The sequence below is a fragment of the Phytophthora infestans genome, genomic scaffold (genome assembly GCF_000142945.1).
Source record: "Phytophthora infestans T30-4 supercont1.2 genomic scaffold, whole genome shotgun sequence".
In the NCBI taxonomy this organism is placed as follows: Eukaryota; Oomycota; class Peronosporomycetes; order Peronosporales; family Peronosporaceae; genus Phytophthora; species Phytophthora infestans.
Window position 1 is genome coordinate 2,873,925 of NW_003303757.1, and position 62,226 is coordinate 2,936,150.

Sequence of the window (62,226 nt, forward strand, 5' to 3'; positions counted from 1 at the left end):
TCGCCTTCATGAATCCTCGGGAGGCGTGCACACGATAAGCGGCCTGAATTGAATGGGCAGCCTCGTTCTCACGGGCACGCAGCTTGATTAATCCGGTCAGTACCGCAGCCAAATGTTTGTCGCGAATGCCTCGCCAGTACCTCTGAATCGTCAGAGCAGCGTTATATATCCGCAGTTGATTTGCTTCCGCTCGCAAAATTACCGCGTGCCGCCGCGCTTGGTGACCACGGAATACTTTTTGCATTTTGATGGCGCCCTGGTGACATTGTTTCTCGAGGAGCAACTCTGCAAGTCGTTGAGCTCGAATCATTCGGCCTTTGTGACCTCGATATACTCTTTGAAGGTACGCTGCTGAACGAACTTCTCGCTCATGCTGAAGGCGTTGTGCTTGTTTAATTGAGCGTAGCATTGCGGTATCGGACCGTCCACGATGTCCCCGGTAAGCACGTTGCAACTTCGTGGCAGCCAAGCTCTGCATGGCCAACAATCGAGATCGGAACTGCTGCTCGCAGTAGACGTCGTATCGCATGTTCGCTACGAGTTTGCGATCACGATAACCGCGAAAAATCTTCTGAAAAATAAGAGCAGCTTCGTCTTCATGTTCCCTGATTTGACGAACTCGCTTGGCGTGTTTTAACATCCGTCGAACCTGCAAGCCGCGATAGACACGGCCAATTACCCATGTCGCGTGGTCTTCTAGCTGATGCCTCTTCCCCGCTGCGATGTGCTTTCGCACTAAAACCCCACGTACGCGTGCTTGCACCTTCGGTAATATCCTTCGCTCTACAAACTTGAGTTTTGCCTGCCACAGCCCACCCCGAACAAGACATCCGCGCATTGCCGATTGCACTTTGATGGCACTTCGTAGTTGTAGCAAGTGGAGATCGCGCTGGCGACAAAGCTCGGCGGCATTTGGGAGTGGTTCGTACCCGAAGAAGCTAGTGGCCCATTGCACAAACTCCAGCTTTGTGATGAGTCTTTGTAAAAACCTTCTGCCGATCTGCTTGCAGTTCGTGAGGTTGAGTGTCATAAGGTTGGAGCAGAAAGCAGTACACGCGTCGACCCCATGTTCCGTGATTCGAGGGCAATCTGCGAGTGATAGCCCCCCTAAAGACTTTGCGAGTCCTCCAGCTCCTGCGCTGGTAAGTTCGCTCAGTGCAGCATCTCCCACACGTTGGCATGCTGCTAAGCTCAAATACGTGAGGAAGGTACAGTTTTGGGCCAGTGCACGCACACCACGAGCGTCAATATTCGGGCTGCCGCTGATGTCGAGCCACGTCAGTTGCGAGCAGTTGGTAGCCAGCAGTTCGAGATCGCTATTCGTCGTCTTGATGCAACCAGAAAGTGATAAGACCTCCAGTTGTGCGCACTGATGCGCCAATGCGCGAATAGCGCTACTGCTGACGTCTCGGCAGCCGGTAAGTCTGAGTGTGGTCAGCAACGGGCAGCCTTTAGCGACTGCACGGACACCCGAATCATGCACGTGCTGACAACCATATAGATCCAACACAAGTAGCTTCGGGCAGCATTTCCCGATTTCAAGGAGCGCCTTGCCACCGTACTCACCGAGTCGAGAGCACTCGGACACATCCAGATGACGTAAATTTTTGCAACATTGGGCGATTTTGACGACACCGGCATCCGACACTCCTCGACATCGCTTCATTATGAACGTCTCGATCATCCAGCAGCCTGCAGCTAGTGTCTGCAGTGCGGTGTCATTGAGCTGTGGGCAGTCACTGAGATCTACCAGCACAAGCCTGCAATTATGAGCAAGAAGACGCAACCCAAGTTCTGTCACCTTGTCACACTGAGCCAGATAAACAGTGTCGAGCTGTGCTTGGCAGTGTCTGGCCACAGCCCAGAGTCCGGCATCTGTGATGTGCGAGCAGCCAGAGAGGTTAAGGCCACGTAGGTTCGGCACTGTGAGCACTACTTCTTGTAGTGTCGCGTCTGTGACTGTAATTCCCGTGTCAATCCCATGCTGACGCAGATCAATCACTTGCTGGAAGCGCCCACTTTCTCCCATAGCGAGAAAGTTGCGCAGGAACGAGTGCATTAGTCGCTGTTGTTTTTCTTCCAGCGTCATCGCAGAAGACGCAGAAGGTGTGCTGGGAGTTGTTGGCCTAATAGGTGGCAAGATTCGTGTTGTCGGTGTAGTCGATCCCGCAGGTATCATTTGGGGTGGCGGTGGCCCCCGTGGCCGCTTCAGCAACTTCTGCGGAAACACACCAGCGCCGTCATGACTGTCATTCTGATAGCCGCCGCGGAGTGTCCCCTTCGTTCGAGCTGTTTCCTCTCCAAAACTCGCGGGGTATGCTTCATTAGGACTAATTGTCATTATCCAGAACAAACTGCTGCAGTCAGCGAGTGTCCTAAATAGCTTCCACAATGGGTCGTTGCGTCCAGCATGCCACAAATCACAATAATAGCAAGGCAGGACTCCATCTGAAGCCCATTCATTACCAATGGTTTCATTCTTACAGCGTGTAGATGCCGTATTTCGTATTTACTCTGTTGGATGAACTTGATTCCTTTTCTCCCCTTGACTCTAATTAGAAACCGGGGCTTCGACGGTGTCGGCGGACGGCATGGGCATGGGCATGCCCGGACGCATGGCGCCCATGTAGGCGGACACTAGGGCCGAAGTGGAGAAAAAGAAGGACATGGCCACTTGCGTCGTGTTCATTTCCTGCGACTTCATGTTCGTGAACGAGCCAAAGCACAGCAGCAGCGAGCCCCAGGCTAGCTCCTTCCACTAAGTATACACGTAGAGGCCTTAGCGTTTCTTGTCTCTGAACACGTAAACCAAATATAGGTGGAAAACAAACCTTCATGGTGAAGGCCAGGAAGCCCAGCACGAGCGAGAAGAAGGCATACCAGTCGCCGGGGGCGTCGTCCGGGTCGATCTTCTCGCGGACAAACGCATGTAGATCACCGGGTCGGCGCGGGTCTCCAGCTTTGCTCGACATCAGTTTTATTTTCTGGGTTTGGGTTTTTCAGGTGGGTTGTACCGGTATTGTCAATTCCACCTAAATTTGCGCGGAACTCCACATGGAACCGTACTTAAGGTGAGAATGCAACAAGTATTATGCCGCCGAGCGAAACTTAGACTACCGGTACTTACAAATTGTGTGAGTCACAATACCGGTAGTGGGGTTTTGCTCCTGTTTAGTTTCGTAAAAACCGGTCTACCTTTACGGTTAGGTAAGTGCTCTGGTTTGGGGTGGGGGTGACGTGCAAGTCCTTTGGGGGTCTCCAAATTCGCCCACCAGCAACACCAGTCGATACCCCCCCCTCACTCAGACTAACCGTGTAACGGGGTTCGTAGCCCTAAGTGTACCCCTAGTTACATGAAGTGTGACACATCAACAATTCGGGATATATGGTACATAGTACCAGGGTCGTCAGAGGCCAACCATTGGCTGATGACATAGCTTTACTAAAGGTGACTTAAAGTTTGTAAATTTAACTCAAGCTTAGCCTATCTAAAATACATTCAGCTTACAACTTACCTAAAATTGGTCACTTCGCTCCCTTAGACAAAAGGGACCTGTGAACTACTGTTCACTGAGAATGTGTATACTCTCAGAAGCCAATTTCCTCTAGCGCAGGGTGCTGTGTGACCTCGTCACACTTGGTAGCACTTGTAGTCAATCCACGCCAACGCGGATAGACTACCTGAACCTCTGGAGTTTGTCGCCATGGATAGGAACGACTTCTCCCATCCGAACGACTCACAGTTCGAGTCGGTTCGGAAGATGGCTGGCATCTTCAGGATGGAGGCCCAACAAAGCCTGGTGGCGTCGACACCGGCCGAGCAGCTCGAGCGCGTCAATGCGTTTGACGCTTACAAGCAAGGGCGCATCGCACATATGCGGGAAAACCTTCAGGCTCCGGCGGCAGAAACAAACCCGCCACACACGAAGCCAATACGGCTAAAGGTTAAGTGAAGGGAAGGAAGGTGAGAGCCTTCACTTCTGGGTTCGAGAGGTAGATCTCGCGATGGACGCGGCTCTGATCTCGACCGAGCAACTTTGTGTTGCTTTTGCACTCTCCGACCTTAGCCGTCGTGCTAAGAGTTGGGTGTACACGCGGGAGACGACATCGCCTGAATGTTTCACATCCTGGGCTCTGTGCGAACAGCTCCGAGCCGCGTTCCTCCCGGCGAACTACGAGTACCGGCAGCGTTCGCGCTTCCTTTTATGCAAGCAAGGAAGGCGCGAGCTGCATGAGTACGCCCAAGAGATACGGGAGATCACGGCGTCCCTAGTGGGAAACCCACTCAATGAACACGTCAAGATGACTGTGTTCATGGACAGCCTTCGCGTGGGCCCAGCGCACTCAGCTGTGCAGTCAAGCACCCTCAAAGAGGTGATTGCAGTGGCTCTTCAGGAAGAATACAGTCATCGCCAGGCGCGCACGCCGGCCTCAGCATGGCCTGATAATTTTTTGTCGAATCCTAGTCGAGCAAACCCCAACGGACCAGTTCCCATGGAGCTCAGGTCCACCGAGCAGCACGACATTCGCTGTTTCGGCAGCGGGAAGCTGGGCCACTTCAAGCGTGACTGCCCCGCGGAGAGACACCGCAGGCGGACTTTCCCCAAGTCCGTTCTCAAGGGTCGCTGACAGAAGCCCGGATCCCGGGGACAGGGGAACGCCGGAGACAAGTAGGGGCGGGCGCCTTACTAAGGAAGAGCTAAGTCTTCGTTAGGGCAGCGCGGGTGGCGCGTACCACGGGGACTTAGCCCCTGAGAGTCTTCGCACTCTCGAATCGGCGAAGAGCAGCTGCGGGTTGCTCGTAGTACATGGATGTGTACGGGGATACGGTCACCCCTTTAGAATCTTGATTGATTCTAAGGCGTCGAAGAATTTCCAACGCCGCCAGACGCTTGCTCGTAAAAGCAACAAGTTGGCTGATGCTTTGTAAAGAAAGCAAGGGCAACGGAACGGTGTCAGTGCGGCTGGCCGACGGGAAGGTCGTCACCGTCCCCAAAGTCCAAGTGGATCTGGCCGTCAAGCTTGAAGACTTTGACAGCCTAGAACAGTTTACTGTTCTCGACATGGATCCCTACGATATGATCCTGGGCATTCCCTGGCTCGAGAAGCACGAGCCCTGGATCGACTGACGAGGCAAGGTAATGTGCCAGCCGCCCTGCAAAGCCCGACAGAACATTGGTGAGTCATGTTCATACCTCTGTCAAGACCCGGCGCCCTCAAGGGTTGCCAGGGTAGCGAAGCATCCAGCAGATGCTTGGGAGTCGTCGACGTATATGATGACTTCGAGGACGCTTCGATGGTGGCGTCGCCCAGAGGAGATGCTGGTCAAGTGGGTAACTTAGGTCCACAAGCGGGTAACATAGTTCCGCAGACAGCTGCAGCTGTCAAGAAAGCTGGTAATAGCGTGTACGAGGTGGATAACAGAGTTCCACACACGGTCGCCCAGACCTTAACTGAAGAGGAAGACGTCGGACACGCTTCCTGTGTGGGTAACACAGTACCACACTGGTCGCCCAGACCATAACAGAAGAGGAAGACACAGGGTGCGCTTCCTGTGTGTTACCACACGAGGCCTCGGGTGCCTCGGATGTCGGCGCTCTGACATCCCAGGCGTGGGTAGCGAAGTTCTACGTCACGGTCGCCGTCGACGCCGCCGCCCCCGAGAGTCGGATCTGAACCTTGTTCAGATCGACGTCGCTTCAAGCGACTCGGGGCCAGGGCCCGGGCTCCTCCGACACGGCCGGTGGAAGAGTGCTATCACAATCTCGATGGCGAGACCGGTTTGCCCGTCAAGGCATCTGGTGTCCACTTGGAACCGTGCCAGCGTTTGCAGAGATACTGAACCTCAATGAAATGACGGTCGAGTCTTTCCTGGTCAACCTCAAGGCTGGGAAGGTTGCCGAGATGATGCTCATAAGACCTAAGGCCACTCGAAAAGAGTTGAAATCCTCCTCTGTATTGGACGAGGACGTCCCGGAAGTGCTGAACAAGCAGCGTCAGACGTGCTTGGGTTCTGAGATCCTTAAGCACTCCAAGGATCCGGTGTATCCTTTGGTGACGGAGTATGCGGACGGGATGAACAAACACCCACCGGCACAACTCCCACCGGATCGAGGCGTACGGCATGAGATCGATCTCGTGCCTGGTACAACGTACTGTGTCACGAGACAATGGCCTCTTCCACGCGAACAATGCGAGGTCATCGATGCCTTTTTCGCTGCGAAAGCGAAGGCAGGCATGGTGCGGGAGTCGAAGTCCCCGCACTCGACGCCAACTTTTTGCGTTCGGAAGCCGAGCGGAAGGTGGCGTCTAGTTCATGCTTATAACAAGCTGAACAACGCGACGGTGCCGGCCCAAACACCAATCCCACGAAAGGGTGTGTTGGTGAACAACATGGCCGGAAGCGTACTATACAGTGCGCTGGATTTGGTAGATGGATACTACCAGATCCTGATGCGCGAGAGCGCCATCCCGCTCACCGCGGTGAGCACTCCAAGCGGCATGTTTTGGGAGTGACTCCTCATGCCGCAGGGCTTGTCTTACGCCTCGGCTACATTCAACCGCCTGGTGACACAATTGTTCAGGCCATTGTGCGCCTTTGTCCAACGTACTTCGACGACATCTTCTTCCATAGCCGTGCCGAGGGAGGCAAGACGGCCATGGAGGTGCATTTGGGGCACCTCCGTCGAGTGTTGGACGTGATGCGAGCGAACAATCTCTACGCCAACATCGACAAGGTCGTCTTCGCGTCACCAGAGATCAAGGTTCTCGGTTGCTTCGTAAGCAACGTGGGCGTTCGGGTTGACGCAGACAAGGTCAAGGCCATAGCAGCATGGTCAATGCCCCGATTCCAGAAGGATCTTCGAAAGTGGTTGGGTTTGGCCAACTACCTCCACAAGTACAGCGCAGGGTACGCGGGCCTCGCTAAGTCCTTGTCGGGCCTCCTTCAGAAGGACGCCGACTGGCGCTGGGAGCAAGAGCACCAGGATGCCTTTGACAGCATCAAGGCCAGTCTCCAAGAGTCTCCTATCCTGGCCCTGTCGGACGAGACGAAGCCGTTAAGTGTTGTGTGCGATGCCTCCGATTATGGCATCGGTTGAGCATTGCTGCAGACCGACCCGGATGGACATGATCGAGTCATCTCGTTCCAGTCCAGGCAGCTCAAAACCGCCGAGCGGAACTACCCTGTCCACGACAAGAAGCTCCTGGCAATGAAGTATGCCCTTGTGAAGTTTCGGGTTCATTATCTGGGCTCACGGCCCTTTGTGATCTACACAGACCACGCATCCTTCAGGACGGCGAAAATTTTGCCTCACTTCTCCCAACGGATGGCGAGATGGCTGGCCTTCTTTGCGGAGTACAACTTCCGCTTTGAGTACAAGCCGGGCAATCTCAACGTGCTTGCGGACGCCCTCTCTCGGCGTCCAGACTACGAGTTGGACCACATCACACGGGTGACAGCGGATCTATATGATCGGATACGCATGACGTATCACGACGATGAGACTGTCGCGCCTATCGTCAAGTTCATCGTGGCAGGAGCGAGCGCGAAGTCCGACTGGCTCTCGTCGCGACAGCGCTCACGGCTCCACCGATATGAGTTGAAGGATGGCCTCTTCTATTACCGGGTGGAGCCCAATGAACCTTCACGGGTGGTCGTACCCAACGACGAGGATCTGAAGCTCGACATTCTTGTGGAGGCGCACGACGCGCCCTTCAGCGGCCACTTGGGTCGCGAAGACCTTCCTGTCGGTCTCTCAGGCCTTCTGGTGGACCCACATGTACAAGTGGGTCGCCCGATACGTGAAGACATGTGAAACATGTCAGCGGGTCAAACCCGCAGGGCACCCTTCGGCTCCACTACAAAGCCTGCCCATTCCGGCTGACTGCTGGAAGTCGATGAGTCTTGACTTCATTTTTGGGCTTCCCGCCGATGGACACGGCAATACCGGGATTTTGATGCTCGGGTGTAGGCTGAGCAAGATGTACCATCTTGCTCCAGTACCCGTTACCGTCACAGGCGAACAAACCGCGAGGTTGTTCGTCGACGGCGTGTTCCAATATCACGGTCTCCCGAAGACGATTGTCTCGGACCGAGACTCGCGGTTCACGGTTGCTTTTTGGAAAACGCTGTTTCCTTTACTTTAAACTCGTCTGCAGATGTCCACTGCGGACCATCCACAGACAGACGGCCAGACAGAGCGCGTCAATCGAGTGCTCGAGGACAGTCTGCGCAGTGTGTGTGCGAAAGCACCACGTACGTAGTCGGCGCAGCTTTCAGTTGTTGAGCTTGCGCTCAACAACGCGGTGCACGCGTCCACGGGGCTCACGCCGTTCTACTTGAACGGCTTCCGTTACCCCAGAGTGTCTCTCACTCTTCGAGGAGACACTGCATTCTCTATTCTAAGTGGGGGAGAGGCTCGGAAAGTTCTTTCCTCCCAGGTCTCAGATATGAGACCGGTTTCGCTGCGGAAACAAGTGGAATACTTTGTGGATACCAAGCTAACCGTGATCAGCAGGGTCCCCGATTCCATGGCAGCGGCCCAGGACAGACAGAAGGAATACTCTGATAAACATGTAAGAGGAAACTAAAGTGTATTTAAGATGGGTGAATTAGTGTTATTAGCCACGAGGAACCTACCGCTAGACACTATAAGCTCTGTCGGCAGCGACAAGCTGAAGCACCGCCTTATTGGACCGTTCGCAGTCCTGGCCAGGCATGGTGCGTCGTACACCATCGACCTGCCCAAGTCAATGACGCCGCACCCTCGCAGACCCACCTTGGTCCAACTCCTTGAAGCAAGGGCCGGCCACAGACGTCGACGAGGGCGTCGGAGCAGGGACCCAAGCCTCGGTCTGAGCAGCAAGGCTGCGGTCGAGACCGTACGCCGGAGGGGCCCCGCACGAATGGTCCCCGGAGCCATACGTCGAGTACGTCGGGTACGCGCCATACGCGTGCGACTGGGAGTGCGCCGAATGCGATCCTGGACGTGGCAGCAGAGCCTCGATACGTCGGATCATGCGGAAGGTCTCGTCTAGATCGGACGAAGAGGGCCGCCGGTCCACCCGCAGATGCAGACTCAAGACCTCACGATCCAATAGGCCTAGACGGCCCGCAAGACGAGCGAGCACGCCCTGATTCCCAGTGAGCGCAAGACACTGAATAGGCTCGTCTTTCCAAAAGACGTGCGGCAGTTCGGTGTATGGAAGGACCTTATCATCGGTCGCGTGCGTCAAAAGAGTATGGCACTATCTCGTGAAGTGATGCTTAAAAGTCAGGAAAAACCAGCGTTTAAGTACGAGGAATAACTGGTAAGGTACCCCGTCCAATGGAGTACGACGAAGGCCCTGAAAGGAAGCGCAACTATGATTGGCAAACGGTGGTGCTTAGTGATCAGGACAGCTACATCCGTAGTTTGCCAAGTCAGACTTTACCCCGAGGGTATTTGGAGTCGCTAAGAGTTTTGTTTAACGACGAGGACTTGCTGGTTGCATGGAAGCGTCTTAAGGCTCACTGTGGACAATCCAATGCCCAGGGAATGGTTGCACTGATTATGTAATTTGATGAGGCACTGGCGATGGATTTCGCTTCGGTGGGAGAACTCATTGTTCGTGTAAAGGAGACACGAAACCGCATTAATCGGCAGTCACGGGAGAACCTGAAAGGTGTGACGATGATACCTAACCAGTATGCGGCCGTGAAGGTCATGTCACTGTTCCCAGCCCAAAACTGGGGGAAACATGTGGATTACAGCAACGAGGGGTTCCATCTGGATAAGGTCGAAGCGTTGCTACGCAATGCTTTCATGGATAAGCGCAGGGGCCAAATTGACGATATGCAAGCCCAGACGGTTCCCGTAAACTATGTGGCATCCAACAAGCTGTTGGGCAAGCGCAAGAGACGAGTAGACGAGCCCAAGAAGAAGACAGGGAGCGAGTGCTACTACTGTGATGGTCGGTACAACCGGGATGGTGAATCTCACTACAAGGCCGACTGTCCCAAAAGGGCAAAGGATCGAATCCAAGGATTGATGCGCAACTCGATATTTGTGAAAGAGAAAAGAGTCGATCCCATCCAACTCAGTGGGAGTCGCTCATGTGAAGGGGGAAAAGAAAGGCACAAAGAAGGCTAAGGCTAAGCGAGAAGAGATCCCAGCCGACTACAGCCGATCAGTAAGCTAACTATTGTCGCGAAGGTGAACGCCACACAATCAAACGGCGGTTCGACACTGACGGCAGAACAAGCCAAAATGTTTACGGATGAGCTGATGGCATCACCTCCGGTATCCCCCACTCCGCCATCATTATTATCGTCATGCGGCATGAGCGATGGTGAGGATGACTACGAGGATTTTGTGAAGGGAAGTGTCCCTGCGCATACTGCAAAGGTGACGGAAGCTTCTGGAAACATCGAAGCGGCCTCGAGAGCTATAATAAACACGGGAAGGAAGTTGTACCCAGAGCTGATGTAGAGAGACATGGCTGACATAACATCTTCTGATTGGGTGTTAGATTCAGGTTGTGGCTACGGTCTAACGGCAGACGCATCGGTGTTTGTGCGGAAACAGGCATGCAAGGAGTTTAGCTTCACATTTGGAGAAGGGACTAAACGCACTAATACACATGTTGGCTCAGTTCAGCTATATCGTTTTGGTCCTGAAGGAATCAAACCATTTCGTTTTGATAACATGGCACTAGTACCAAAGGCAAAGGCTAACATACTCAGCGAGTTTTGGCTGAAGCAAAGTGGATATTAAAATAGTAGAGAGTGGAAGAGGACGGTACAAATTGGTAAACTTGCGTTTGTCGCTGTTGCAGTGAACGGTGCATACTATGTACAGGGTCGCACACTAAGGGACAGGCAAATTTACTGCTCGGCAGTAAAAGGCAAGCCAGTTAAGGCGCTGTACGTTTCAGGAAACACTCGAGTGGAAACCACGTTGAAAGAATGACACATTAAATTAGGTCATCTGAACAAAGATAAACCCATTGAGGTCATGAGCAGGAATCTGACCCCAGGGGTGCCCAAATTCAGTAGGGCGGCACTGAGTAAAGTACTGTTCTTCTGCCATACGTGCGCAGAAATGAAGATGCGCAGAATGAGCTATAGGACTATGGTTGGGGCCAGAGACGGTCAACCAATAAGCACGATACACATGGATACGAATGGTCCAATGCGGACACTTGTTGTGTATGGACTCTAGGATCAATAAGATACTTTATCAGCATCATTGATGATCAGACATCATGGCGTTGGACTTATCAAGAAAAAGGAGGTGCAACTAAAAGGTAAAATAGTTGTTACGACAACTAGAACGGGAAGGAAAGCTCACAATTCGGAGGATTCGATCAGACGGTGGTACTGAATTTGTGAATACGGCCCTAAAAGAGTTTTGTACAGAGAAAGCGGTGGCGTTTCAGACGTCGAATCCATATACTCCAGAAGAAAATGGAGCGGCTGAGAGAGATCATCAGACGAAAATGGCTAAAGTACGGTGCGCACTCAGAGATGCAAACCTGCCGGCTAATTGGTGGCCTGAAGATACATGACATATGTGCAGAATTGCACGCCTATGAACAGGCTGAAGAAAAAAGACACCATACGAGCTAGTAAAAGATGTGAGTCCCAATGTAAAGACCTTACATGTTTGGGGCTGTGCGTGCTTTGCCTATCTGCCAGAAACTGTCCGGAAGGATAAAAAGCTGTCAGCTCGAGCCATAACGTGCAGGTTTCTCGGAATCTCTGAGGACAAAAGGTATTGTCTTCTAGATGTGTACAATAATAGTATAAATAATTCTAAAAAAATAAGCACATAGTAGCCAGATCGGTTACATTTGACACAAAAAAAACTGTGCAAACATCATCACACGGTCATTCGGTACATATCTCGAAAAGTTGACCACTGCGGAGAAAGATGAGATAGAGTTGCTAGCTACAGCTTCACGGAGCAAAGGTAAAGCACCACAAGTGTCTCACGGGGATAGCAGTGAGCACCCATTGCATGAGACAGTGGGAGTAGAGCGGCCAAGAGAGCCGTTACCGGAGACAGTGCGAGCGAAACACACACAAAAAGGTTGCCGGTAGCAGTGGGAGCTAAGAGCAAATCTGGGAAGATACCATCTGACGATGGTACAAGAGTAGTACGACAATAATGGAGTCGGAAACGCCCGGTGCGATTTAAAGACTACAAGTGTTTTCAAACGCACATTGACAAGGCCATTGCAGTCGATAGCATTGTCAGTAGGATATCAGTTCCCAAAAGGCTTAGGGAAGCCATATCAGGACCACAAATGAAACAGTGACAACAAGCACTTGATTTAGAGTACTGGAAAACGGAACGTGGAAGCTCACGAGGTTACCACCTGGCCAACAGGTACTGCCAAGTCACTAGGTACTTGCGGTGAAGTGCAATGCTGATGGAAGTATAGAGAGGTTTAAACCACGATTGGTTGCACAAGGAAATCGTCAGGAATGTGGGGTAAATTGCGATGAAGTGTATGCACCGGTAGCTCGGTTTGAGTCGCTTCGACTCGTGTTGGCAATAGGAACTATATTGGATTACCGTATCCATCAGATGGATGTGTACACGGCCTTTCTAAACGGGTCTATGGACGGAGATCAAAAGGTGTATATGCACCATATAAGCAATCAGGCCATGCAGGGCTAGTTTGTGAGCTTAAGACGAGTATCTATGGGCTTAATCAAGCACCAAAGATCTGGTACGAGGTCCTCAACAGCGTTTTTACAGGGCTTGGTTTTGTCCGATGCAATAAGGAGTACTGCATCTATGTCCAAAACGTGAAAGAGCAATGGATCATTGTGGTGGTCGATGTGGATGACCTAAAAATTATGTTTCGTGGCATGGGACTGATCAATCCGTTGAAGGCAGATCTATCTGGCAGATTTAAGATGAAAGATCTGGGTGACATTCATTCTATACTAAAGATGGAAGTCCGTCGGAATGGGGAAAGAAAGACGATGACAATTTCCCAGCACAGCTATATTCTGGAACTTTTGAAAAACTTAAAGATGGAAGCATGTGTACCAGTGTCAACTCCACATATGAGATGTGTGGATCTGGTTGCTGAGACGGAGATGTCGGTTCAGAAAATCGCAGTCCAAAAGTTTGATTTTCGGGAGCTTGGGGGGTCACTGCAGTATCTGATGCGAGGAACCAGACCAATAAGTGCAAACGCAGTCAGAAAACTGAGCAAGTTTCTGTCGTGCTACAATGAAAAACACTGTCCCGCAGCTAGGAGAGTTCTGAAATACTTGAAAGGGACGTCAACGTACGGTCTACTTCTTGATGGAACTTCGAGAACGGTGACGTATGAAGTGTACACGGACGCAAGCTTCGCGTGTCAACCCAAAGAACGCAAATCAGTTAAAGGGTATGTAATCACCATGGCTGGCAGCAGTGTCTCATGGTGTAGCAGTAAGCAAGACTCAGTGTCTCTTTCTACTGCAGAGGCAGAACTCATCGCGCTTAGCGAAGGAGCAAAGGAAAGCGAGTGGCTTTGGTATCTGTTAAGGGAGATGGGGTTCCCGCAGGAAATGGCAGTGTAAGATGGTGTGACAGTAAGGCGGCCATTAGTACAGTAAAGAATCATGGGATCACAAAGCTACGAAACATATCGAAATTCGATACTTGTTTACAAGAGACCTTGTAGAAGAGGGGAGGCTAGAGATTCAGTACTGCTCGACTACCGACATGGCAGCAGACATTCTGATTAAAGCTCTACCTACAGGACAGTTTAATAAGCTAAGAGAACTGGTTGGGGTCAAAGACCTAAAGACTGCGGACGACGCTTAGTGGGAGTGTTGAGCCCGGCAGTGGAGCCAACACCAAGGGAGCGCGACAGGCAACCCCCGTATGGGCTGGATTGTACCGTGTGAGACATACTAATTTAAAGTGTATGGGTTCTACTATGCCTATTGAGGTATCTATGTAGTCTACGGTACTCTGACCAGTGATTGGTAGAGAAGCCCCTCTATAATCGAGGCACACACTAGGTGCGAGAGAGGAAGCATGGTGGGCAAGAAGAGAGGACTAGCTCCTCACTTCCTCTTTTGCTTCGGTCTGATCACAACCGTAAGAATAGCAATAGGTTGAGGAATAGGGGTCACTTAAGGAATTAATAGACCAATAAGTTTACATTTAATTTAACAGAGGTGTTACGCCGCATGGTCAACACGGAAGCTACAGGCACGACCTCGATTGGGGTCTCCGCTTGAACAGGTCTATGTTTGCGGTTCTCCATTCCTTAATTTAAACTCAGAATGCTCCACGTTCCCAGCAAGTGTAAGCCAATATTATGTGGACCATTAACATACCGAAAGTACCAGTACCTACAAAAAAACCGTAAATAACTGTTAACCCTTTCGTGAACGCGAGGGTTTGCTTTAAATAAAGTATACTATACAACTCAAGATGTTAAGAGATCAAAGGATGCAATTTGACCTCTTTCATAAGTAACGGTACTGCGGAGGTCATATAGCTATCGCCTTCCATATGATTTTCTATTCCAAAACAAGGTAGGGTGACCATCAAGTGGGGCAAATTGACCCTTTTCATAAGTCACTGTACTTGCTAGAGCATTTTTTGTATTGGTCAAAATAACGACTTTCTGTGAAAAAGATGGTGACTGCTGACGCACTTCAATGTGATTGGGTAATAATCACAAGCGGAGGTTATAGACCGATCTTTCAATCCCACTCTAAAACCATGTGTATAGGGTGTGGGAGCGTAGCCAGTGAACTTGTGCATGATCAGAGTCGCAAAACTCACAGCTACGTGTAGCAAACGCAGCACAGTAGGTTTGACCAAACGTACAGTAGTAAGTACGACAAGCGGCATCGAAAACGGAACAGTGAGTGTGATTAAAACTTTGTATCAGAAAGAATGTAGCATCTGCCTTGCGTTTTGTATACTAATGTAGTGTACATTTGTCTTGATGTTACTATGCAAAATCTAAAACTGCAAAAACAAATGGGCAGCAGAAACCGATCAAATCAGGAACGGCATCAACAGACACAAAAGGTATAGTCGACCTCTTCAAATAGATGGCATATGAGGACCGCTGGTGGATCGCTGTACAACAGAATTGCACCCGTCGAGAAGACTTCGATCCTGATGGCAGTGAGCCGCCAGAACACAAGCAACCGACAGCAGGAATCAAGCGTCACGCATACAGCCACGGCCACAGGAACAGCTGCAATCGTCCACAACTCCGCCGGCAGTGAGCTCGATAATAGAAGCGTGCCCGCCATGCAAGTAGCTGTTTTCAACGCAGATATTCCTGTAGACCAGAGTGTAGCTGGACCCGAGAATGCTGCACGCCTAGACGTTTCATCTGGACAAGCGGCAGATACTGACTCAGCGACTAACGACAACGAGCCTACCACTTCAGGCGCTCAAGTGCACGCCGTCTTAGCAGATCGTCGTTCAACTGGTGAGACGAGTGCTACAGCGTCTGTGGAAGGTTCATCACGACTGGGGAAGCGTGGAAGGCCTAAGGGGTCTAAGAACAAGCCTAAGACCAGCGAAACAACCATCGACGAACCCAAGCCAAAACGTGGTCGTCCGAAGGGAAGCAAGAACAAACCTAGACGAAGTTTAGACACAGCCCTGCACGAGGCTACCCACTCAGAGCTACCTGTATGCGACGTAGTTGTTGCAGAACCGCCGTGCGATGAACTCCCTCCGCCCGTGTCATCACTCGCCCCAACGGCACCTACTGTGGCAGCACAAACTAGTGAGATGTTGTCTGCTACGACTCCTGCTGGTACTAGCGTACCGACATCAAATGTGTCCGTTGGTGAGAGCCAAGCAGCCTCGACGCCATCGCCTGCTCAGCGATCGAGGCGGAGTTCCTCAGCGCAATCACCGTCGATAGCCGCGTTGTATGTGGACACGTTGGTGGCGTTCTCACCCGCTAAGGAAGGTTGGATAACATCGAAGAAGTATGTTGGTGTCGGCAATGCGTACATCATCGGCAGGGTCTGCCGGATAGTAAAGGGGTTGTACCAGGTGCGGTGGCTGGACTCGCAGTTTCAGTCACATGTCGAGAATCTAACACTGAATATGATTCAGCGTGGAAATACAAACTACACCTCATTACATGGTCAAACAGCAGGACCTGGATGGGGGAGCCTTTGTGCAGTAGATCCAGAAGAACGCGTTCAAACTCAATGCCCAGCTGACGGACTTGAGGTGTGCATGGAGTATATGGAGTCGTACGAGCCGCCTGAAATTCGTCCAAGTAATTTCGCGGACGTTGAAACCATAAAGAACTTTCGCTTCGATCCAGAGAGTCAAATGGAGCAGCCAAGTTATAATTACTCTCACGGAGACGCGACAACAAAAACACGCCTTCGCCCCGAGTTTCGCCACATTTTCGAGCACTCAGCGTCTTCAAGTTTCTTCGCTTACATTCCTGTCTCCTTCTGGCAGCAAGTGGTTGGCGAAATGAACACTAATGCTCGCCTAAAGAAAATGTCGATTGGGAAGCCCTTCGCTCTACAAGAGATCATGACCTTCCTGGGGATTCTGTTTTATATGGCGCTTGTTGACAAGGGCGAGTACAGCAACTATTGGGGAACGCAGGTCGAGGATTTTATATTTGGTGGAAGCTCAGTCGGACTTGAGAGCATAATGCCGCTCCGCCGCTTCAAGCAGCTTCGTCAGGCGTTTACGTTCCAGTGTGTGTCTCCCAGTCAGGACAGCGAGGACCAGGCCGCGCGTATTCGTCCGCTGCTCAACTTGCTCAAGGCATTAGGTTCAAAGTACGTGGAAGTTGGTAGAAATGTGGCTCTTGACGAAGCTAGCGTTGCCTGCCGTTCCAAGTATGGCAAACCTCTCATCGTCCACAACCCCATGAAGCCCGTGGGCAAATACCATTTCCGTATCTACATGCTGTGCTGTTCTACGTCATGGATATCGCTAAACTTTCGCTTGCATTGTCAAAGCAGCCTGACTGAGCGTCTCGCTGGTGTAACAACGCCGGAGGTGGCACGGGCGTTGTCAGAAGAGCTTTCAGCATCATCGGTCATTCGTCAGTGCGTGTTGGAGGTGGCTCGACCAATTTATGGTACGCGACGTATAGTGAACTCTGACAATTACTACACCTCTGTCCAGCTTCTTGAGGCACTACGCTTGAAAGGCCTTTATGCGAGAGGAACAGTCCGCAAGTCAAGCGCTCATTTCCCACGTCACGTGTTGATCGAAAAGAAAGAATGTAGCCGAGGAACATCACGACAAGCGGTTTCCAGCGCACACAGCATTGTAGCAGCCTCCTGGTTCGACAGCGCGATCGTTAGTGTAGTTTCAAATGCAGATGCATCTACACTAACAACCGTAGAGCGCCAGGTCAAAGCCACAACGCACCTGGCTTACAGCTTTCCAGCTGCAAGGGACGTCAACAACCTTCAGCAGCTCGAGCGCGTAACAAAACCTGAAGACGCATGGAGGTCGGTGGCGTGGGCAGAGGTCCACACAGCTCAAAAGAAAGCGAATATCCACCATTTGACGTAGCTGTTCCTTCACGTGCTCGACAACAGGCGGCTGAAACAGCACATTATTCCAATAGACAACGGTTGCTTCGGCAAAGGGCGAATCCGACGACAGGCAAATGTCCTCGACGGGTTTGCATACAAACACCGCTCTCTCTCGTAAGGCCCACGCATATGGGCTACCATTGATAGCGTCGATGCCAGCTCGTTGAACGGACTCTTAAATTTCAACGCCAATTTCGCGGTAAATGTCTGTGGCGAGGACCACTTGGGCGACGACATTTCCGAGACCAGAGCCAATGTCCATGAATATATCCCGGCTGTCCATGTAACCAACTTCGCGCAATAGCATTGTGATTCCTACAGGCATTACTTCTCCCACGTTCTTGTATATCGCGTTGCCATCGTAGTTACGAACCAATTTGCTCGTAACACCAGCGAAAACACTGGTGACTACTTGCTCCAATGCCGAAGGCGAACGAGGTGGTGTCAGTGGGTCCGGTCTCGTACTCTGCGTAGTCTCTGAGCTGGATTTGGACTGTGTAATGTATGTGTTCATCGCCGATGAGATGCTCTCAGCGCTTGGTGAAGGCTGTACTGAACTCGTGCTGGCCTTGGGTGAACTGAGGCGCTGTGAGACTTCTGTATTGGGCGGAGATAGTGCTTTGTCTGCGCTAATTGCGCGCTGAGCGGTGGTCACATTTGGTAGTGATGGTGAGGCGTCCGTGCTGAGGTCAGGATGCGGATCCGATATACTGGGTAGGGACGATGAAGTATTCGTGCGGACCACGAGCCGCGTACCTCGAGCTAAACGCGGCGGCGCAGGCGCTGTGGGTATCTGCCAGCGTGCAGCAGCAGCAACGGCGCGTAACTGCCGCGTGATGCGCGGCATTATAATCTCTGCAAAGAAGCTGGGAGGGAAGTCTGCAAGCCGGCTACCATACGTTCTTCGCAGCGATCTTAGACGCTGCTTCAGCGCTGCCGTGGTGTGATTCGTGTGGCACATGCGGTGCGCAACATCGCGCCAGACTATCCGTTTTTCTGCTTCTTCGTACGCTCTTGATGTTTGCACTAGCTGTTTGTCGTCGTTGAAGGAGAAAGTAGTCTGGACCATGTTGAATAATTACGAGTGAGCAAGTGTGGTAAGTTTAGTATTGAATCAATGTAGCCAAACAACTTACTCAAACTATAATATTCGTTGGTTGTCATCCAGTCGATGTTGCAAGTTGCGTAGTACGTCCATATTCCAGAAACGAGCCGACGTGACCTTTTTGATTGGTAGTAATAAAACAAGGTAGATAGCAACTTGAACTTCTGTCAACAGGCGCAATTTGACCCCTTTCATGAGGGTATTACTCGCAGGTTTTGGAAACACCATGAAAGGGGTCAAATTGCCCCTGTTGAGCACGAAAGGGTTAATATTATCATGATGCTACTGTACATGTACAACAAAGTTTTCAAACTTCTAAAATCTAAACTCCCTCTCGGCTCGCTGGATTGTCATTCTACCGAGGGTTAAGTGAAGGCGTAATCCACATCCGAGTGAATCTGGTGCAAAGCCGTTGCAGTTTTCCATACTGAAACGCAGTCATGCTGGCTTTGATCAATCCTTGTGACTGTCATTCCACTCAAGGACAAGGCGTGAACAATGGACAATGAGCGCTCGACGGAGGCGTCGATGCTGTACCAGGGCATCGGTATGCTGCTGCTGTGTGTCATCTTCTTCGTGGTTTGGCTCATGGCGTGTCGACGCAATCGCCACCTGCTCGACATGGAGGTTCCGCTGCTGTCGGGAGAGTCTGTCGATCACCGAATAGACGCCGCCACGCGCGAGGCAGAAGCTGGCTACAGTGTTTGCGCCAGTTGCGAGTTCGAGAACTTCAAGCGCTTCGACTACTGTGTGCTATGCGGCGACAAATTGCCGTCGCTGTCCATGGTGACGGCCGATGACGAGAGCGAGGAGGAGCAGGAGCAGCACCAGCAACTTCGACGAGCAGAGAGCAACTCGAGCAGAGGAGGAGCCGTAAGCATTGTGGTGAATGAGGCCCAATCGGTAGATCTGATGTCACCAAGACCGAGGAAAATGTCGTCATTGAGCCGCCAGCAACGACGCGCCAGGAACCGCCGCGAATGGAGCAGGAAGTTAGACGTGGAAGGAAATCTCTTTTGGTACCGCAGCGGAGGCGGGGGCGTACCTGTAAGCAGTGAGCTGGATACACTTATGCCTGGATACACGTTGAGTTTCAGGTTTCCGGATGAAAAGGAGCTTGGACAGGAGAAGGAGGCCGTGAATGAAGACCAGGAGCAAACTGAAGGCCAGGCGGAAGCCACCTCAGAGAATGAACCAGTCCTTGCTGTAGAGCAGCCACCAGAGTTCAGAGAAGACATTCTTGAAAGACCGATATTATCGACAGAAGTGAAGGTGGAGCTGATTGAGGCATCGGCTTCTGACCCGGCTGAATTCCCGACGGGCAAGTCGACGCTTGCCGATGCTGGTCCTGAACGACGCAAGGAGACAGTGTTCATGGCAGCAAGTGACTTTCCTTCCAAGTATGCCCACTTTGTGGTGAGCACGGCATCCCTTATTGTGCCTGCGGAAGTGGAATTTTTGAAATTGTCGGTACATCGCGACTACATGATGGAGGAGTCGATGGACCACATGTACTGCATTCAACCAAAGAACCTGCGCTCTTTTATGCGTATCAATTTCCTCGATGAAAGTGGCGTGGATGCTGGAGGTGTACACCGCGAATGGTTTATGCTGGTGAATGAGCTGCTGGCGTCGCCAACCCTACGACTTTTTACGTGTACGAACAAGGCCGACCAGAGCTTCTACTTCAACCCGCAGTCTTCCGCAGAGGTGGGCGAAGACCACCTTGCCTACTACTTCGCCACTGGACGTCTGATTGGCCGTGCGTTGCTGGAAGGTGGCATCTGGGGTTTCCATCTCGCACTTCCATTACTGAAGGTGATCTTGGGTTTACCAGTCACCTTCGCCGACATGGAGTTCCTGGACCCAGAAACTTACCGTAGCCTACGTTGGCTCATGGATAATGATGGCGTGGATGATCTCGGACTTGACTTCAGCATAACCGAGCAGATAAATGAGTCCGAGAAGATTGTCGTGGACCTGATCTCGAATGGAAGGAATGTTGCTGTCACGGACTCCAATAAACGCGAGTATTTGGATCGTCGCTTCCGATACGTACTTTTTGAGAGTGTAGCAGATCAGATGCATGCGTTTCTCAAAGGGTTGTACGAGGTTATTCCTCGCGAGATGCTCCTCATTTTTGACCCTGAAGAGTTCGACTACCTGCTCTGTGGGTCCCCTGAAATCGACGTCACGGACTGGGAGGCTCACACTGCGATGTCTCCAAATCTTGAGGGTGCTAACGTAACCCGATGGTTCTGGGAGATCGTTCGACAAATGCCAAACGAATATCGCCGGCGTCTTCTGCTTTTCGCTACGGGTTCGGCCTGCGTTCCGCTGTCGGGTTTTCGTGGTTTAACCAGTTACGATGGCCGTCTATGCCCGTTCAATCTCAAGGGGGTGTCGTACAAAATGACGCAGTATATTTCGAGTCACGCATGCTTCAACCGATTGGATTTGCCCTTGTACAACGGCAAGAAGGAGTTGAAGACGATGTTGTACGCCACGCTGGAAACTGATCTCACGGGTTTTACGACTGCATAACCCAAACTCGGCGCCTTTGGGCGTCGTAAAGCATCTACGTTATCGAGGGATGCCAACCAGCATACCTATTGTAAGCAGCAGCAGTTGCTGTAATAATAATTTTGAGAACTTTTGTCAAGTTCAGCGCAAACGTATTACTACGGTATCCGGTTAATTAAGCGTAAGCCCGAGTCATCAAGTTTCATCTGACCGAAAATAGCGATCAGATTGCCGAAAATTACGTTTAATTTATGTAGATGAAGCACATTCTGCTTTGCAGTAAATGCATTTATTGTGGTTTTCATCCATTTTGGCAAAGCAGAGACCTTCGATCTCAAGATAGGAGCCCGATTTAGCAAATGGTCCCGATTTGGCAAACATACAAAGTTTAAAATGATATGATATTAGGATTTGTGAGGTGTATGGAGCTAAGCTTTAGAGCGCAACTGCCACTTTTGCCACTTTTTAGCGGCAAAACGAAGTGGCTTGCGTTCAACCAGCAGACCATTCATCGTGCAGGTCATTTGTACATTGGCAGCTTCTCGATGACCTACGGCGATGACTTCCGGTGGCGTGCTGTGGCTCTCATGCACGTCTACAACATCTCAACCGCCTACGTGTCCGAGCTGTTCGGACCAAAGCAGCGAACACTTCGACGCTGGTATGCTCTTTTTATGAGAAAGGGCGTTGTCAACGAGGACCACCCTCGCCGGGCCACTGCACGATGGCCTCCTGAAGTTTTATCCGCTGTAGAAACCTACGTTAACGCACACCGGACTTTTTACATTGAAGAGCTCCGCGAGTTTGTTATCAAGAACTTTCCAGATATTAAGACGATCTCGACAGCAACAATTTGCAGAGTCCTCAATTTTAATCTTAATCTCAGCCGAATAGTTCTGTCAAAGGCAGCTCGAGAAGCGGTGCCGGCAGAAATTGAAGCTTACCGTTCAAAGTTGCTCTCTATTTTTTCGTTTGCTGAGCAACTCGTTTTTTTGGACGAGACAGCAAAAGATGGGCGTCACGCTGAGCGGCGATATGGCTGGTCGGAGAGAGACACTCGTGCAGTCGTCAAGCTTCCATTTCACCGAGGCAAAAGACTCTCAATTTTGGCTGCACTTGATGTGCACGGTTTTTTCGCGTGGGAATCAACTGAGGGGACGTTTACAAGAGAGAGGTTTCACGCTGCATTTGTAAAGAACATCATCCCGCATCTGAACTCGTGGCCATTACCTCGTTCCATTGTGATTATGGATAATGCCAAGATCCATGCGTATCCTGAGTTACAAGACGCAATTCACCAGTGTGGCGCTCGACTGATTTTCCTGCCGCCATATTGTCCACAACTGAATCCTATAGAACCTTGCTTTGGGCTCCTAAAGCGTTGGTTACAAAAGTATGCCAATCTAGTTTTTCGCTTGTACCCGGAACGAGTTTTGGATGTTGCTATGCGTGCGTGTACACGCCACGAGGAGAAAGGATGCTTCGGGACCTTCCAGCACTGTGGCTACATGGAGACCGGGATACGACAGCAAACGTCGGATGAGCTAATGCACACAAGTGATTCTATGGAGTAACGATATATTGGTTGAATATACTGTGTTTTTCTGCTACCAAGTGGTTTGCATCTGTAGCTATCACATCGGTTCGTCTTCGGCGTGGTCATCATCGTCCATCCCGCCGTTAGTCGGTTGTGTAGGCGTAAACTCGTGGTATATACCCCGTGAAAAAATGTCGTGATCCGGTAAACCTATTGCTCGGCGACGCGACAAAATATCCACCTCCATAGGCACCCACATGCCACCCAGCCTTACTTTAACTGAAGCTGTTTGGGTTGCGTCTCGTGCAGCATTCTCCTGTAGCTGAAGCAACTCACGCTGTCGATCCAATTCCATTGCCTGTGCTGTGGTATTATCAGCCGGAACCTCAAACGGAGAGGCCTCCGGTCTCCTAGCATTCACGACGTCGAGGTGCTGCGCGGTAATTTCTCCAAACTGTATAGCATTTGCTGTCTCGTAAGCCACTCGCTGCATGCGTACCTGCTCAATTCGACGGGCTGTGGCGCGGTGAAATTGCTCTGGCTGAGCAGCTCGCTGAACATACAGAAAAGCTTCAAGCCGAAAATCACCGAGTTGTCGTAAGTCCTCTACGCTCAGCAGCTTCCAGCGGTATTGCAGTGTAGACAGAAAATTTGCAGTCGTCAACTTAACGTACTTTGCCTGTGGGTCGTTCTTGGTTCGCTTGAAGTAGATGGATACATCTTCCGGTAGAGCAAGCGGTTTTTTTGGTGCCTCTGGTCCAGCAATTAGAGCTTCAGATCTTGCGATTCACTTTTCCTTAAACACCGCGTATCCTTCGCCAATATCAAATTCCACATTACTTCGCCATCCACCACGTGCCCTAAAGGTTCTTTAACCCGTGTGATCAAGATTGCAGTCCCCCTTGACGATAGTGGCGGAGGCCCGTCGCCAGGAGAACCAAGGGCATTGACAGCCCAAAATGCTGTATCCGTTGTCTCCACACCTTGGCCAAAGGCTGCAACGGGCGTGCTATCCATCATAACACAGCGGAGGAGCGAGAGGCACGATCTACCAACAGCGCAAATATTGAAGTAAGTCAGACTCTTGAAGGGTTTTGTAGCTGCACTAGACACGCATGAAAACAAGACTTGTCAGTGGATTGAATTATCAGAATAGAAGTCATCATCATAAGTCTCTAACGCTCTGAAGCGAGGACGTAGCTGTCAGTTGCTCGTCCTCAATATATCCCAGAAATAGCAACTGGACAAGACGTTAGAGTCCCCAAACTAACACCACGTGCAGCATGTGAGGAATACAATGGTCGCTCTACACACGTCCGTTCATGTTAATGCATTGGGGGCCTCTATGCGGCGCCCGTGAGTTCATATCCATTTACATGAGTTTATACGGTACACAACAAGCACCATTGCATTAACACATACTATAGGAATCAGCGTCAACACGGTCCACTTACCTGCTTCTCCATTGCAGACAACCGCGTATGCGAGCTCGCAGTCTTCTCTTCTTTTTGACTGTAGGTTGCTTATGATCTGTACAATAGGCAAAATTACAGTAAGCAGGGAGCAGCAGGCATCTTCATTATACACCACAGTACCTGTTCTCAAAAGACTCACGGCCCATCAACGCGGCGTCTCCCTTAACAGCACGTTTATTAGTCCGCTCTGTTGGGCTCTCCAATTCGCCGGCTTGTTGCTTGTCTTGCTCTTCGCGTCTCGTTCCCGCTCCCCTCCGCCTGGTTGTTCTTGTTGTTCTTGGCCGTCTGCTGGGGAGTCAGCCCTCACGAGCACAATCCCTCCACTGATTCGTTGTGAACGCTCCTATTTAGGCCCCGATATAGGTGCACCGAGCCCTATCGGATGCCCGGTTTACAAATCGGGCCCCTCCGATATGAGGGGCTAAAACGGGCGGCAAAAAGGCTGAAAACCACTATATTCTTAGTCCTAACATTGATCAGAGTCGAAGTGGATGAAGCTATTCCTGTTCTGCCCGGTGAGTATGTACCTGCTAGACACGTGTAATGCTTGTTCATCAAGAAACAGCATTTACCATAGTTGTGTATGCGCTGTTGAAACTCACAGGCGAGATCCAGCAAGCTGTTATCGTGCGCTTAGTGCACTAGCATCGCAGGAGTCCAAAACAAAAGCTGCAAGCCAGAGTAGTTAAGGAATGTAATGGTCCGCTACTAGCTTAAACTAAAGTGTGGAGGAAGCCTGCAATAATAAAACCAAGTATTAGGTTTGTGGAAAATTCAACTCTGATTTATTTGCCTTGGCCTCCTGTGAGCCCCTCAAATACAGGTCAGCACCTAATTGGCCAATAAGCGATCCGGGCTCCCCACTATCGACCAATCAGATGATGACACCTTGCACACCAAGCTCTGGAACTGCTGTGACCGGCACTGAGCCTACCGGCTCCCAGGAAAGACACACGAGGCCAAAGCGACCAACGCACGTGCGACTTTGGAGACCCGAAGTTTGTGACACTTGCTTCACGAACGCGAGAGACGCGACTTCGTATTACAGTGGTCTGGACGCCAGGATTCGATTCCCACCGGGCGAATCCACTCACGCAGTCGCGAGTGATGTTTTTGCTGCCAGACTGCGGAATGTCTTGGACAGCTCGTAGACATGACCTTTGCCGACAGAAGTCAGCACTTGAGTAACCCAGTGAATATCGTGAAGTCACCTCTGGTGTCACCAGAAACAGGTACTTGTTGACCACAGTGTCGCCGCAGGTAATCAAAGTCACTACAGTGCAACCGTAGTGTGTCGGGTTGCCAACTCACTGGTCACCGGACCGATGTCGCTAGTGGTTTCGTATTTTCATCCTTGCACCGACCGGTTGTGTCAGTGTTCGCCGCGGCTCGCGCCAGCGCTGTTATAGACCGAGGACAGCGACGCTGTCGCTGCCTCAGCATCGCTCCACATGTTCACTTCAACGCACTCGTTCGTCGTGTCCGTGGACCACCCCACATCGTCATTGTGCTCGATCTCGTAGTCGCGTACGACGTCTGAAACATCACGAAGGAGGGAGTCACGCAGTTCCCAAGTGTCATCTTTTTCGGAATATCCAAGCCATCGAACGCGGTATCAACGCGCGGCTGGTATCGCGCGAGGTGCGTGGTTGCGACGTGCTAACACTTCCGTCGGGTCTTCATGGGCCACAATGTGGTCTACAATCCAGCGAGCATCAGCCGCCGAGTCCATGATCGATGCTGCACCTTCTCTTCAGTACGGTACACGCTCTGTGCGTTCAGGGCGACGTCGTTGTGACTGTTAGTCGGTCTCTGTACTCTCGCCGTGGCCTGGATCCTCATCTGGGTGGTAGCACTTGAGGCGCCCGACGTAAAAGGTCGGGTGAAGCCGTAGTGCCGATGAAATGTCAAGCTTGTCAGCCTAACCAACCGTCTTAATCACACAAAACGGACCGATGAAGCGCGGCGCTAGTCCGCGCCCAGGTTCGGGTCAGCTGACGGCCGAATACCCTCGGTGGAAAGAAGTACATGATCACCGATCCGGAATGAATTCACGTTCTTGTGACCGTGTTTGTCTGCGTTCTCTTTTTGCTTATCCACAGCGGTTTCAGTGCACCATGGACGAATCTTGAGATGGATTTTCGCTGCATGACAAATTCCGTAACGACCACGCGGTCGGCAGGAAGCACCAAAGGTTTCGGTGTATATTTTGCCGTGTTCGCTTTCTGCTCACTAGGCTTGCCACCAGGGTCGATTCAATTCTGCGTAGTCCAATTCGTGATCGGTGAGACGGCGCATCGCGGTGACCCGATGATTTGCTTCAACTGATCCCGGGTCATAACATCCGAACTGGCTACGCCCGAAGATAAGTCTAAGGCCGTATGCGTTGACAGACCCTTCGACACCGCTTCACGTACCAGTGGAGACCACGACATTGACTTGTTGTCTGCAGAGCTGACCGCAACTTCGGCCCAGTGTCAACGGACGGTGATCCTCCCTCTCCAAGGGTGGAGGCGCCAGCATCCGTGAGGTGTCCCACGGTGAGAAGTGCCGAGGCACGTGGGTAGTGAGCATTGTTCACAAAAAACAGTGTCAGTCCCGTCGAGGAGTGCGTTGTTGAGTGCGAATTCAAGCGGCAGGAACGAGCTTCAGCTTGTGTACGAAATCACGTAGCTACGGAGAGCGTCCTCGAGAAACTCGGTTGACGCGTTCAGTTTGCCCATCCATCTCTGGATGAGCCGCAGTTGACATCAGTAATTTAGCTTCGAAGAGGCACGATCAGAACGCGGATGGGAAGAACGGGTCCCGGTCGGATACGATAGATTCCGGGAGGCCATGGAGACGAAAAATTACATCGGCGAAGTGTACCGCAAACTCTTCCGCGGTGATCGATTCAGCCACTGGAGCGAGGTGGACCATTTTGCTGAATCGATCGACGAGCACAATCACAATCGTGCGCCCGGCTGTATTGGGCGTAGACCGAAGATGAAGTCCATTGAAATGAACGCCAGGCTTCCGTGGTTTGGCGAGTTCCGCATGTGCGGATATCCACTTGTTCGTATGGGGCCAATAGAAGTTTCTTGACAATGCCGCGCATGTCTGCTGGCGACCGAGATTTCCCCCAGTCTGAGCGTCATGGTACTCGTGAATGATGCGCGCACGGAGGTCAGCGTCGTTTGGAGCGACGACACAAGGTCCATCGAACTTGTCGATGCTGTACTTCACCAAATTGCCGTCCAGTTGATACCGATTGATCTGGTTTCGCGTGTGCCTTAACAGAGCACCCAGCGTATCACTACTGGGAGCGCCTAGATGCTTCAAGATGGCACCGTTTATGAGGTCGTCCTCATATGCTGCTGTGATATCGTCGCCCAGCGGGAGCGTGGAGCGTCAGGGTGATACCCGTCGACATACTCGTCATCATCCTCATCAGTTACCTGATGGCCTAGCGCTTCACGGGGATCGTAGTCCGGACGTCAAGATAGCGCGTTGGCGAGGATGTTATTTTTGCCCAGCTGTAGTGGACGACGAAATTGTATTCGGAGAAGAAGAACAGCCAACGGGTCATCCATTGCGACAAGTGAGGACTCTCCATCGCTGTCCGCAGCAATGCGTGATCAGTATAAAACGCAAACGACTGTTCACCGAGAAGTTACACTCTGAATTTGACCAGAGCATACCGCATCGCCAGGAACCCCTTGTCGTGAACTGGGTAGTTCTTTGGACTAAGATGCTTGCGGATATTATCATAAAGACACTCCCAACTCCGTGACTCGACGAACTGCACAGATTTGTGATGCTCCTATGCGCTGATTACCGCCCGGAAAGGAGCGCTGAAACTTACAGGCGAGGGACCAGGTGCTGCCGCAAGCTGCGATCGTGCGCTGATTGCACCAACACTGCCGGAGTCCTGAACAAGGCTGCATGCAAAGAGCAGATAGGAAACTTCAGGTTGGAAGCGGTTAGACTGGTGACTGCACGCTGACGAAGGGCCGAGTGACCTTGCATGTTAGATCGAATGCATCAGCTCTACATTTTCCATTTCGTGCTCAATCAACACTTTCTACAAGAGCCTTTGTTGTCCTTCTGAGAAGTGTACGTGATGCGGTTTGCGGGAGGCAGCATCCTCTCAAGCTGGCTTTGTAGCGTTTGTACTGACTACAGTACAAGAAGTGAGGAACGCTTCCATATTGCAAGCGATTGCAGCTTTCTGATTCATTGCTGTGTCGGTATTAGCAAGGATCGTCCCTGTTGTGGCTGAACCGCCAACCGTCACTAAAAATACGGGACGTTTCGCAAATGAACCATCACAACCACAAATGAGATACCTCAAAACGAAATGATAAACGCAAATAACCTAAATTTCTAGTTTGTTAGTGTATTCAAAAGAGAACTATCATTGATGTGATTGTTGACTTTCAATTCTCAATTCTGCCAGGATATGGCCGTTTTATAATTTTGATACTTCTTTTTTTAACTCGCCTTTTCGCTTATTAAATTAAATGGGGTAAACTTTCGCGGCAAATCCGACTACGCCCCTCATTTTGACCAATACGGTACAAAAAACGCTCAGAAAAGTATTTCAGGCTAAGTTCGCACGCACCTTCTGTGCCAATCACGTACACAAAAAAGTCAACTCTTGCACTCATTTAATTGAGCTCTTAAGTATCATTTTGTTTTGTGGTCCAGTTCTAGCTACTGGTATGCACTTTCTTCTTGTCGGTAATCCTTGGCTTGCTGTCTCGTCGTTGTTTCTTAATTGAGAGGGCCTTTTCTTCTCAATCCGGAGTCGGGGCTGCGTAGTGACTGTCTCCCTGAAACTCGCCAGGTACATACTTGCGAATAGACTTGTGCTTTTGCATGACGGTTCTGCGTTGACTTAAGGGCGTGGAAGCCTTTTTAGATATACTAGAAGTCTTTTGCAGTGAACACGTACAGCCCAGCCCCTCCCAAGCCAGCTGCCACTCTCTTCATCCAATCCACTATCCACGGCGTGTCAACGACAGCAGCGTTGTGATTTAGCTGCCCGCCGTGAAGCTTCGCGCTAAAACGCCCTTCATCAGTTTGGTTTTTGTAGCGAGTTGCTGTAGCAGAGCCAATGTCGTAACAGGCGCAAAACGCACCATGACATCCAGAGTCGATTAGAGGTAGGAAATACTCATATTGCTGCCGCTGGCCATCTCCACCGCGTCTCGCGGGAATCCCCTTCTCTTTTGAAACTACCAGCACGGTCAAGATGCTTGCTTTCTTTGGCTTGGCTGTCATGGCACTCAGGAATATTATAAACTGCTCTAAGATTGAGGCCTTTCCTTCGATATATTTTTTGTTGCACGCGTCGCCGCGGATGAGCTCAGATATTTTCACTTCAATCGACCGATTTACAAAATCCTCCTCTCCATACTGCATTCTTGCGATCATTCTCGGACAGAGGAAGTATTCGTTTAAAACGCCATGTGCTACAGCGAGCAACAGCGAGCAAACTGTTCATATCACAACAACGGCGTATCGGTGGGCCCTGGAATCTGACTTGGTCGGTAAGGCTTGACCTTCCTAATCTACCGGCCTGGGCATAAACAAGCCTGTGTGTAGTTCACATGTTGTATATTTGTAACGGGACTTTTCTCTCACCGGTGGCTGCGTTGTAAACGGAGGTTTGTTTTATTACTTAAAATTAAACTGAAAATTTTTTTTTTTTAATTGTAGTATTGGAGAAAACATCAATAACCAATTAAACAGCGTATCTGTCTACCTTCAACTGCAAAGTGTGAACCCATCCGATCTAGTATCACGGTTTTTGCTGGGTTTTCTACATTGTAGCCAAACTTGGACAGCAACTTCTTGTTCTTGTCTTCAGTACACCTCGATTTCCCTGTTATGTATCTGAGCAGCAGCAAAAATCTCCAGCTTCCCGGTTTCTCCGTTCCGCCCCGGATATCGCTGAAGTACTTACCATTAAAAAGACCGTCGCGGTCCGCCGATGTCTCCATGTAGTTTGTCAGGGCGGAAATATACTCTTGTAAGGGCGCTCCGATACCATGTAGCAGGCAACAAAACAAACTGGATGTGCGCGTCTCAGGCAAATACCACGACGGTGCTGCAATATCGAGCTGCTCCATGTCGTCTGCATCAGCGATATCACAGTATTGTCGGTTGCAGCGATCCATATCGGCATCTCCAGCCAGCAAGTCACGTAGCGGTGGATGGAGAGCTTCCACGTCAAACTTATCCTTTGGAACCAGTCCACACAGCGCAAAGCTCGCTTAATTCGGTTTTCAGCCTTGCTTAGCACCCAATCCAGCGTCCACTTGGCCACAGTAGCATACCAAGACACCTTCTGATTACCGGCCTTCGTTTGCAGTGAAGGATCCGTCAGCGCCCTGCTTAAATACATCTTTTCAACTTCAAAATGGCGACAGGTAAAATCAAAGTGACAAAACGTAAGTTCAAAATGACATCGAACATAGGAGCCAGCAAAGCCAAACTTGATATTGTCTTTATTCTCCTACAGGCATATCTTTCATCTGGATCGCACGCGCATGGAACTTCATGGTGTGCAACGAGCACTTGTAGCAAAGTTCTGGGGTGATAGCTTCGAGTACGAGGAGGTCTGCAGCCAGCTTTAGGTAGCTTTCACGGTGCGCCTTGATGGTGAGGTGCGGTGGGACGCGTAGAATAGCTTGACGATGGCGAGCGAGGAACCGCTTCACCATGGCTTTGAACGCTGAGAAGCAGTTCTCGATGGGGTTCAGCATTGGCGAGTACGGACCTAGGCGCAGCAGCGTCGCCGCCGAAAACGTGGTTTCCTTGAATACATCCTCGATGTTCGCGTGGCATGGTGCATTGTCGCACACCAAAACAACGTTCTCTAGCGGCGTTGAAGCACCGATGTGGTTGAGCAGGCGACGGATGTACTCGTTGCATGCTTCCGACGTGAAAGAGCCAAAGCGCTTCTCCGAGTAAGCAAGCCCTTCCTCTGAAATGCAAGCGATCACGTGGATATTTGACCCTTTGCTGGCTGTGTTGTTGTCGACAGCTCGCTTCCCTTTCTTGCTACGACCACGGCGGCGAGCACACCACAAATTGAAGTTAGTTTCGTCAACGTAGAAGATCTTCTTACCTGCGGCCTTCTGAGCAATTAGCTCGACGACGTAATCCCGGCGCAAAATCTTGTTCTCCTCAAGATTGCGGTAGTTGTTGTCGCGATGGGTTTGCTTGACCGTGTACATCCGGCCGTCAATGTGTGTCTTGACCGTCTGTCTTGTCACCTTGAGCGCGAATCGAGCCTCGAGGGCGTCAACCATCTCGTCCAGCGTGATGTAACAGTTGTCGTCGATGAGACCAACTAGGTAGTCGACGTGCTCGTCTTGAATCTTGCTGTGGCGCTTACCACCACGAGGCTTTCGAGGCAGAGCCTCCCAGTTGCCGCTGTCCTCGGCCGCATTGATCCAGCGGTAAGCAGTGCGAAGCTTGACATCGTTCTTAAGCGCGACATCGCACCAATCTTGGCCTTCGTGAGCTGCACGGAGAACCCGTCGAACGGTAGCGTCGTCGTACAGCATTGCTGTGTGGGTAGGAAGCACAGTGAGAATTGCTAAATGAATGAAAGGCAGTGCGGCCACAAACTGCAGCAACAGTGTCCACTGATTCCATCGACGCCGTACAGCCAGCCAGCGTCCACCAAAATTGGCGGGAGTAGTTGCCGCCACTTTTTGCCTCTTTCATCTAATGAACTCCAAACGTAAATACTCCCATAAATATTAAGTGTCAGTGTCATGTCATTTTGAACTTACGTTTTGTCACTTTGATTTTACCTGTCGCCATTTTGAAGTTGAAAAGGTGTAGTCGTCATATGCCTCTGTAGAATTCCTGGTAGCTTAGATTGACTGCGACGTCGAGGGATTGTTAGATGTTTGTCATGTTTGGCGGTACAATCAGTACAAAAACATTGTACGCTTCGTGTCGCTTGGACTCAGGAAGCTTCACGTGACAGGCGTAGGCGTCTATGAGGTAGAGAACCGGTTCACGGTATAGCTGCGTCTCCATTCTGCCGCACACCACCTGCCGAGCGTGTTCCAGAAGACTGTCGGCGCTCCACATTCCAGTGGGATTAACGTCGACCATTACGCCAGGGGGACACTCTTCAGCTTGAAGAAGCGTAGGTGAGGGGTCAGTACTTTTCCCTATCCAGTGATATTAAAAGTTGCCGCAACTCTCCTATGGCTCGAGCCACCTTTTCCCAGCAGTACGTCTCGAGAGCCACGAGTAGGGATTGTAGATGTTGGCTCAGTATCGAAGTACCGCGGTACCTGATCAATGTTGATGATAATGTTGTGATTGATGTTGTGCTTGCCGATGAGGTACTGGGGCTGAATTCACGGCAGATCTGGGGTGCATCGGTCGGGAGCAATCGTGACGGTGTCTGACGGCGAGAGACGAGGTTTCTGCGTCTCTTAACCCTGGCCAACCAGCCTGAAGAGGCCTCAAAACCGGCGGTGCTGTCCCTATGCATCGCTTGATAGATGCTCTTGGCCTGTAGACCAATGTAAACGTATTTGACGCGAAGGCCCTTTGCATTACGAGGTTTAACCCATTCATAAAGTACTTCCTCGATCTCTGAATGTGTCGGGTTCCGCTAAGCCGAAACCGCCGGGACACGCGTGTTGAAAGTTGCTTTTTTTTAATGTGAGCCTCCCTTTAAAGTGCAAAAACGCAACATCCTTGCTATTTTGAAGCATGTTTTGCAACTTGTATGAGAACCGCACCGTCGAAAAATAAAAATTGACTGAGTTATGAGCACTCGACCGTATAATTGTGTCCAGGGGGTAACTTAAATACATGCATCCAGCAAATCTAATCTCGTTTTGCCAAAATCGCTGCAAAGATATTTGCGAAACACAATAATAATAATAGACGGCAATTTCACCATGAGCAGCTCCTCAAGCGAGAAGAGCGCTTTGGTACTGGAGCTGGGGGCGTGTTACGCTCGATGCGGCATCTCTGGGGAGCGTTCACCTCGATGTGTGGAGCGCTGGCAGGTTCGTCCATGGCTTAGCGCTATAACTACTTTCATTATGGTTAATACACTGTGAATTGTAGGTGGGGGAAATGCTTCACAAGCCGCTGAGCGCTGCCGAGTGGCGCCAATATCTGTACCCGAAGCTTCACAGTTTGTGCTTTGAGTGAGTCGAATGCGTCATCAATTGGGTACGTTACGGTGGTGGCTTAACGACAAATGGTAGGCGGCTACTGGTAAACCCGACGCGTCGGCGTTTCGTGGTGTGTGAGGATCTGCTGCTGCCGCGCGTATTAAGAGAGACACTGCTCAGCATACTGTTCGACGTACTCAAGGTTGATCTGTTATAGCGTTTTCGTTGAGGTGGAAGGGGCTAAGTGGGGCCATTGTTGCTATTTTTTAGGCTTCAGCGGTAACGTTGGTGCCATCGATGATGTCAGTACTCTACGCTACAACCAATCACACCGCGTTAGTGGTGGACTGCGGTTGGGTGGAGACGAGATTGCTGCCAGTGTTTAAGGGGATTCCTTTGCCGTATCTCTACGACAGTAAGTTGTTGCCGTATTTTTATGGAAGCATAAAGCTAGCGCTAACGATCCTGTCTCGTAGCTGTTCCTGCTGGCAGTCGGAACTGCTGTGAAGTCATTCAACGAGAGCTAAATTCTACTCGTGATCAGCGTATGGGCTGCTCTAAGAATGTCACACATGTGACTGAAGCCATGGCGGAGGACATTCTCGAGCGAGCGTGCTTTGCGCAGCATAAGGTAAAGCGAAACGGACCAATTCAACCACCTCATTGTATTAAACTAAGCTGGATACATCTGGATGATTCAGGATCAATTGCTCCATGTCGTTGACGCAGAGTTTGAGACGGAAGATAACGGTGTGCTGCAGGTAGTCGAAGAAGCTCTGCCAAACACTTTGTGGAAAAAAGTATCGGCTAATAGCGTCACTTGCTTGACAGATTCCCGGCGATCTTCGAACCGAGGTCGTGGAACAGCTACTTCTTGGTAAACTATTTAAATTGGGGGCATGCAAGGCAACAATGGTCCATCTGACATTGACTGACCAGGCGACGAAGGCACGGATGGGACGTCCATTGTCGATGGCATCGTTGGGGTCTTGAAGAGGGCTCCAGTCGATGTGAGAGCGGCACTGCTGGAAAACTTGCTCTTGGTTGGGGGGACTGCAATGATTCCTGGTATGAATTAGCCTTCCGAGCAGATCGTCGCAATGACTCCTGATTCTGACTGAGCTACGTGTTCAGGCTTGGCGCAACGTGTGGTGGCTGAAGTGTGTGAAGCTTTACATCACGACAACGAGTTCGCATCTGCATCAACTGCTGTTGATCGAGCGCAGCTTGTTCAGACCTCCTTCCCACGGAACATACTCGCCTGGGTTGGTGGCTCGATTTACGCTGCCACTGAAAGCGCACGCGTGTCGGCTATTTCGTCGCAAGAGTATAGTAGCTCCAAAGGTACCGGTATCCCTGACTGGCTCACTGTCGCTGACGAGGAATTCTAGTACAACGGTCTTAGACATTACTGGTGAGTTAGTACCGAATAATATGTACTACGTACATGTACATGAGTATTCCTGTTGGTGAAATTGTTGTGCACTGAACTAGCAGTAGTACAGTAGTATGAAGAGGTAGACGCAACTGTGATGTCAAAGAGAGTTGTAAGCTTCATTCGTACGTGCTGCAGTCGCGCAAACACTTAACCGTCTGATGCTCTTAGCTACTTGCTGGCTCGCATTCCGAGTGGCTTACCACTATCGTCCCATGGCGCCTTCATACCAAGATCGGGCATTCCTTTGAGAGTAGTGGTTGCTCCACTAGGCCGCTTGAGTGGGGCAACGTGGTGCGGCAGTGCAGACTTGCGCTGTTGCATCTCCTTCGCTGCTTTGGAATCGGAATCTGACTTGACGCCCTCCTCGCGCCTGTGCTCCTCCTTGGCATCGGCTTGGAGATGTCCTGTGGTGCGTGAAGTGATGCAGTCAACAGCTGCGGCGTCCTCGCCTTCTTCCTCATCCGTTAAATCACTCTCAACTTTCCACAGACTAATACGTCGTAGCTCTTCGCACCCACGAACTCCCTTTCGGTAAGTTTTAAGCTGAACGCCCTCTTTTTGCAGCGAGACGTCGGGAAAATTGGTGTCCAGTAGAGGCTGTTCTTCTTCCCCATTTTCGAGATAGATGTAGAAAGTGTAGTCGTAGTAAAGCAGTACAAGCACCACACCGCCGATATGAATCTTGCTTGCAATCGCTTCGACATCCTGTACACAGATCATGACGTAGCTTGTTAAATATCGTGTCGTCATTTTTTTTTTATCAGAGCGAACCGACCTGAAATGCTGCACATTTGTCGATGGCGATCTCGAAAAAACACTCGACATTGTCGTCTTCGAGCCAGCTTCCGACATTCCCCTTGACGAAGGATCCGCCACTCTGAGCCAAACTTTGAACGAATTTCTCGGCTTTGGACATTTCCTCCTGCATGGCAGGTACAACTTCAGCTAAATGCTCCATTGATGGAGTGAACAGGGAAGTTGAGGGCATCTTGGAGGCTTCGCACATGAACGTCTGCAGATTATTTAGCCCATTTAAAGCACGAGTGAACATAGATTAAGCTGATAGAGCAAACAGTGAATGATCGGAGCACACTTACCAGAGCACTTTGCTGTCGTCGTAGCATGGGAATGATGACAGGAATGTCTGATAATTCAAGCTTAGGACCCAGATCCACATGTCCATTGTAGCACCAGTTTCCAAAACGGAAGAGCACCTCTCGCAAGCTCGGTGTGATCGTTGATCCTTCAGCACGTGGCGTACGTCGAATGAGGAAGGTCTGATTGTAGCCTGTGCCGCTAACGTCGGTACACTGCACCTTCAACGGCTTCGGTGGGCTTTGGTGTTTGCCAACAGTTGCTGCCTGCCATAAAGTGAGTTTCTTCATGTTACTACAATCATCGTCTCGGTAAGTCTGAAGGTTGATACCCTGTAGGTGAGCAGAGAGATCTGGGAAGCGAACATCGAGCAGGGGCTGCTCGCCGTCAGCTGGCTGCAACACGACGTAGAAACTGCGTTGGTAGTAAATGACCAGAAGGACAAGACCACGAACAAAGGTCTTGCTGGCCACGATGTCGACCGCATCGAAGCACTCGTAACCACCGCTCTGCAACTCGAAGAAGGTATTTGAGCCACCGTCATCATCACTGTCCACCCAAGAATGATCTTCAGCTGCCTTCATCAATTTACGTTCAATACGTTCGCTTGATAGCTCGGCACCAAGAAAGTCGTAGACATCATACAGAGTCTCGAGAGGAGTCGAGTATGGTGATGCAGAGGGAATAGCTTTCCACTCGCAAAGATACTGCAGCGAAGCTTGTTGCTTTTGCAGCGCAGGAACAACAACTGGAAGATCGGCAAGTTCAAGGTCGGCACTGCCCAAGTCGACTTTACCACTGTAGCACCAATTACCACAGCGGAAGAGGACTTCATGGAGATTGTTCTTGCTGGACCGGACGATGTACGTCTGGATGTATCCGTCGCGTAAAGCTACAACCTCGGGGGTGGGGGCTCCCGACTCGTCCGTGTTAATGTCGTCTTGATCAGGTCGATCTTTTGACAAAGCTTTGTGCGTGCGATCGTCCTCGCCCTTGGCTTCCATTGTTGCGGCTACTTGATCGGGCTTTGCTGCCACCCTTAAGCCTTCGAAACTGCTGAAAATGGAAGAGTCGCCCAGGATCAAGATCAGTTGTGAAACCATCAGCGATGTTGCCCCTCCGCTAATTGCGGAAGGATAAGCGTGACAATTGGGATGAAGTCTCGAAACAGATTGCAAAAATCAGCGATTATCTACAGAATCCTGTACAAGGTGCAGTTTGGGTCACTCTCGATCCAAATACCATTTCCATGCTTTGCAAGGTTACCACTTGTGCGGCTTGGCCCATGCACCGGTAGGTGCTGGGCCTACAGGAGCAGCGGCGGTGGGTACCAGAGGGGCAGCTTGGGTAAGGGGTTGAGCCCAAGCGTTTCCAGCCGATCGAGTTGGCTGTGGAGCTGGGGTTGCAACACCTCCGGGCGGCGGGCCCCACGCAGCGCCAGGAGGAGGCGGCGGAGCCTGACGACGACCATGCGGGTTTCGAACACGCGTATGACTGCCACGTAAGATCGCCTGGATCTTGGTCGCGGCCTGAGCCTCAGTCAAAGGTAGTGCCTCCGGGAATGCCGTGCCGATCTTCGTCTCCTTGCCACGTCCGAAAGTGAAGCATTTAATGTTGCACAGGTAGGGGCCTAGCTGGACGTGGTTGTTCTCCTCGCCATTGAGGAAGCACATAGTGTACAAAGCCAATTCGAACTCCGGACTCACTCCGATCAAGCTGAGAGATAATAGAAAAATTGGTTAACAGATCTGGGCTTGCCAAAACTAATAGTAGCAATAATTTGTTCTCACCTCGTGGATACGGGCTTCATCTCGTCTTCCCACTGGAACTGGAACGTGATGACTTGCTCCTTGTTGTGGGGCTCCATGAACTTGCACCCACGTTGCTTGGGGCGAATGTAGCCTCTGTAGTCAATGCGGCCATGGCGCTCTTCATTGTATACTTGGAGCCAATTGTGGCAACCACAGATCTTGCCCTGCTCAATTTCAACGCAAATGATGAGCAACAAGAACACGGTAAATATCATTTCCAGAATCGATAGCTCACATTCTTCTCCTCGCCCACGAAGACGTGCTCGAAACCGGAAGAGTCATTGCGCACTTCACGGCGATACAGTCCAAACCAAATGAACTCCAACTTTTTCTTGAAATCCTGTATATCCCCCGAAAACTTCTTGTTTTTCACCAACCAGCTTTACAAAAACAAACAAAAAACTTGTTAATCAATGACAGCCCATACAAGAACGTGCGCAACGTACGCGTGCGCATAGCGCATGGGCGCCGTCTCGATCACGGCGTTCAGAAAGGCGTTATTCTCCGCCAGCTCCTTGGGCGTCACTCTCTCTGTCACACCCGTCTGAATTGCAACCGATACAACACATTGCCATAATAACATCAGTAACAAACTGGGCATGGAGCTTCAGCCAATGGTAGCGTGCACCTCGCGCTCGTAATTGTCGAGCAGGTCAAAGAGCAGCTTATACGTGCGTCGCTCAAACACGGACGAGTCCACGAAGGTAAAGAGCGGATCGCGAGCCGCGTCTCCCCGAGCGTAGGCGGTCTTTCCATCCTGTAGATTCAGCTCATAATGCACGTTGGGCTCCAGTCGGTTGGTGTCAAGCTCCCAGAGCTTGTTACACGCGGCAGACAGGCTCTTGAGTTCTGCGACTGTAAAATCGACAAAATTTAGTTCGTGGGCGGTTCGATCTTCTGCAGATGTTGCGTTGCACTTGCGTACAGGTTGGAGTGGCGTTGGCCATGGCGAGGGTCGTGGCGTGGAGTGCTGTGCTGACCGATCGAGGAATGACCGTGCGTACCCACGGTGCGTGGCACGCTGTCTTTTGATTCAAAAGAACTGAAACAGGTGTTTTGTTCCAGTGATCTACGACCAGTTTTCAGTAAAAAAAAAGGGAAAAACTATGGAGCTCGAGCTTAGGAGCTCGAGGTACCCAAATTTAGAAAAAGGATAATGTGGTGTACCCAAATTCTTTTTGCGTGTTAAGCATTGAGCTGTCAGGTTAGAATTTGTTTCCTGCGTAATGGAACTATTTTCTATCGACATAGCGGTGTTGATTACTATTAATATAAGTTCTCCATTGGCGAGGCTTCCCCGCAGCCATCACTAAATCCTACTGGTACGCCAAAGCAGGTTTTCGACCTTTTTTCTAGCTGCATTGATTCCATTCATTTGTTTTATCAGTTAGGGGGGGCGACTATTCTATAAAATGTAATACGCTTCGAGTCGACGCTGCGGCAACGTTGTATGAGACCTTCTTGCCGCATAAGTGCCACATCTCGTCCTCCGTAGGCAATAGAGTGGTTCATTGTTCTTTCTCCTTAGATTTTGTGTATCTTACCAGCCTATGCGGGAGCCCAACACTTGATACGCTGTTGTTAATGAGCACTTTGTCATTGGAGTGGTCAGGCCGTGAGGTACGCGGATGAACGGAATAATATATTCACCAGTGCTTCTGCCGATGACAAGCACCTTTCACCCTTAGCATTATCCACTGGACAAACACCATTGACAAAAACGAAACCTACAAAGGAAAAGTCCAGATTGCCTACGTCTCACTCGCATCGGAGAACTTGCTCTAGACTGGGCATGCCGAGGGCCCATGCCGAACAGGGTGATCGATGTATTACACTACTTTATGCTACGAGCAAATCTGAGTCGTAATATGGCTACGTGAATACAATACACCTCAGTTGCTCTCTTATTGATAGCCCGGTTAGCGACAGTTTTTGCTTCCGGTATTCTGTGAGGGTCTACCTCTGGGTCATTTTTTGGGTATACTACATTACCTTATTTCTAAACTTGGATACCTCGAGCTCCCTAAGCTCGAGCTCCATAGTTTTTCCCAAAAAAATTCGACAAGGATACCTTTCATGTCACATTCAGAGGTTAAACCTCCTTTTTACGCTTGCCCAAATGGCCAACCGCCTATATTACTATTGTGCTTTGCAGATATTTTAGCAAAACAGTCCATTATTTCTCGATTTTATAACTCTGGTTACGAGGCAAATCTCGATTTTTCCACAATAAGGTGTCCGAAAACTCAATAAAAGGTTCGATATACTAGCAAAATAAGGGGCAGTAGGTCTGAAATGCAGAGTCGACAGTGCATTACAAAGAAGCTGTCTCTCCCAGCCCTAAATTAACCACTCGCAAAATTGACCAACCAGCCACTACTGGCGACGCCCTTTTCAGTTTATCAGTGATATATTTGGGCCGAAACCAAGGACTATTTTTCGATGGCACAATTTGTTTCTTGTCAATGGTGTTGTTGAAGACGACAAGCCGCCTGTCAAGACAGCACGATGGCCTGTGGACGAGCAGGCGTCGAACGATACGTAAAACAACACCCGACATGTTACTTGGAGGAACTCCACGATTTTTTACGTGAAAACTACGCAGACGTCAAGAACATTTCGCTGTCAGCTATTTGTCGCGCTTTTAATTTTGATTTGGGTCTGACTCGAAAAGTCATCACTCGTGCTGCTCGAGAAAGTGTTCCTCAGAGGTAATGGAACATATCATTTGGCGTGTGGATTAAAATATCGGAAATGCTACAGTCCATGCGTCAAATCCGCTTATTTTCCATGTAATACTCCATGTAATGTCCATGATGTAAAATATTTTCATTCGGTAATTTATAAAAACAACCCAGTCGTTGAGTGCAATTATTGTCCAACTCTCATCCGTGTATTGTCCACGATGTGATCTATGTAGTTAATACCGGTACAATACTGTATACCGGTAGTTGTACCAATCACACCAGCCTTTCATTTGCTTTTCAAACCCAAACTCGCCCCCCTTCGAGCAGTGCCGCCGCCGCCGCTCCGTTACCTGCACGCCGCAGCCTACGTCACGAGATCAACCGTTGCTGCAATCGCCGGCCATGTCGCTCAGTCTACCCGCTTCCGCGACGTCTGAGGTGCGTTATCTTGCTGTTTGTGGTCTCTGTGAACGTGTTTCTAACCGTGCGTTATCTATTTGTAAATACAGGGTGGATCGTCCGACTCCTCTTCAGATATCGACACCACGGCTTCCGCAGCCTCCGGCGCGGCTGCAAACTCGGACGACGCCTCGCCTGACACGGACGATTTCAAGCGTCCATGTATTGTCCAGGTCGTAGACTCTCCCTCCCTTGTGGAGGGCCCCGCAGACGTGACGTATCCGAGCTGGTCGGCGTGGAATGAGTATTTGAAGGCTTACTCGGTAAAGTCCCGCCAGGTCATCCGCATCCAGTCAACGCTTAGTTGCGTATTGAGAAACAAGCGGCTGGGTCAAACAGCGGCAGCAAAGCAGGGAATGGATGTTCCGTACGTACCAGAGACGTGGGGTGCTTACCAACGCACATACATCTGCACACATGGCTGGCCAGCAAAAGACAGGAGCAGCGGATTGCGAACCAAGCACTTCGTCCGAGGATGCGGTTGTCCATTTCGATTTGTGGTGCAGCTCGTGCAAGTTGACGGCTTATGCTGCCTTCGCGTGAAGAACGGTGTGTACCAGCACAACCATGCGGTGGGGACAGCGCAGTTCAAGACGTACGCGGAGAACCGTAGGTTGGACGACACGGACACGAAGGATGCTGTGGACAGCATGGTGATGTACGGTAGAAAGCGCGCACGCATCTATGAGTATCTTCTGGGGAGAGGCGAGAACCTCGTCAAGAAGGATGTGGACAACATTGTGCAACGTGTTAAAGCAGAGATAAGAGGAGGGTTGAATGACGACGACGCTTGCGCCGCAACTCTCGCGGAATTCGCAGCTATTGACGGTAACGTAGTCACGGTGGACGAAACTGATGCGGGACACTCTGGTGCCACAAGCGGAGATCGAGTGTGTCTACATCGCGGGTATCGGAACATTTTCACGCGAACAGATTTAGGCCATGGCATACTTAGCAAACGTGAAGCGTTCGTGTGATGATGGAATGGCGTTTACCAAATGGTTAACACAGGATGCAGCCAGCGCCATACCAGCAGCACAACAATCGACACTTCAGAGCATGGCAGAGGCCATTGCTCGCGCCTATCCCCAAGATACCATCCCAATTGACGGCAACGATTACCACGATTGGTCTAACGCTGTTACGCTTCCGCATCCTTCACTTCGTGCTTCACGGTAGCAAGCCATAATGCAACTAATACAATCTCATTTCTATTGAAACTGGAATCGACCCGCCTAATGTTCATGCGTATGGTTGACCTCCTGACTTCTGTATACCGGTATGTACGAGAGATGTCAGAGGACTTTCGTTTGCGAAGGTCTAACAACTTCCATTCACTATGGATTTTAAAAACAGTGGTAAGTAATTTATTTCGACACATGGACATTACATGGAGTATTACATGGAAAATAAACTGAGTCGACGCATGGACTGTAGCATCGGCCTTAAAATATTGACAATTTTTTTTTTGGCTTTTTTAGATAGCAAAAACAAGGCTAAACTTCGTGGCACATATTCGTACCCTGAGTAGTTAGTATTCATAGACGAGACGTCCAAGGATGGGTGTCACGCTTATCGGCGCTATGGATGAATATCATCAATTCTCCGACCCAACTTAATTTTAGTATTGGTTTTAATCACCAATCATCCATTTTTATTTATTAGACAACCAATCGCTCGGTCTTGACAAAATGATTTGGCCAATCCAAATGGTAAGGGCTAGGTTGGGCCTCATCGGAGTTGGCTCCGACATATCGGGTCGGAGGTGACACGCAAAATATGGATATGCTAATACAATGTTCAAGATGTTGACATATCACATGCATAAAGTGATTTCTCCGACTTCTCCGAGCGGTGTAATCATTTCAGTACACTAGACTCAATTTTCGCAGTCTACAATTTGCTTACTGTTATACAAAATCTTGAGCACTACAGACGTCGACAACTGGCAGGCGGCAGCTCTAGCGAACTCGCTTCGTCATTACAATACATGCAACAGCCTGTGGGAGGAGACGTATTAAGAGTAATTACTGCTGAAGTATTATAAACTAGTAGTAGTATACTAAATGAACAGAGCAGTAGATAGCATTCATCAATCCCACGCGTTATTTATTTATTTACTTAAGCACTTCAACTCAATAGCAACACGGCGCCAACATTCTCCTGTCCCTCAGCATGCGTACCTTTCTACTACTGCTCATGGCTACGTCCACCTTGGCACCGGTTCCGAACGTGTGTCTCCGTCTTACGCGAAACTTCCAGCTGGAGCAGCGCCACGCTGATCCACAACTCAGCCTTCCTGACCTCGGGAGTCGCATCCTCCACCTCCATGATCTCCATCTTGGCCTCTTCCGCTTAAACCATCTACTCTTTAATCGCGTCGGTCTCCGTCGCAGCCACGATCACGATCTGTGCGGGCAGCTCGGCAATACTTGCGAGGTGCAGACGCGCAGTAAAAGCAGCGACTTCACCTGCATCGAACCCGTTTCGTTCACTTCGACCATCGTGTGCAGCCCCACGGCCAGGTCCAGGTCGCGACACCGCCACGAGATATCCGGCTGACGCAACACATCCAACCGCTCCACCGCGTTCCAGACGCCACCACGAATACACCCGAACAACCCCACCACGAATACACCCGAACAACCCCACCGTGCTGCAGATCCGTAATCCGGACCATCAGCGCCATATCCCACTCGCCACGCTACTGCCAGCACACCTGCACGTTGGCCCTCACGCATGTCGAACATCGGCCCGCTCAATGGCGCGTCCGTGAGTTTCCGCGTCCACGGACCAGAACGCCGACCACACGGCAGCGCTGTCAAACAACGCGCCGTCCACGTCCAGCTCAACCATCGCCAGCAGTGCCTTCCTCACCTTCCCGGCTCTCCACATCATCCACCCGCTGTTCAGATGGAGAAAAATATCCTCCCTTTCTGGTGCTTAAATCGAACCGTTCTACAGTACCCGGTGGGGACCAAGCCAATTGGAAAAAAAGGCGTGGTTTTGGTGTTTATGTGTGGAAAGAAGCAAAGTCGATTATGGAGCTCAGCAATTTGGAGCTATATGCTAATCCATCGGCCTGGTGGAATGAAATGATTCATATCGAGTGGCTAAAGGCAATGTTCGGCGACCGCACACGACCTTGGCAGCCTATTATTTTGATAGTGGATGATTTTTCTGGACATTGGACCCCCGCTGTGAAGAACTACGCTGCCTCGGTTGAAGTGCATCTCATGGCTGTACCTCCATCCTGCACAGCAACCTGCCAGCCAGCAGATATTGCGTGGAATAGACCGTTTAAAGCTTATCTACGCGGGGAGTGGGTAAACATGCTACGCCGTCAGCTGCACGATCACGGGAAATCTACTGTAAGTAAATCAATTTCTGGCAGTCCAGGCTCTTCTTGCTGCTGCTCCCGAGCCGGTAGAGGCGACAAAATGTGGGCACGCCGGAAACCATTCTTAATGGTCGATACAGAGAGCTTGTTCCAGCTCGTGTTTACCCATTCACACAGTGTAGGGCGCTTCGGTGGCTTAAACTCAAAAGCACCTGAGCAGGAGCTCCGTTTGATAGAGGGCACCGTTGACGACATTTTGTCGGACGATGAGCTGAACTTTTCCGATTCAGAATCGGATAACGACGCTGTCACCATTTCGCTCTAATAAATTTTGCACACGTCACATATTGTTTTGCACACGTCACATATTTTTTCTATGCATGTATCTTTGAGGGGCCACTTCAAGAATTTATAAGGAATACGGTACTTACAGTAATTCGTTTAAGTTCGATTTATTGCGGTCTTCGGTATTGGTACCTGTACTTCGTACGGTATTTCAATCGCTCCAGCCTTTGGTAACAATGGACATCGACGCCGGCGCCGACGACTTCTTCGCGGCTCTGAACAACGGCGCGGCCGAAGATGTGTTCGCGGGTATCGGTTTTGCCGAAGCAGAGTCGGCTGCAGAAGCTGGCGGTCGCCCCTCGCTAGATGACGAGCCTCTTGTCATGGTTTGTATCTCGATTTAAATTCTACAGAGAACCTGTAGTTTTCACAGTTTTGGTGCTGCCTGCAGGCTGACAAAAGGAAGAAGGTGGAGGCAGCTAAGAGAGCAGCCAGGAAGGAGGCGGCATTTCGTGCTGCAGCTGCCAGGGCTGCCAGACAGGCTGCTGAGCCAGCGTTGCCAATGGAAGAGCGCATCGTAAACCTGTTGGTGCCCGAACTTAAGGTGAACGACGTGATGCTGTTGATCCGCAAGATGAAGCAGGCAGGTAAGTCGGACGCCGACGAGTTCTCGGAATTGGATGCGGAGCAGAAGACAGGTAATCTCCGGTCAAATAGACACACTGGTGGCGTTTTGAGTGCTGCAAAAAGGGCAATACTTATTGTTTTTATTCTATATAAACGCTTGACAGCGCCGCGATTCCGATGCGAGACTTGCGGCAACACAGAGCAGAACAATTTTATCACCGACTATGCGCGTGGAGACACAATCTGTAATGGCGTGGATGGAAATGGATGCGGTACGGTCGTGCAGGACCACATCGTACACGAAGGTAGTGCGTACCGTAAATTTGAAGGCGAAGAGGACAAATCGCACCACGGTCCTGCGCCCAATAAGTTGTTCTCGACTGGACACAACTTGCGGACGCTGATTTCGCAGGTAATTGAGACTGGAGGTGCGGAAATGGAAGCTTTTTTTATTTTACGGCTGCTGGTTTGATCTAGGACGGCGAGATGGCTGGAAACTTGAGACGCGCTGCAGAGTTTGTGGAGATGAACCTTAGCCAGATGGGCAAGGATGAGCGAAGGACGCGTATTGGGTACAAGGACCAGGTACGGTTGGCAGTGTTACATTCATCTACGTTCAAAGCCTACTCATCTAGATGGCATCGTTTGTTAGATGAAACAAAAAGCCTGCCGCTTGATCGATCACACGATGAGCAACTTGGATCTGCACGAAATTGTGGGAAGTCGCGCTAAGAAAATGTTTGCCGAGTTCCGTGACGTCCGTGAGCATGTGCATCAATTTGATGCTATGGTGGCTGGCTGCGTGATCGCAGCGTACATGGAGACGAGCAAGGAGATGTATTCGGCACAGAATGGAATTCGTATCGGTCAAAATAAGCAGGCGGGTATCGCCAGTCTAGCGCTGTTGCCGAACAAGGCCGTGGATGAGAAGAAGCTGCATCCGTTCACGTGTCCGCTGTGTGATATGAAGTTTAATGCACGTCGCGGTATGCAGTTCCACAAATGCGCGGGTAAACCCGAAGAGGACAAAGAGAAGACCTCGGGCGAAATCAACTTGGCGCCCGTGGTGCTGCCTGATCAACTCCAGCCTATCATTGAGATGAAGAACGGCAAGAAGTGGTTCAAGTGCCCCGTGTGCTCACGTGTGTACGGGAAGGAAGAGAGCTTATCAGAGCACATGGTTCGACACAAGAACCAGAGCAAGAAGCGCAAGCACCACATAGAGACCAGCACGATTGACTCGACTCGTCTGACCAAGACGACAAAGTTGGCATCAGCGAACCCTTCGGTGCAGGTAAACACCCACGAGCAGGTCATGTTTCGTGGTGAAGGCCGACGGGTGTGGCTTCAGCATCTCACCGAGGAATAATCCAGCTAACTTAGCGCATCCCAGCCCTCACCCGAGTAGATTCAGCTGGACAGAAGCTAAATTACCACACTGCGTTTACCTAGCCATCAAAATGGAAAGACTTGTATTCACTACGCTTGACTGCATAAGCAGGGCTTTTATTGCGCAACGACCTCGCTGCTTTTGAACCGGATTCGGTTGTCTATTTCTCGTTCTTGCCGCCGAGGATGTCATTCTCTGTGAGCTCAAGGACATTCTCAGCTGTGACGAAGCGGACGCTCTCGCCCTTGTGCTTCAACAGGCTCTCCACGTCCACCGAGTCGTCCTCAAACCATCCCAGCCGGTCAGCGACAAGGTGCTGGTTCTCGCAGCCGGGGCAGCGCACCAGCACCACGCCATTGTAGTAGGCGTGCTTGCTGATGGTCTTGGCTGAGCGCGTCTCGCACACGCTGCACGTGTAAATCATCACAAATTTCTCACCGGGGCTCTCTACACCTGGTGCACTTGAGCACTCGGTGGCGGAGGCTGTGGACTCGCTGGAGATAGCTGGTGAGACTGGCGCACTGTCATCATTGCCGCTTTCAGTGACAAAGCAGCGGTCGTGACGGTGCAAGTGCTGGAACGAGGCGCTGGAAATGAGTAGAGGAGGCGACGCCGAGGAGCTGTCGACGCATATTCGGCGCAGTGCCTGAGACGAGGATACAGCAGGCGCGCATCGGACGAGAGCTCGACGCCACATAATATGTAAAACTATGGAATTAATATTGTTTGATGAATGTCAATCGTAACCAAGTGGAAACGCTGAAGTAACGGCGTGGGATTGGTCATAAATGTGCAGTTCGTTTGACTGACGCCTGCGGTTCAAATTGCAGGAGCTAAGATGCGAGTTTTTAGCTTTATCTGCCTCGCATAAGTGAGAAGGACAGATACCGGTATGATGAAAAGAAATCATTGCACTACGTTGCCTCTTTGTTTTACGAAAAGGGTCGATGGTAATTGGGTCGTAGCTTTGCGGTGCTTAAGAGGCTTTTATGCCTTCATTATTGATGCTTGGTTTGCCATAATATGGCTACCTTGATATTATCAAGGTAGCGCTAGTCAAAGTTCTACTAGTTGCGTGTACAATAAAACCATTAGCGTGCTCTTGCCAGTCTTGCGCTCTGATGTAGTATTAATAATTGTTGTTTTAGCCTTGTTGAGGCCTTGAAGGCTAAAGGTAATTCCAAACCTGATGATAAATAATCTTCTATTTACCGTATCTTCAAGGTATGTACCTTTTAAAGTCATCAGAAAATAAAAACACAGTACAGATCTTAGAACGAAGCCTTATCACGTAAAATTCTTAAAATGATGTTATTCTCAAGGGAGTTAACTTTGCATTGTAAAGTGCTGCAAGTTAGTATGAAGAGGCTACTATTGTGAAACATAGGGATTTTGACAATGCAAGTGGCTTTCAACACAGTTTTGATGATTTGAGAGTAGGAGCTACCCAAGTTGCAATCAATTCATCGACTTTAGAATTCGAGTACCAGCGCATTACTGGTAGGACTTCTTAATTTCGGGTGAGGTGTATAGTGCTACTTGCCTGTTGGCATGATCTCTAATGAGGTGTATAGTTTGTAGTTCGAAGAACTATCATATGCCGTATTGGTTTTTCTCTGTAATCGAGCAACATTTCTGGGTGATTTATGTTTCACCCAAAAAGGGCTTTTCCACAGTCGAGCAACCTGTGAGTTGTGTAGAGTGCACACACAATTTCAGATTTCGCTCTCTCGGAAATTTCGCTCTCTCGGAAATTGGAGCCTCGCTTTCTCCGTCGAAGCGTGGAGGCTGTTGTTGCTTACATTTGTGTTAATGCAAAGTGATGGCTAGTTAGGCTTCCAGTTTGGGGTTAACGACTACTGCATCGAAGAATCGATCACGTTGGCGGTCACTGGCAGGTGGAACCCCGCTAACGTAATGTCGCTAAGATGTTGGAGTCGTTCTTCTTCTTGTAGTGCGTGTATAGGCGGCTTGGACCATGCCGCAAGTTTTGCTGTTATTGGAGCCATGTCGATCAATCCATGACGCGTGGTCACTCGCGAGACCAGCAAGTACGTTTGCTGGGGCTTAAATTTTTAATTAGTCCCTGAGTACATTTCCAGCCCATGTCGCGGTCTCCTTCTCTCGTCGGGGTCGTGTATCTTATGTAAGCCGGCGACGTAGGAACTTATACGTAAAAGTAAAGCAAATGTATTAACTTGTTTCTTGTTTCTGTTTCTTGAGCACTTCTGTTGAAAGAAGGAAAATCACGACTCAGAGCTTCCCTACCTGCTCTCCTACCTCCGAAGGTATCTCCTAATAGTTGCCATCCTGACCGACATCACTCTCAACTTCACTACCCTCCCACTGTCTGGATTCCTTGGTTCCACGTCAGACTTGGAACGAGGCCGTCTGAGTAGTAGAGACGGGATAGTCAGACGAGGCACTAAGCTTCTGCCGTGCACTAAACTGTCGGAAACACTCGTCCAGAATAGCCAGTCCTTCTGCCAGCCGTAGACCGTGACAATTCTCCCCGACTGACGCTCGGAGTCCTCGCCGAGCCTCGTTCCCTTCAGCATGTCCGACGGCAGTGGTGGTCGTCGAATCCGGAACGACAGGTGTCGTTCCAATCGAAGCTCCGCTTGAATCTCTTTCCACCGACGACGTTCCACTTCTCGGACTACCACGCAAAAGGTCGAGGCAGGCCTTCTCTCTCCCTTCCCGGCGCTCTTTCTTATTCCCGAGCTTAGTCCACCCTTGTTGAGCCGTTGAAATGCCAGATCGATCGACTCCACCTGCTTGCGAGGCCCAATAATACCTCGTAGCGTGACTATAGCAACCCAGCGTCAGCACCGACGCGTTCCAATAGAGACAAGCGATCGAGAATTCCAGCACCACGTCAACTAGTAACGAAACAAATGCGACGCCCATCCATCCGCATAGTACGCCCTCCACGCCCTCATACAGCATGCGTGGCAAGTAGAACATGAGAGACATAAGCAGTTGCATCACGAGATAGACACCAGTTAGATATTCGCCCACACGATCAATCGAGGCAACCACAGCTTCAGCCATAGCCCTCAAGTAACGACAGGAAGACGTCCAGATAAGCTGCACCACATCAGGAACGAAGAGGCAGAACGAGTGATGCCACTCCTCGCACCACCTAAGGCACAATCGTCCAAATATTCCAAATCGAGATTCGTAGTTCCGGAGTACCGCCATAGGAACGAGGAACAACAACGTGACCAAAATACACGCGTATTCCCTGGGAGGCAGTGCCTTCGCGTTCGCGCCACGCACCGTAGTGACAAATCTGTCACTACAAGTGTACCAAAAGAAACAGATAGTAGTACTGCAATCCAGCGCACTAGCACCTAATGCCCATCCCACGTTCCGTAAAGGAGTCGTGACAACCCACACCGCGATACCAGCCACAGCACAGCCCAACATCGCTCCAGTCTCCATCTCGGGGAGCTTAACAGTCGACCACACCACATCCTTCCAGTGAAACCACTTCTCCAGCACTTCCGCCATTCTTAAATGACGCCGCTTAAGACTGAGAGATCCAGCCAGTGTTGTCCGTTAGCATCCTCGTCTCAACTGTCGTCACGAGTCACCCAAATCGTTATCTCTCACGTCGTTCCATTACTACACCCAGTCGCTAACGTCTTTTTCTCCGACGTGTCCCTTCCGTCAGCCACTAACCTTTCGAGAGAAACTTATCCGTCAGTTTCCAACTATCCCAGCAGCGAGCATTTCTCGACGACAACAGCCTCTCTTTCGCCATGTCCAAGCGTCTGTCAGCAGCAGAGCACACGCGTTTCAAGGCCTTCTTCGACGCAGCACTCGACTACGACGAACATGGAACGCCAGGCGACGACGCCAAGGCCATCAAGCGGGAGTTCTGGACCGAGTTACGAGGACACTTGGAAGGCAACGGCCTATCTACAGGTCTAGCGCATCTGGACCAACTTGTGGATGACTTGTTAGAGGAACGGTCTCCAGTTTCTCTGCACGGTCCCGTAGTCGCTCTGCCTTCGCAGCCCGGAGTCTCAGCTCCAGCACCGTCGCCTGCCAAGTCGCCCACCGCTTCAGCCACTTCGTCTGCGAAGAAGACCACCCGTAGCAAGCGAAAAACCCGTAGCGGACCACCGCCTGTCAAGACGACCAAGAAACTACGCAGTAGTGACAAGCCTGCTCCGTCACCATCTCCACTCGTTCCGTCCGCGGAGTATAAGGCGTTGATCGACTTGAATCCCGACGCACCCGACTCCGTGAAGGCTGCCGTTTACTCGATCCTCGCCAAGGCCGAAGCAGCGGGAAAGAAGCCTTGGTGTATCGCCTTCCCGTGGACCGGACGACCTCAATGGTACAATCCTATCCGTTTCCGCGCTGTGTATCGTGCCCATTGGCGTTTCTGGATGATGCATCGGCGTGCCTTTTGGGAGTGGGCTCTGTACGCGTCTTTGGCATCGGAGACGGCGCAGAATAACCGCCGGAAGGCAAAGATGCGAGCTCTTCAAGCCCGAGTCGCCTTCACGAGCTTGTGCCTTAAGCCTTGGGGCTTCTATGCCTTTCTCACGCTCCTCGATAAGTGCCCGTTGATGTTCTGGATGGGCGGCCAGCCCGGCCGAGACAATACGAAGACGCTGCACTACGATGGACCTCTAGCCGACGCTCTCACCTCCCTCGAAGACAAGGATCCGGAACGATACAAGGCCACGATCGCTAATGCACTGGAACCCGTGCAGATCGACGCCTACGGCTACCCAAGCATTCGCGCCCTCCTGGAGACGACGGAGGCTCTGGTCCCTACCGCTAAGCCGGCCATTCGGCTGTCCATGGTGGCTCTGGCACGCGTTCGTCTCCATCTCCAATCGTTAGTGACGCCCAAGGACACGTGGGTAGGGTCGAAGAGTGACGAACCTTGGAGGACCCTCATCAGCGACGCTACCGTGAAGCAGACCCAGCTTACCGTCGCGACAGAGTTGAAGAATGGCACGTACCAACTTCCCGAAGTCCGTGGTCCGACCAAGACGGAGGTCAAGCGTGCCGAATGGTCCGATCTCGAAGAGGAGGACGAAGACGAGACTAAAGCCGCCGATCCTGCCGCTGCTGTCGAGACCTCCACTGTTACCGACTCTAAGGAAGTCAACGCCGACGCTGACGACGGAGAAGATGGAGACGAAGCGGTTGAGGACGACGAAGAGGCCGAGGAAGACGAAGAGGCCGAGGAGGACGAGGACGAAGAGGACGAAGACAACAAGACAGAGGCTGACGACGAAGGAGACAACGAGAAAGCTGTTCCTGAGAAAGCTCCAGTTGTTAAAGAGAAAGCCACCAAGAAGTAGTCTTCCTGCTAACGCGAGTAGTAGTCGTCCGACTATCAGTTCGTTGCCTTTTCCTCTAAATCAAAATAATTTTGCGTCCCTAAACTTCTTATAGTTCCACAATCTTTAACAAATCACCATCGTTCCATCAATGTTAGACGCGCCGTTCCAAATCATTCGTTCCAACCTTGTCTCGCTCCAGATAATCTCTTCTCGTAACAACTCTTCCAAATCGAAACCCAAAGTATCCATGCTCATCTCGTTCTCATATGTAAAATGCAGCAATACAACCCAGTATCTTGAGATTCCCTCGTTCTCAAATACCGATTAGAGTGAAGTCATCACACTCCACTCGTTCCAACCGGTCAAGTGACCAGCTAGAACAACACATCCGCGTCGTCCACGTCAGCGTTGGCTTCGACCAACCTGGCGCTCCGACGTAACTCCGGCAAACCCTTCTTCTTACGATCTGCCTCTTCAAAGGAAGTGATTAACGTTCCGAACTCCGGAGCTAGAGCAGCTCGTGACAGCCAAAACGTCTCGTAGGTAGCTGTCAGTACCAGGTACTGAAGCTCACTTTTTTCCATTTTCTTCGCAAGAATATCAACAATAGGCGACGAGACACCAGCAAAAGCAGTCTCTTCACCTCCAATAGACAAACGTTCCACAAACCTCGATGGAGGTAGATCATCCTCCTGCAATGGTCCTGGTTCCGTACGCATGTCGCTTCCAGTCACGTTCTCTGTTGTCACGTTCTCATCAGTCACGTTCTCGGTAGTCACGTTCTCGGTCGAACCTTCAGGAATATTATCAGCGAACGGTCGACTCCAACGACCACGGAAGCGCTTCAACCCGATTCACATTCACCGTAACAACCTTTGTCAGGATGTCTGGTATCGCAATCTTTGTAGGCGTTCTCCCCGACTTGCCGACAATACGGTACGGACCGTGCCAAGAGAGCGCCAACTTCTTCGTCTTGTTTTCACGGCTTTCGCTCTGAAATACTGATAGAACCAAACGGGATCCCCACTCATATGTGACCTTGACTTGCTTACCCAAACGCTGCTCGTGCCGATCTTGAGCCTTTAGTAGCTGTCGTTCCACTAGACGCCTTGAGTCACGTAACGACAAGTACAACTTCCTCCTGTACGCAGCAACCTCGTTGCTTTTCCAGTCTTTTCCAGTGTTGAGAAAGGCTAAGTCGATAGGTAGAACCGGGTCACGACCATATAAACTGAAGAAAGGAGTGTCTCCCAGACCCTCGTGATACGCAGCCGGTATGCCAACAAGACCCGAGGCAAATAAATGTCCCAATCGGTCTGGGTCTCATTCACAAACATCTTAAGCATCCCCAACAATGTTCCGTTAAATCGCTCCACTAGTCCTTGAGTTTGAGGATGATAGGCCGCTCCAAACAACTTCTTGATCCCTAGTGTCTGATATAGAGATCGTGCCAAATCAGACGTGAAGTTCGTTCCTCGGTCACTAAGCAATCGTTCTGGAACGCCATGTCTGCAAATTACACCCTCGATCATAGCATCGACGAAAGAGATCGTGTCCAGTGACGCAACCGCGAAAGCTTCAGCCCATCTCGTGAAGTAGTCCACAAACACCAAGATATACTTATTTCCACGCGGTGTGACAACCAGTGGACCAACAGCGTCCACTACTAGCAACGAGAACGGTCCCGATAGTTCCTGGACAGGCATTCTTTGCATAAGACCAGCCCGCCAAGGCCTTCGACCTTTACCACCACTGCAAATAGAACACTCCTTCACGTATTCAACCACGTCCTTTCGCCAACCGTGCCAGTAAGCATGGCGTCTCACCTTATCCAACGTTTTAGTCTTTCCCAAATGAGCCGAGAAAATATCAGCGTGACAATAGTGCAAAACGGTCTCGATAAACGGTAATGGAACGACCGGAACGGTCACGGTCCGAGCAGGACCGGCACGAACCCCCAAATGCACACGGCGCATGAGGACCTCGTTCTTCATCAAATGATGCGGAGACATCTTCAGGACTGTCACTCTTAGTTGCGGATCCAGAGCAAGAGCACCGTCTTTCAGAAACGCCTTCATAGCACGCATCCACGGTACTCGTTCCTGTTCCTCCATGAACTTACCATAGTCCAACCCAAAGACATCGACAGCAGACGGTAGTGTAGATGGAGCACCCGCTTGCAGTTCTTCTTCCTGCTCTTCCTGGGTGAGTTCCCCACTAGAGACAACACCGTCTGTTGTCTCCCCGACTGGAACTGAACCGTCCGTCTCGTTCCAGTTCTCGGTCTGCTCCACAAGGATCGTTCCATTCTTGTCCGGAGGATCGTTCCGATCCTCGTTCAAGAGATCCTTCATCGAAATGGCACTAATAATCCCCTTGTCAGGACGATGATGAAGTCTCGATAGGCCATCCGCATGACCCATTGACGTCCCAGGTTTGTGATACACTTTAAACCTCAGCTGCGATAGTTCCGCGGCCCATCGTGCCAATTTAGCATTGGACGTCCTCGTGCTGTCACTAAAGATCCACGTGAGGGCTTGATGATCCGTAAACAAGTCGAATTCACCGTGATCAAGATAACACTTGAACTTCCGAGTTGCCCAAACAATTCCCCAGCATTCGATTTCCGTCGTTCCACTAGTCTTGTTGACCCAGTTCCGCTGTGAACCTACCAACATCTTGCTAGCGTAAGCCACCGCTCGGTCACGTTTGTCAACTTCTTGCATCAGGCAAGCACCCACGGCCAAATGAGACGAATCAACGTAGAGCTTAAACCGTTTCTTGAAGTTAGGATATACCAGTATCGGAGGCTTCACCAAGGCCCGTTTCAGTTGACGGAACGCCACTTCACAATCATCGTTCCATTTGAAGTCAACTTCCTTCTGCTTCAGTCGTTCCAAAGGAGCGGCAATAGCAGCGAACCCAGGTATGTACCGTCTAAAGTAACTGGTTAGTCCAAGGAAGGCACGGACCGTATGAAGATCATGGGGTCTCTCGATGTTCATCACAGCCTTTGCCTTTTCCGGGTTCGGCAAGATTCCGGTAGGTGTCACGATGTGACCCAAGAACGCTACTTGGTCACGTCCCCAGTGACACTTCTTCATCTTCAGCTTAAACCCAGCCTCACGGAATCGTTCCAAAACCTGTCTCACCCGGATTAGATGAGTAGGAAAGTCATCACTAAACACCACGCAATCATCCAAGTAAACAAGGCACGTCCTCCACTTCAGATCGACCAGCACGTTCTCCATTAGACGTTCGAAAGCAGGAACGGCGTTACACAACCCAAAAGGCATAACAAGCCATTCGTAGAGTCCAAATTTACTCGTGAAAGCAGTCTTGTCGATACTGTCACGTTCCATTGGAACGTTCCAATATCCTGACGCGAAGTCCATAGTAGAGAATAGCTTAGCGTCCCCAAGGACATCCAAAATGTCGTCAATTAAAGGCATAGGGTAGCTATCCTTTATCGTGACAGCATTCAACTTCCGGTAATCGATGCAGAAACGGATTCCGCCGTCCGGTTTCCGAATCATTAGCACGGGACTAGCCCATGGGCTATTCGACGGTCGAATCAAGCCAAGTTCCAGGTATTCTTGAATCTCGGCCTCCATGACATCTCCTTCAGCCTTCGAGACTCGATACGAAGGTTGCTTTATGGGCGTACTCGTTCCAGTATCGATGCTGAACTTCAGAAGGTCCGTTCGTCCCGGTTTCTTGGACGTCTCGACGAATAAATCCTTCATATCCTTCAACATTTCCACGAAAAGTCTCTTTTGTTCAGCTCCAAGTGACGAATCATGGAAGTCCACTTTCAAATCATCGTCCTCATCGTTCTGCATAGCGGCAGCCATCTCTGCTTCGACGGTTCCTTCTTCAGTATTCTCGTTCCTTTCGGTAGCACTTATCACGGCACTAACTTCATCCGTCGTTCCACTTTGAACATTTACACCAAAAGCCGATTTTGGAACGAGGGTCACCGCAGCCACATACGCACCCGATGGGATTTCAACTTCTTCGGTAGACGCATTGCAGACTTCCACTAAGACAGTTCCATTCATCACCGTACACAAGGTTCTGACAACTCGTAAGTTCTCGTCCGTTCCAGGAACGCCTTCGACCAAAACTGTGGAACGATCTTTCATCGTTCCCTGAACTTTAGACTTGACTAGAGCTAAATGACCCGGCTTCAATTGCACAGTCGAGGTCACCGTGGCGGCATAAGTCTCTTCTACTCTCGTGACGCCCAGCGGGATTACATCTCCAGTTCCCTTCAGAGTCATCGATTGATCCTCGAGATCGATAACGGCACGGAACGAGCGTAACGAGTCCGTTCCCAAAATGGCATCTACGAACAAGTGGTCGACCACTACGAACGGAAGCGTCATTTCTATCGTTCCAAGTGTCACAGGAAGGTTAATCACACCGCGTACGCGGATCGCATGCCCCGAAACACTATCCAAGCTTCCGCTATAGGGTTTGAGAGGTTCCGACGCCCTGCCGAGTCGTACCAGCACGCGCTGATTCACGAGACTCGCAATGGCCCCAGTATCCGCTAACATTTCCGACGGACAACAATCGATGTAGCCACCGGTCACAGCCTTCACGCCTCCAACACTGCAGATGACACGTTTCCCGGCCGGCACGACATCCGCTTCATCTTGAGGAGCGTCACCTTCACTCACAGCTCGCAGTCCAGGCGATCTCTGTGGCTTCGGAGCTCTTCGCGCATTGATCGAATAGACGTCCGGCAGTTCTCCGGCTATTTTCAGCCTCTCATCTTCCGACGATTCGATTGGAAGCTCAAACGTCACCTTTTTCTGTCGTTTTAGAGCAACGGCTGTTGCGATGGGTCCTTCTATTTTAGAAGCCCTTTCCTCCCTGTCGCGTATCCTGTCACGTATAGATGAGGTTTCGTTCCAGAAATATTCTCGTCCCCAATCCATCGTCCGATGTTGAAGCGAGCGACTCATCGTTCCCCCAATGCTTTCCAAGTAGTCACGAAGATAATGGACGTCCAAGATGTCCCTGTTAGACTTGTCACGAAACGGAGGAGCTTCACTCTTCGCGTCGTTACGTCCCATCGAACCAGTTTCTTTCACGGGACAATTCTTCTCCTCGTTCCACTCCTGCTTGAGAAGCTCGTACACCCACTTGCGAATTTCGGAACGCCACCTAAATGGCTGCGGCGTTCCCACAGAGTGTTCAGCAGCCTTAACCTTAGTTCTCTCTAGGTCGACGCACACGTTCTGCACGAACTCGCGCTCTTCATCTTCTTCCTCCGACTTCACCTCTTCGCTCTCACTTTTCGTCACGGAACTTACAGGCAAAGTCGGTTTCTTCGTTCCATCGACTTCCTTGAAGTCCCTATTGGCACGCTTCGCCTCCGACGAATTCTTCAGCGTATTCTCGTACCAATCCAACCAGTATTCAGGCGTCCTCATCTCTCCTGAAGAGACTTCCTTCGTGCGTTCCAGCACTTCTTCCGATATTCCTAGCTGTACACTCATTTCCGCAAGTGACGGCTTCTCCTGTTTCTCAGCGTTCCGTTTCACTCGTGACAGAATCTTCTCGTCGTCCAAGGGAAACAGTCGCTCTTCCAATTCCTTGTCGTACTCCTCGGGTTCACTCTCCACTACCGGATCGTCACCGCGTTCGAGCATATCCAGCTCCTCGTCGGTAAACAAACGATCATATTGACTGGTAGAGTCCATCTCCTTCGTACGTTCCGAATCATTATCAGCTGTGGGAACGCCCGCCTCTTCCTGGGTTGCGTTCACCAATCCGATTACAGCTGCAAACTGATTTGCCCTGACGCTAACCGCGTCCTCCGTGTCCGATTCGAGTGCCTGTTCATACCGCATAGAACTGTTGGACGGCACTTCAGCCTCCGTTCTCCTATTGCACTCCTCCTTGGTCTTCGACGCATCCTCGGAACGTTCCGTTGTCCCTTGATCGACGTCCTGTAACCAATTGAAACGATCCTTCGTTCCACTTTCCCAATCCAGCGTTACGGTGGAGCTTTCCGTTGCTCCTCCCGCGCACACAGTTCCACTTTCAGATTTCTCCTTAGAAACCTCTACCTTCTCATCTTGCCTTGAATCAGTCCGTTCCGTTGGACTGATCCTTCCAATCCCAATATCCGCATTTTCAGTCGTCACGCTCGCAACGGGAACGTCACGAGCGCTTACTCTTCTAGTCACACCAGCCCCAGGAGCCCTCTCAGGTTCACCAGTTCCACTTAATCGTGAACCTTCATCTCCCTTTGTGTCGCCAACCTGGCAAGAGGAAAGAGCGACACTTCTTTCCCCTTCCTCCTGCCCCCTTCATGGTCGGGACGTTCCAGTTGGTGTAGACGTTCCAGACGAGGTAGACGTCTCAGTCACGACAGTGCTCCTCGAGAGGCTACGCAGTTTCTCGACTTCTGGACAGTTTGTCACGCTATGACCCGGTTGTCGACAGAAGACGCACTCCTGAGTACGACGATCTCCATATCGACCTCCACTCGCCCTCCTGGGCAAGTTACACTCCATAGAGTAGTGACCAAACTTGTGACAGCGATTACAATAGCCTCTCGCACGAGGGCACGTCTCACGACTGCATCCCTTACGCTCGCAACGACCACACACGACTTCACCTTCCGCTGTGCGAGTGTCAGGACCCATACGAATGTTCGGCGGTCCAATTTCGGCCCCAGTGCTCTCGTTTGGAACGCTAGCCGGTTTTGGAACGGTCGGAGCCACCGCACTTATATGCCCATGGCTCGTTCCAGAACTCTTCAGCACGTTCCGATTCAGTTGTTGCAACTCTTGTAGCACTTGTATGTCAGTCGCGGGTGCATTCTTCGTACTCGATTGCTTCGCTCCTTCCTCAGGAAATTCGTCGTCCTCTTCAACAGGCAAGTGAAGATTCTTGAACAACAGGATGCGACAGGCTTGCTCAATGGACCCGATCATGTTACCGTTCAACACCGCTCGCATCTGCTTGTTCCTTATTCCTTCAAGGAAGAACTCGTACCTCATACGAGGGTCAGGCATGTTAAAAGCGTCACATATCGTCGAAAGTCGATCTCCCCACTCTTCTGCAGACTCGCCACGTTTCCTCGCGGCCGTTTTAAGACGGGCCCACGATTGAGTTGGAGTCAAGCAGATGAGCCGGTTGTGAAATCTGGAACGAAGGAGCTCGAAGCTGTCGATCCTCGAATTGTACCACCATTCTTGACCCTTTTTGCCCTTCACGCATTGTTCAAAAGCAGTCAAGCGCATTTGATCGTCCATGCCCACCGTGCACTTCTCAAACGAGCGCCAGAACGCCGCAGCACGCTCACTCGTGGCCGTGTCCGAATAAAATGGAACGATCACTTTGACAGCGTTCCTCAATTCGTTCGGAATTCCAACAACAGGAACGTGACCTCGGGAGTAGTCTCGTGACTCGCGTTCTGCGTAACGATCAGCGGGTTTATCTGGATGAGAAGTCGCAGTCCTCGGATAGCGTTCCGGATTGAGCCCAACGTTCCCATGAAGACCCAGATTCTCACTGTAATTCGGGAGCGATCTCACATTCGCTGGCTTCGTTCCCCAATTTGGAACTCCCTCCGACCTCATTTCTGCAGACACAGAAGGTGTAGTCACAGGCGTAGGTGGGTACATAGGAGGCATCTCAATCGGATCCCAACCAGGCGGCAACATCGGAGCAAACGGATTTCGGAACGAGTTGGTTCGGGACGTTCCATACGTTCCTCCCCCATCGTTCGTTCTAGGCGTAGGAGCGGACACGTTATCGTACGCGTAGACAGGAGACATAGGTCTGCTCGTCCTAGGCGCAGTGGGTGACTGGTACACAGCCCTACCACCTCCAGGACTACGCATTTCACTCCTCGGCGACTCTAGCAGTCGATCCATCTCGGCGCTCGAGTACACCGGCGGCGTATTCGCCATTCTTGGTTCTTGATCCGCCAGCGGAATGCGTGGCGTTCCCACTGACCCACTCGACGCCGCAATCTGTTGCATCGCCTGACCGATGGTGTTGACTATCAAAGCTTGTAGTGCCGGGTCTACAGTGGTCGTTCCACCACTCACAGACTTCGTTCCGTCACTAGCGGAAGCCGTTCCAGCACTAGTAGGAGTCGTTCCACGACTAGCAGGCGCCGTTCCGTAGCTTGCAGACGTCGTCCCACGACTTGCCGTAGGAGTATAAGCTCGCGAAGTCGCCCTCGGCGCACCGTAACGTTCCACGTCGCTCTGCTGCTCAGCGCGAGAATTAGCCGTACTCCGAACGTTCGACCATGACGCAGGAGCGTCGTTCCCATATCCTCTACGAGGATCCTCCCCACGCGAATACTCAGTCGACGCGGCAGGGGTCGCCTCGCGACTCGTTTCTTCCACGGGATCCAGAGACGGTCGTGACTGATCCAGCGAGAGCGATACCCCTCGTCTCGTTCCAGAACTCGTCGTGTCGGTCTCACGCGTCTCCCTAGCCCGGGCCTGCTCCTCTCTAGGAGTTGGTCGATCAGCTAGAGTCCTAAAGAACTCTTGAAAGCTAGCCCTGCCCTGAGGCGTTCCCAGCATCGTCACGAACATCCTTCGATTCTCCTCAGCTCGAGGTGACGTGCCAAACAGGCCCTCGTCTTCATCCAGGTCGACTCGTTCCTCGTGACCTCCGGCAGCTCGTTCCGCCTGACCTTCAGCCGCTTCCCCTGTCTCACCTTGAGTCCTTGGCTCAGCTTCGTCGCCTTCACCTTCCGTGGCCGGAGCGTCAGCTACTGGCTCCTCATCTGCTTCAGCCAGGATCCGCGCGAGACGAAGCTCCTCATCCTCGATAGGATCGTTCCAATTTTGGAAGCTCATACCGTTCCAGCTTCCCTTTTCCTTCGCCTTAGTGCTTCGGTACTAAGGATCTCCAAGCGGCTCTCTCCGCTTTTACGTTCCTACGCAACTTGGCTAGAAGATACCCTGCTTCTCCACCAAATTGTCGCGGTCTCCTTCTCTCGTCGGGGTCGTGTATCTTATGTAAGCCGGCGACGTAGGAACTTATACGTAAAAGTAAAGCAAATGTATTAACTTGTTTCTTGTTTCTGTTTCTTGAGCACTTCTGTTGAAAGAAGGAAAATCACGACTCAGAGCTTCCCTACCTGCTCTCCTACCTCCGAAGGTATCTCCTAATAGTCCCCATCCTGACCGACATCACTCTCAACTTCACTACCCTCCCACTGTCTGGATTCCTTGGTTCCACGTCAGACTTGGAACGAGGCCGTCTGAGTAGTAGAGACGGGATAGTCAGACGAGGCACTAAGCTTCTGCCGTGCACTAAACTGTCGGAAACACTCGTCCAGAATAGCCAGTCCTTCTGCCAGCCGTAGACCGTGACACCCATCACGACCATGGCCTCGAGCGTTTCTCCTTGTACCTTGTATACCGTTGAGCCGACTGCGCAAACGAACGGGAGTTGCTGCGGTCGCACCGTGATGGATCGGGGCTGGCCGTTTGGCGCTGGCGCGAGTTTAATGGTCGTCTTGGAATACGCCTCGGTTGTAAAGAACACGGGAAACAATTCGGGGTCGATGCTTGGCCTGATTGGTGTTGCCTGTGGCCTCGGGACGCGGAACATGACGTAGTCAGGTGACTGGCTTGGCAGCTGTACGATTGTGGCAGTTGCACCGTCCCGAACGAGTTGAAACTGCGTCCCGGTGCGGAAATTAACGTACTCGAGCCTCCCGAGTGTGCCGTTCGCGATGCCCTTGGTGGTGTCGACGTTCTGGGCAGGCATTCCGAAATAATCATTGTATTGCTGCTTCAATACAATAGTTTACACTTAATTATTGATTTTTACAAATTGGATGACTTTTTCCAATTAGTTATTTTGTATTTACAACAAAGTACTTTATTTTTTCGTAAAATCTAGTTTTTTCTGCTTTGTTTTGCGTAAATACGGAGCTCGGTCGCTCAAAACGCGAACCTGAGGCGCTCGTCTATCATTTTTGATCTTACCATGGCTCTCGCCAACACCTTCACGACCAAGCAAGTCTGCAGCTACTTTTTTACTGCCAGCTTGGCGACTTCCAGTCGGCCACCATGAAGCTTCAAGACGACAACGTAACGCTTCTCGATGTGCGCGATATCTTTGATGCGCTCATCGAGAAGCATTCCGTTGTGAAAAAGTATCTTGCTGCCGACGCAAATATTGTTAAGGACGTGGACTTCGAGCGAGCGTGCGTTGTAGCCCTGTCAGGCGCCGTGGACGAGCTGACGAACGACCAGGAGCTGATGTTGCAGCCATTTGAGACTTGTACCAAGAGTGCGACCCCGGACTGCCTGGGAGAATGCCCACAAGTCTTTGCCGACAGTGTGGAGGTGAATAAAAAAAGGCAAATCAGCGCAACCACTAAAGATGCTGTTCCTACGTCATTAGGTAAGAGCACTGCAGCGTTAAAACGCAAC

The 62,226-nt window shown here is 50.8% G+C and overlaps 11 protein-coding genes across 11 annotated transcripts in view; 4 read left to right on the forward strand and 7 right to left on the reverse strand.

Annotated features, from left to right (window-relative positions):
- The window catches only part of PITG_01550 (uncharacterized protein), a gene marked incomplete at both ends in the record, with an annotated part of 4,248 nt that extends 2,159 nt beyond the window's left edge, over positions 1-2,089 (reverse strand). Inside the window, one exon of the mRNA XM_002908150.1 lies at positions 1-2,089. This exon is cut by the window's left edge and continues 764 nt beyond it. Within this exon, the coding sequence (XP_002908196.1) occupies positions 1-2,089 (2,089 nt within the window).
- A 340-nt stretch (positions 2,090-2,429) lies between these two features.
- PITG_01551 (uncharacterized protein) lies at positions 2,430-2,979 on the reverse strand (the record flags this gene model as incomplete). Its single annotated transcript, XM_002908151.1, has 2 exons — positions 2,430-2,758; positions 2,832-2,979. The coding sequence occupies 2 exons, from the start codon at positions 2,970-2,972 to the stop codon at positions 2,552-2,554; spliced, it is 348 nt and encodes a 115-aa protein (XP_002908197.1).
- A 6,350-nt stretch (positions 2,980-9,329) lies between these two features.
- On the forward strand, positions 9,330-9,952 carry PITG_01552 (uncharacterized protein; the record flags this gene model as incomplete). The annotated part of the gene is made up of 3 exons (XM_002908152.1): positions 9,330-9,461; positions 9,570-9,787; positions 9,931-9,952. 3 exons carry the CDS (start codon positions 9,330-9,332, stop codon positions 9,950-9,952), a joined length of 372 nt encoding a protein of 123 aa, XP_002908198.1.
- Positions 9,953-19,160: 9,208 nt separating this feature from the next.
- Positions 19,161-21,206, forward strand: PITG_01553 (HECT ubiquitin ligase, putative; the record flags this gene model as incomplete). The annotated part of the gene is made up of 2 exons (XM_002908153.1): positions 19,161-19,752; positions 19,897-21,206. The coding sequence occupies 2 exons, from the start codon at positions 19,161-19,163 to the stop codon at positions 21,204-21,206; spliced, it is 1,902 nt and encodes a 633-aa protein (XP_002908199.1).
- A 9,979-nt stretch (positions 21,207-31,185) lies between these two features.
- On the reverse strand, positions 31,186-31,756 carry PITG_01554 (uncharacterized protein; the record flags this gene model as incomplete). The annotated part of the gene is made up of 3 exons (XM_002908154.1): positions 31,186-31,239; positions 31,298-31,408; positions 31,463-31,756. The coding sequence occupies 3 exons, from the start codon at positions 31,754-31,756 to the stop codon at positions 31,186-31,188; spliced, it is 459 nt and encodes a 152-aa protein (XP_002908200.1).
- Positions 31,757-33,092: 1,336 nt separating this feature from the next.
- Positions 33,093-34,734, forward strand: PITG_01555 (uncharacterized protein; the record flags this gene model as incomplete). The annotated part of the gene is made up of 9 exons (XM_002908155.1): positions 33,093-33,232; positions 33,294-33,376; positions 33,437-33,545; positions 33,614-33,758; positions 33,820-33,974; positions 34,081-34,104; positions 34,175-34,220; positions 34,283-34,411; positions 34,478-34,734. The coding sequence occupies 9 exons, from the start codon at positions 33,122-33,124 to the stop codon at positions 34,732-34,734; spliced, it is 1,059 nt and encodes a 352-aa protein (XP_002908201.1).
- A 215-nt stretch (positions 34,735-34,949) lies between these two features.
- Positions 34,950-36,915, reverse strand: PITG_01556 (uncharacterized protein; the record flags this gene model as incomplete). The annotated part of the gene is made up of 3 exons (XM_002908156.1): positions 34,950-35,486; positions 35,557-35,793; positions 35,879-36,915. The coding sequence occupies 3 exons, from the start codon at positions 36,878-36,880 to the stop codon at positions 34,950-34,952; spliced, it is 1,776 nt and encodes a 591-aa protein (XP_002908202.1).
- Positions 36,916-37,094: 179 nt separating this feature from the next.
- Positions 37,095-38,741, reverse strand: PITG_01557 (uncharacterized protein; the record flags this gene model as incomplete). Its single annotated transcript, XM_002908157.1, has 6 exons — positions 37,095-37,592; positions 37,667-37,854; positions 37,923-38,067; positions 38,134-38,231; positions 38,316-38,542; positions 38,613-38,741. The coding sequence occupies 4 exons, from the start codon at positions 38,148-38,150 to the stop codon at positions 37,139-37,141; spliced, it is 804 nt and encodes a 267-aa protein (XP_002908203.1).
- A 4,282-nt stretch (positions 38,742-43,023) lies between these two features.
- Positions 43,024-43,583, reverse strand: PITG_01558 (uncharacterized protein; the record flags this gene model as incomplete). Its single annotated transcript, XM_002908158.1, has 2 exons — positions 43,024-43,187; positions 43,316-43,583. 2 exons carry the CDS (start codon positions 43,581-43,583, stop codon positions 43,024-43,026), a joined length of 432 nt encoding a protein of 143 aa, XP_002908204.1.
- A 1,099-nt stretch (positions 43,584-44,682) lies between these two features.
- PITG_01559 (uncharacterized protein) lies at positions 44,683-46,567 on the forward strand (the record flags this gene model as incomplete). Its single annotated transcript, XM_002908159.1, has 5 exons — positions 44,683-44,844; positions 44,910-45,156; positions 45,250-45,497; positions 45,563-45,670; positions 45,738-46,567. The coding sequence occupies 5 exons, from the start codon at positions 44,695-44,697 to the stop codon at positions 46,452-46,454; spliced, it is 1,470 nt and encodes a 489-aa protein (XP_002908205.1).
- A 68-nt stretch (positions 46,568-46,635) lies between these two features.
- Positions 46,636-47,172, reverse strand: PITG_01560 (uncharacterized protein; the record flags this gene model as incomplete). The annotated part of the gene is made up of 1 exon (XM_002908160.1): positions 46,636-47,172. The coding sequence occupies one exon, from the start codon at positions 47,170-47,172 to the stop codon at positions 46,636-46,638; it is 537 nt and encodes a 178-aa protein (XP_002908206.1).
- Between the last annotated feature and the right edge of the window lie 15,054 nt (positions 47,173-62,226).